The 71,809-nt window shown below is 48.1% G+C and overlaps 1 protein-coding gene across 1 annotated transcript; it reads right to left on the bottom strand.

The window, feature by feature from the left end:
• Positions 1 to 35,074: 35,074 nt before the first annotated feature.
• On the bottom strand, positions 35,075 to 59,244 carry EDN3 (endothelin 3). Its single transcript, XM_055434007.2, has 4 exons — positions 58,831 to 59,244; positions 57,954 to 58,242; positions 39,487 to 39,663; positions 35,075 to 38,418 (listed from the first exon to the last, which is right to left on the bottom strand). The coding sequence occupies exons 1-4, from the start codon at positions 58,880 to 58,882 to the stop codon at positions 38,334 to 38,336; spliced, it is 603 nt and encodes a 200-aa protein (XP_055289982.1). The 5' UTR covers positions 58,883 to 59,244; the 3' UTR covers positions 35,075 to 38,333.
• Positions 59,245 to 71,809: the final 12,565 nt, after the last annotated feature.

Genomic DNA, 71,809 nt, shown 5'->3' with positions numbered 1-71,809 from the left:
GTCAACTCGTCGCATGAGGTGGCCAAAGTATTACAGTTTCAGTTTTACAGTTCTCAAAACACTAGTGGCCTGGCCCAGAGTGGTACTCAGTGTTACTATTAGTGAAAAGTAAAAGTGAAAGTCACTCAGTCATGTCCAACTTTTTGCGACCCCATGGACTATAGTCTGTGGAATTCTCCAGGCCAGCATACTGGAGTGGGTAGCCTTTCTCTTCTCCAGGGGATCTTCCCAACCCAGGGATTGAACCCAGGTCTCCTAAATTTCAGGCAGATTCTTTTAACAGTTGAGTCACAAGGGAAGCCCAAGAATACTGGAGTGGGTAGCCTATCCCTTCTCCAGAGGATTTTCCCAACCCAGGAATCAAACCGGGGTCTCCTGCATTGCAGGCAGATTCTTTACCAACTAAGTAATTAAGGTCAATAATGATCATTAATAACAATAGAGCAACAACAGTAATACTTGGCACTACATTATCAGCATGTAGCTGTTATTATCATCATCGAATACTGTCATCCATTACAGGGTGCTTTTCTGTATCATTTTGTAGGAGGAACTTCCTAGGGAGTCCAGAGGGGCCCATGGCCTCATCTCTTCTCTCACCCTCCCGAGCCCTGAGTGAGAGCAGGAGCTCTCAGTAGAGGAGCCCCCCTCAGGCTCGGGGGACTCAGGTTTTCAGGAGGTCCTGACATGAGCCCAACCTCGGGCCACGGCAAGGGCTGCAGAAACGTGTAGTTGGGCTGGTCCCCACCTGACTGGAGCCAGGCCTCGCCCATGGCTCCATCAGTGGTGCATCCTACTCTCTAAATAATGCCATTATGGCTGTCACCCATGAATTTCACTAAAACCTTTTGGAAATTGTTTAAATTTGCAGCTGATTGACCTCTTGGGGTAATGAGTTTCCATAATGACTAATGGGTGGCCCACATGCTTCCGCCAGGCAGGGTAGTACCTGCTCGGCAAGTACTGATGGCACTTTCTGTTCATGTCCTTCTGCAGGTGAGGGTGCAGCGTGGGAAGGGCCTGGCTCTCTGGCTTTGCCCCCGACCACCCTGTGTGATGTGAACCTGTTCCCACTTGGGGCTGAGAGGACAGCCGTGTCTGGCTAGAAGCTTGCAGAAAGCACTCCTGGATCTGTACTGGAGGGTGCCAGGGCTCCAGGGCCATCTCTGCAACTAAGCAAGGGGGCAAGCTTGCAACGAAAGAAATCGAGGGTATAAATCAAAGTGTCAGCATCCGTGCCTGGGCTTCTTTCTCTGTCTGCTGTTCCTGGCGGTGGGGGAAGAAAAGAAAGAGGAAATTTACAGAGACCCTGACAGACCACCTCCAGTGGAAGTGGGTTTTAAAATAGAATGAGTCACCTCCGACTTGCAGTAAACATGTTGCCAGACAGCATACCCCAACCCCAAACCAGGAAGTTCCAGTCAGGCCCCCTCCCAGCCTGAAACTGGGAAGACTGGGCTCAGTTTCCAGCCTCGAACACTCCCAAGCACAGCGCCCACCAGAGGGCCAGAGGGATGTGCTGTGCTGCACTCAGGCGCTCAGTCACGTCCAGCTCTTTGTCACCCCATGGGCTGCAGCTCACCAGGCTCCTCTGTCCATGGGATTCTCCAGGCAAGAATATTGGAGTGGGTTTCCATGCCCTGCTACAGGGAGTCTTCCCAACCCAGGAATCGAACCCAGGTCTCTCCCATTGCAGGCGGATTCTTTACCAACTGAGCCACCAAGGAAGCCCAGAGGGGATAGGTGATCCTAAATTATTTTCCGCGGGCAGAGGTGAACTGATGGGCAGCTCTTCATGAAGGATTAAGAGCCCAGGAAGCACCCAGCAGATGCCCATGGCCTCAGAAAAACCATCTCTTTCTGTCTTGGGAGCCACATGCCTCTCACCAGAACTGAACTCCTAGCGCCAGTTTCAACTCCTCACTCTCAGGGGCCTTGCTCACCGACAAGGTGAGGTGGCCCCATCAAACCTGAAGTCCTTTCTACCAGAACCAGAGACCATCGGATACCTGCTACCTCCTTTACAAATCCAGAGTTGCCTGGAGAGTGCCCCCAGGGTGGAGACCCCACTAATAGCTGCCAGGAGAACCCTCCCAGGGCTATCAAAACCACTGGGACCTCTGTTCCTTCCCTCAGCTGCAAAACAAGAAGCTCTAGAGAGATGAGCCCAGACTCATAAAATGTCATGGCTAAAAAAGGCCCATAATGATAACTGGGCTCTGCCCCAGGGCCTCTGAAAACCGTGTTCATTCATTCACTCCACTGACGTTTTTTAACACCTTCTTTGTGCCAGACAAGGGGCCAGGTATGCCAATCCAAGGATGAAAGGGCATGTTCTAGTAGGGCAGGAGGAACATAAGCAGGTAAACAAATGGAATAAAATTCCAGGCCATGATAAGGCACGATGCTGTATGAAGGGAGACAATATAACCTGGAGAAGTGACCACTGAGTTGAGGATTAAAGAATACGACAGATTGGCCATGGGCAGATCAGAGTGTTCCAGTCAGAGGAATCAGCATGTGCAAAGGGCCTGGGGTGGGAACCTACTCAGAGAGTACCACCAGCTGAACAAAGCCCGGAGTGGCTTAGGAGAGTGAAGGGGGAAGGGGAGGCATGGGTGCAGGCAGAGAGGACAGGGGAGGACCTGGGCCACTGTCCCACCCCTGGCTTCACTCCCAGTGAGTTGGGCGCTGCTGGTGAGTTCTGAGCCAGGGTTTATAGTTTCAGGTTCATTTCAGTAAAAAGCGTGGATGTAGGAGCCAGAGAGGAACTGACCCCTGGAGATCCTAAATCATGGCTCCCGGACAGAGCCAGGCTGTCAATATTTCTGTAGAGTTAAGTGCTCGGGCAGAGGTGGACCACTCTGCAGGCTCTGGTCCCTCGGCGGTGGACACTGGAGAACTGAGACCCTGGGTCAGCGACACTCTGAAGACAGGCCCAGGGCTGCTGGCTTCTCTGCCTTCCCTAGGCACAGAAGTGAAGCTGTGCCAACAGAGGCGAAAACTCAGAAGCAAGAAACTTTCTGACTCTGTTAGTCGTGCCTCAAGCAGAAAGGAAGAAAAGAGCTCAGAAATGAGGGAGGGGGGTCGACAAGCCACAGAAAATTGGGCTTATGAAAGAAAAATCAATTTGTGCCCCTTTGCAGGAAGAGGGCTGCATGTGGCCCGAATTACTCCTCCGGGTTATTCAGTTTTGCCTTCAAATTAGAAAATTGTAGTTATTACAGCCCCAGGATTGACTGGCACGGAGACAGCTTCAGGTCAGCACCTCTGGCTTTGTCTCTCTAGGTGCAGCTGGGAAGTGGGTCTCATTTCCTCCCTGGTAGGGTCCTCTCCAGGGTGGTGAGGAGGGAGGGCAAAGGCTGGGCATCTCCAAGCAGCTGATGAAGCAGCAACAGTTCCCAGTATGCACTGAAGCCCTGGTTCCTTGGATCTGGCACATGCCAACACACCGCATGTCTCTGATAGTCAAAGGGGTGCAGTCACAGCAGCCCCCCCTGAAGCCCCTGCCCACAAGGCTGCAGTGTGCTGTCCCCCACTCCAGCATGGCAGCAATTGCCCATTGATCATCCACAGGCTTTAACCTTAATTCCCTTAAGCCTCAGTAAATAGCCCTTAATTCACAATCACCTGAAATGCTATTGATTTTTTTTAAAAAATTTAACCTGTAGTAAGTCTCCAGCCCACTGCCTCCCAGAAGGAAGTAGATGATTTCAAACCTCCTCCCCAGAGCTATTAAAACACCTCCAGCCCCCCCACCCCCAAATAAAATCCCATCTCTCAAGCACAAAATAGATGGTGGTTGTTTTTTGGTCTTTTATTTTTTTCCAGAAACAAACTCATTTAAGATTTCTTTAAAGTCTTGTGACTTTACCAACAAATGTTATATTATTGCAAGATTGTAATTCAATTTTCTCTTCGTTAAAACTGATCTTAGAATATTCAGTCTTTTCCCTAAAATGTGGATGAAATCTTTGTTTACATTGTGGGTTGTCTGCCCAAATAGCAGAGGTCTCAAATTTCCTCCAAATAACTCGTGCTTTGTGCTAACGTTGGCGTGTTTTGGTCATTATTTATTGTAGCTCAATGACCTTTTAAATTCCTAACAGCTCCAAGAACAAAGACAAGGGGCTAGGGTGTGTTAGTTTTGCAATTTGTTATTAATTTGCAGTCCTTGGATGTGAGCAGCTACCTTCCCTCTGGTGTGTGTGGGGGCCTCATTTTTGTTCAGTTGCTAAGTCATGTCCGACTCTTTGTGACCCACTGTGGACTGCAGCACGCCAGGTTTCTCTGTCCTCCACTATCTCCCGGAGTTTGCTCAAAATCATGTCCACTGAGTCAATGAGGCCATCTAATCATCTCATTCTCTGCCGCCTCTGATTCTTTGCCGTCAATATTTCCCAGCGTCAGAGTCTTTTCCAATGAGTCGGCTCTTCGCATCAGGTGGCCAAAGTATTGGAGCGTCAGCTTCAGCATCAGTTCTTCCAATGAATACTCAGGGTTGATTTCCTTATTTGATCTCCTTGCAGTCCAACCCCCATCCTGTGTGAGGTGGGTTTCCATTTGCCAGCGGTTCTCCCCCAACCCTGACTGTCCCTGGTCACTTTTGCCCACCCTATTAGACTAGAGACATGTGTCAAAGAGCCCCTTCTCCATGACACTCCACCTGTTCAGGTACATTAAGACCATGCCCAGACAGGAAGACACTTGCGCCACATTGCTTTTCCCCTAAAGCTCTGTTCTTTGCATATCATCTTTAGAGGAGAGAAATTGGTAAAAAGACTTTTTTTTTTTTAACCACAAACTGTGTTTGTTGTTCAAGCACTTAATTCATCCACTAGTCAAGTTCCCACATATTAATCATGTTCCCAGCTGGGAGGGGGCTGTGTATTGGAAAGCCTAGAGGGGCAGGTGGAGTGTGCAGGCATCTGAACTTGATATTGCTTGGCTTGGCCACTTACTAGTTCTGTCATCTTGAACAAGTCCCTTCAGCCTCTCTATAGTGTGGTTTCCTCATCTATGAAAAGGATATCAAACTGAATAGAACCACACACACATATGCATACACACACACACACACACACATACACACACATAAATGGTGCATGTGAAACCAGTGATCTCTCAATAAGGGTTGCAGATTCAACCAGTGTCAAGATTCCTGCTTTCGATACCAAACTGTGGTCACATAAGATACCACCCTTTGGGGAAAGCTGGGTGAAGGGTACATGAGAACCCTCTGTTCTTTGTTTGCAGTTTCCTGTCTATTTCAAAATTTAAAAGTTGCTTTTCATAAGCAACAAGGTCCTGTTGCTTAGTGCATGGAGCTATACTCAATATCCTGTAATAAACCATAACAGAAAAGAATATGAAAAAGAATATATATTTGTATAACTGAATCACTTTGCTGTAAGCAGAAATTAACACAACATCGGAAATCAACTATACTCAATAAAATAAATTTTTTTTAAAAAGATTATTTTCCTAAGGACATAACAGCATCGATTTCACCAGGGTTGGATGGGATTCAGAGAGCTAAGTCCTTGCAGAGTGCTGAGTGCCAAGCCTGGCATTAGTATGTGTTTAATAAATGGGATTTATTTTCGACCTACCAGTCTATGCATTTAAACCACTGGCGGCTCCTTTTCCCATTAGGAGTGCCCAGAAAATCAGAACAGATTGTTGAAAGGGTGTCTGCCCTGCTTGGCAAAAGTGAAACTATTCCTTTTGTGGATTCGTTTTTTGTCAAGGTTAATTGTTGCTAATTGGCCATCAGGTGTCAAAACACCAGCTCAGTTAGGTGTGCTCCTTGTTCGTGGGCTCCTACAAAGTGAGCAGGGAGCAAGCAGAGCCTTGGGGAGAGTTTGGGGTCAGCAAATCAAGACAAATAAAGTATGAATAAGGTACGGAGGAGCTTGGCTGCTGGCTGTGTGGTACTTGTTGTCCCTCCTAACCTGTAGGAATTCAGGTCTCCTCCAGCCCTTTGCAAAGCAAAGTCCATCTCAGATAGAAATAAGGCTCAGCCCTCATTTCCACTCCTAAGTACTAGACATCACCTTCTGCAGACACTGACAGCTCAGCTCCTTACCTCTGGTAAAGACAAGCCCCTGCTGCTCCTTTGTAAGCCCTTTGGTGGTTCACACTGACAGGCAGCTGAAGTGCCACAGGCAAAGCTGTACCCAGATTCACACTCACATCCCATCATTGCTATATTAAGTGCAGCTTCCTTAATCTCTCTGGGCTTAAACTTTCTCTTAGCGATTGTCCATTAAAAACACTTTGATGTTAACACAAGGGAAAACTGGCTCAGGGGGCCTATAGGAATACTGATTTGCCACGCTTTTCTAAGTCTCAACTGTTCTAAAAATGAAAAGTAAAAAAAAAAATTAACCTGAGTACTAACTTCCTAGGTCGTCTGAGGACTGAACACGACAAATGTGAAGTTGCTTGGCACGTACTCAGCAATTGCCAGCTTTTATGCAAGAAACAAACAGCCCAAACATCACTTCATCTTATTCTTTTCCCTCTACCCCCTGCTGTACTCTGTTTCAGATTAGGAAAACAGATTGATCCAGCTCTAAAGGGGTGACGTAAATTAAAGAAGCTTATGGTGTACGAAAGCACAGTGGTGATTCCCTGAAGGGAGGTATGTTTCTTTCCCTTGGCGTTACAATCACAACCTTCAAAACAAATTCCTGGGGCCACCAGCTGAACGCACTGCCGCTTCTCCCAAATGAGGGATTCGGGGCCACCTTCTCCCCAGGGCCATGCCAGGCAGGAGATGGGGGACCTGGCCTTAGACCCACTTGGTGAGATTAGGAGGAGGCTAAGCATCTTCCCGTGGCTAATCTCCTAGGTGCTCCCAGCAAGTTTAACACTTTGTGTCCTTCTGGATCCTGGGGACAGGTGAAAAATGCCCTGTATCATTTCCGCTATTAAAGCAGGAGGGGTCCCTGATTATACTTTCAGGGAGAGTTGGCAGGGGGAAGGCAATTCAATTAAACCAAAGGCAGGACGCAGGGGAAGTTTGGAAGGAGGGTTGATGGCTGAAATGCTTCATCCACACACAATTCCGTCCCCACCTGGAGGCCGCAGAGAAGCCACGTCCTGCCCAAGATTTACAGCCTGGAGTGTCGCCTCCACAGGGTAATAAACTGTGTCTTCTAATCGATGCTGGCACTGGCTGCTGTCTGCAGCCTGGCCGCCCATTTAGCAAAATCACTGAGTAATGGAAAACGCAATCAAGTTGCATAATGAGTCTGGGTAATTAGATGGACCGGGCCGAATGGCCCAGCTAAATATATTCAGGCCAGCGTATTAATTAAAAGGTTGACACTACAAGCGCCGCCCGAAGTGCCCCATTAATTATTCTTTGAATCCAAAGGTCAGATGTAGTAGGAGAGTTACAGGACGTCGATCACATTGCTCAACGCTGGGCCTTTGTGATGAGCATCCACCATCCACTGTGGCGTGGCCTGGATTGACCTGTGGCTCCCGAGGAGGTGGACTGCCAGCTCATCTCTGTCACCTGGGCACCCTCACTGCCAGATCCAGGGGGGAGTGGGGTGAAGGGCCAGCAGCTGCCGGAAGCACTGACGCGGTTCAGCCCCCACGCGGACCCGGGGTCACAGTCACCCAGCAGCCGAATCTCCCCTGCATGGGAGATTCCCTCCCCAAGGAGGGGCTCACCCCATTAGGCCCCTCATCTGTGAGCTCCACAGGCACACACAGGTGAAGGGACTTGCTCAGAGTCAGCAGGTGAGGATTCAAACACAGGCTGGCTGTCTCCACAGCCATGCACTGGCGCCAAGTCTCTTCAGTTCTGTCTGACTTACTGCAACCCCATGGACTGTAGCCCACCAGCCTCCTCTATCCATGAGACTCTTCAGGCGAGAATATTGGAGTGGGTTGCCATTCCCTCCTCCAGAGGATCTTCCCAACTCAGGGACTGAAACTGCGTTTCCTGTGTCTCCTGTATTGCAGGCAGATTCTTTACCGCTGAGCCACTGGGGAAGCCCCCACAGACATAACATGGTTCTTCTTTCATATAAGAAAAAAACAGGAATTTTGTGCTCAAAGCAAAAAACAGAGCTCCCCCTGGGAACCTGACAAGCTGGGTGACCTTGGGCAAGTCACTTTGCCTCGCTAGGCCCCTGTTTGCCTGAAAATGAACAGACCACCTCATCTCCGGGACTTGAAACCACTTCACAGAGGAGTGGACCATCAGGAGGGGTGGCCCCACTTAGTGGCTCCCCATGGGGCTTCAAAACACTCCTTAAATTAAGCACAAGGGCTCAGTCCATGTCAGCTGGAAAGCAGCAGGCTCTAGAGTCTTTCATCTCTAAAGTGCTATGTCTCCCAAGCCCGGAGGGTCAGGTAGAAGGACTGTCTGTTTAAGACTCCGGGGAAAACCAAAACCTGTGCCAAGAGTCAAGGATGAGCTATCTCTTCAGATGGGTCAGCAATATGGCAATATCCATCAGAATTAATGACTTAGCCTGTCTGACTTGGGGACTCCGCCTCCAGGAATCCACCCTTCCGATTCACCGGTTTATGCATCTAAGAAGCAAGGGGCTGCCAAAGCAGAATTTCTCACAACCCCCACTGCCAGCTCTGTAGGGCCCTGAGAACAAGGGGGTGTCACCTCATGAGAACCACACAGCCAGAAAACAAGGAGGCTTATCTGTATTCCTTCACTCTTCCCAAGTATTTCCTGGGGGCTACTTGGAGCCAGGTGCTGCAAGGTAGGGCCTCCCCACCTCTGGGCTAATATGGGAACAAGTCCCAGTAGATTCAGAGGAGAAAAAACTAGTTGGAACCAGCACACAAGCAGTTCCACTATAGTTGTTAAAATATAAGATACCCACACACACAGGTCAGTAGATTCGGAAGACTTTCAGAAAATGTAATGTCAGGGTGAAGAAAGCAGGAACATTTTTTCTTTTTATCGTATTTCCTCCCGTCATGATTAATTTGTTTTTGTACTGTCACGAACATGAATTTTACAATCCTTTGAAAAACTGTTTGAATTTTAAAACTTCCATGACCAGCTCAGAAGTCTGTGGATGAGACAGAATTCCTCCTCCCTCCAGGAATGCGCCCCCACCCCTCCCCCTGGGCTCTGAGTGAACCGCACACACATCAGAGTTCAGAAGCCATCAACCCCCAGGAGGGGGCAGCCAGGCGGTGTTCTGAGCCCGGCTGGCCCTTGAAACCACCTGACTATTTAACTGATGGCGGCTGTCTTCATTCAAATGATGTCCTCCCCATAAGCAATGAACGCCCCGAATCTGTCGCCGTGACAAAGTGCACCTGTGTGTATCCTTCTGCCACCGAGCTGAGAGTTTAAGATGCTGTACATTAATTTTTAACACCTTTTTTAAAATGTATCTTCAGCGAGGGAATCCAGTGGACATCACATAGGGTCTCCTCACTTCTTCCCTCTCCCGAGATTCAGCTGGAGGCAGTGGAGACACACTGAGGGGCCCTGCTCTTGGAACAAAGGTCAGGAGTTTGCTCAGACTCATGTCCATTGAGTCGGTGATGCCATCCAACCCTCTCATCTATAGCGAAGGACAGAGTGATCCTGCTGTGTCAGCTCACTCATTCATTCTCGGCCTGTTTGAAGCTCCTGCTGAGGGCCAAGTACCACGTTGGGTCTGGGGACCTGGCGATGAACCATCACACGGGAAAGCCCGTCCACAGGAAAGAGGCAGTCTACCCAGGTCTGGTGGGTGCTCAGGAATGGACACCCCCTCCACTACTGCCCCCATGGTGCTGGAAACCAAACGGTGCTCAGGACGTGTGAACAGGTAGGATTTGAAGGCGAGGGGAGACAACCAAGGTGCCCACGGAGTTTTTTCGGTTTCTGGGGGCTGGAGCTGCACCGACATCAGTGGTGTGTTTCTGTCACTGTGTTCCGTGCACCTTGGCTCACACTGACTGGAGCTCAGCCTTAGACCCTTTCCCACCCACTTCCTGCACAGGCTGCCTTCAGCCCTTGAACTCCCTGCTGCCTTGTTACCTGATTCCCCCAGCGGGGACGGGACAGCTCCTGCATTCGAGCATGGCCGGCTGCCCCCTGAGCCCTGTTTGTGCTGTGTCCCCGCTGGTCAGCCCAGCAACTGACGCAGCCAGCTCCAGCTCTGCCTCCGCGACCCTGAGGAGGAAACTAAGACTCGAAGAGGCCGAGGAACAGCCAAGGCCACGGGGCCACTGAGACGCACAGCTGGGATTTAAACAGTCACGTCCGACCTGAGCGCTGATGGCCTTGACCACCCTGCTTCCCCCGTGGATGGGGGTGGGGATATGCTGGGCTGCTGCGTTTGGAGGCCAGGGCTTCATACAACCAGGCTCCCTTTCAGCTTCCTTCCTGCTGTCTGAGGTCCAGCCCACATCCGGTCAGCATGAAATACACCACAGATGGCCTCGTCCCTGTATCCGGCCAGGATGTGGCCTTGGGGCAGTGCCCAGAGGGGGTCCAAGGCTAGGCCACAGTGAAACCCCCGACAGCACGTTTCCCGGGTTTTCCCAGAGCTGCAGCTCAAGCCCATGTGTGAGCCCACCAGGTGGAAGCAGGGGCCCCCTCCATGTCTGGAGAGAACTCCTGGGGTTTCATCTCAGTCTTTTGTTTCTCAGAGCAGGTGGGGACAGGGAGACAGACGTGGAGACAGAGGAGGTAGCTGTCCTGGGGACAATGGTGAGCACAGCAGAGAAGCCTGGCCCTGATTTCCACGGAGCTGAGTGGGGCGGTGGAGATGCGCAGAGGTTAGGAAGGCCAGGCAGCGCTTCCCTTCTGCTGTCCTGGACTCCAGGAGCCCCTTGGCACACGTCCCTGTGGCTCCCTTGGGGCCGTGCCCGAGGCCCTGCATCCCAGTGATAAATCCATGGTAATGGGGGCTCCCCTGAGGCCCAGTTTCTCCTTCCCCATGTGCAGTGTTAATAACACTGAGGATATTCAAAACAGCCACTTCCTGAGCCCTGGCCGTGATTCCACCAGACACTCTGAGAGAGGCGCTGTAGTCACACCCATTTTTCAGGTGCATAAACTGAGGCTCCAGGAGTCCAGCAGCCCGCTGTCCAAGGTCATCCAGCTGGGGCAGCAAGACTGAGTCTGTGACCCTGCCTATTGTTTGCTTCACCGATCAACTCAGTGATTGGACCCGCTGTGGACGAGTCTATCCACTTAGAAAGGATCCCCAGATAGGCCTGCCTCCCCAGTGAGAGCAGACTCACCCGAAACAAAGACCCCAGGCCCGTGATGCTGGGCAGTTTATTGTTGTTCAGTAACCCAGTCGTGTCTGACTCTTTGCGGCCCCATGGACTGCAGCATGCCAGACTTCCCTGTCCTTCACTGTCTCCTGGAGTTTGCTCAAACCCATGTCCATTGAGTCGGTGATGCCATCCAACCATCTCATCCTCTGTCATCCCCTCCTCCTCCTGCCCTCAATCTTTCCCAGCATCAGGGTCTTTTACAATGAGTTGGCTGTTCACATCAGGTACCAAAGTACTGGAGCTTCAGCTTGGCAGTTACAGAAGCCCAAACTCAAACTGTTTATATCCAATCGCAGCTTATTAGGTAATACCATACATTTGTATAACTATACTTCATTGAAGGGGATAACAATAATCTGTGGAAAATTCTGAAAGAGATGGGAATACCAGACCACCTGACCTGCCTCCTGAGAAATCTGTATGCAGGTCAAGAAGCAACAGTTAGAACTGGACATAGAACAGACTGGTTCCAAATTGGGAAAGGAGTACGTCAAGGCTGTATATTGCCACCCTGCTTATTTAACTTACATGCAGAGTACATCATGAGAAATGCTGGACTTGCTGAAGCACAAGCTAGAATCAAGATTGCCGGGAGAAATATCAATAACCTCAGATATGCAGATGACACCATCCTTATGGCAGAAAGTGAAGAAGAACTAAAGAGCCTCTTGGTAAAAGTAAAAGAGGAGAGTGAAAAAGTTGGCTTAAAACTAAACACTCAGAAAACTAAGATCATGGCATCTGGTCCCATTGCTTCATGGCAAATAGATGGGGAAACAATGGAAACAGTGACAGACTTTATTTTTGGAGGCTCCAAAATCACTGCAGATGGTGACTGCAGCCATGAAATTAAAAGATGCTTGCTCCTTGGGAGAAGACTTATGACCAACCTAGACAGCATGGACAGGGAGGCCTGGCGTGCTGTGATTCACGGGGTCACGGAGAGTCGGACACAACTGAGCGATTGAACTGAACTGAGACAGCATATTAAAAAGCAGAGACATTACTTTGCTGACAAAGGTCTGTCTAGTCAAAGCTTTGATTTTTCCAGTAGTCATGTATGGATGTGACAGTTGGACTGTAAAGAAAGCTGAGTGCTGAAGAATTGATGCTTTTGAACGGTGGTGTTGGAGAAGACTCTTGAGAGTCCCTTGGACAGCAAGGAGATCCAACCAGTCCATCCTAAAGGAAATCAGTCCTGAGTATTCATTGGAAGGACTGATGTTGAAGCTGAAACTCCAATACTTTGGCCACCTGATGTGAAGAACTGACTCATTTGAAAGGACCCTGATTCTAGGAATGACTGAAGGCTGGAGAAGGGGACAACAGAGGATGAGATGGTTGGATGGCACCATCGACTCAATGGACATCAGTTTGAGTAAGCTCAGGGAGTTGGTGATGGACAGGGAAGCCTGGCGTGCTGCAGTCCATGGGGTCACAAAGAGTCAGACACGACTGAACTGAACTGAACTGAAGGGGAAGTGGCTTTTATCACAAAAGGCATACTTCTGATTTTACTTTTTCATTTAAAAAATTCCATTCATTGAAAAAGCAAAATTAAAGGCCTAAGGGGACAGCGAAAGGGGTACTTTGGCTGAGGCAGGAAGAACCAGCCAGGTGAGTGTGTTGGGGAGGGCACGTCAGGCAGAGGGCACAGAAGTGACTCTCATGTGGGCCAGCAGGGCTCTAGCTAAGGACACAGGGACCACCAGTCTCTGCTCTGTGCAGACAGAATGAAACAAATGGTCGTAGCAGTGGCCAACTGGGGGTCAGCGAAATCTATTGTGGATGACTATTTTAAGAAATGACCGACTAACACTATCTGGGGAGGCCAAACTCCGTGAAAAGCAGAGAACAGGGTTACCCAAGGAGACCCCCAGAACCATCACTGAAAAAATAGAACCAGCCAGAATCCAGCGGGCCAGAGTGAAGGGCAGAGGGCAGCGTGCTCCACAAGAAGGGAAGGAGCCCCGCCATCTCCTGGGAACAAATTACTAATGACCCAGATCATTCCAGTGGCACCAGTCCTGGATCCTTAAACAATTCAGTGCTGAGTCGGGTTGAGGCTCAGGTGGATGAACACCGCCCGCCCACCCGCCCACCCGGGGAGGAGGTGCACAGCATCCACCCATCCTCAGGTGAAGGGTTCCAAGACAAGAGTGGCACAATTGCTGCCATGCTCCACCAGGGAAAGCAAGTTTCAACCACTCCAAGCCCTCCAAGGGATTATGAAATGCCACCATGGTTCCAGAGGGAGAGAAAGCCATTTTTCTATTTGTTTCTTTTTCGCTCTTCAAAGTTCGCTTCACTTGCTAAGGCTTGCACAACAGTTTCCTCCTGGCAGGCGGGGTACCAACTCAGCAAGCTGGCACACATGCCTCACCAACCCCAACATGCTTCTCCCACCTGCCACGCTCTGCCCCTGCACTACCCTGCCCGCAGGAGAATGGGACCTCCCTCTCCTGGGTCCCCACGACCTGTTACCACCCTTCATATGACTGAGCTGAAAAACAGGTATTGATTTGATTGTCCTTTCACACCATGAATAGTGACGGACCTCTCGAAGGGTCACCACTGTATTCCTAAGGGCTTCGTGAGAAGATCACATGATGGAGGTACTTGGTGGTACTGGATGAGTAGATCAAAGGAAGGAAGCAAGGAAGACTTGCTGATAATTAAAGCAGCGTCATCAAATTTTAGTGTACAGATGTCTCATCTCCAACATGGAAATAGTGGGATGTCCCTGGTGGTCCAGTGGCTACGACTCCACTCTTCCAATGCAGCGGGTGCAGGTTCAATCCCTGGTCAGGGAACTAAGATCCCACATGCTGTAGGGCAAGGCCAATAAATAAATAAAATGAAAATAGTAATCCTACCTCTGAGTCAGGGGTGTTGTTGCCTCCAGTTTACAGATGAGAATGCTGAGGCTTCAAGAACTCAGGATCTATCGGGTGAGAGCACACATCCCCAGCTGACCTGGTGATGAGACATGCTCAGTTCCTGTGCCCTGACACTCAGTCTAGGTGGGGAGGGAGGTGGGCTCCTGGCGAATTTGTTCTCTGGCTGCCACTGGGTAAGGATGTTGGAGAAGCAGAGCAGAAGGCAAGGAAAGGGTAAAGAAGGCACTAGTAATTGGCAAAGTAAACAACCCACCTGCCAATGCAGGAGACATAACAGACTCGGGTTGGATCCCTGGGTCAGAAAGATCCCCTGAAGAAGGGAATGGCGACCACACCAGTATTCTTACCTGGAGAATCCCATAGACAGAGGAGACTGGTGGGCTACAGTCCTTGGGGTTGCAAGAGTCAAACATGACTGAAGTGACTTAGTATGCATGCACAGGTTACTCAGCAGTAGAATGGTGACCTGGCCCAGTCAATCTGTCAACACCATCACGCCTTGGAAGGGCAGGTGGTGGTGAGGAATTCCTATAAAAGAGCTGAGGGCTATTCTAAACTTTCCCCAGGTCTTCTAGTCTTAGCTGACATCTTTAAGAGCCAGTTTGTCTTCTGGGTGGCCTGCTGAAGCACAGATCCGTAGCTTTCCTGATACATTAAATGGTTCCCCCATTAAAGAGGTCTGTTTGGCTGTAGATCTTCAGGGGAGAAAAGGAGAGGTGCATGATGCCGTCTATACAGAGAGTGACAAACAGCCCAGCGCCTTGGGCAGGACACGTTAAATGCTCATGTCATCATGCCTACTTTTTGTTCCTTACATATTTGTTTAGATTACAACATAATCCCTGGAAAAGGTCAAAGGCCGTTACAGAATACATGTTTAAGATCCATTAGGAAAACACTGCTGTATTCAAATGGAAAAATAGAATCTCAGTGAGTGACTTGCTTACCTGTGTTTATTTTATCTTGGTGTCCTAGGGTGCCAGTGTTGGTAGCAGCCTGGATGGCCCTTTCCCTGTGTTTCACAGAGGAGGAAGCTGATGCTTTCTGTACAGTAGATTTGTCACTGTTAGGTGGCATAAGCAAAGAGGGGAGGTGAAAGTTATCCGTGAAGTAGTGGCTTATACTTGGAGATACATTAGGAAATTTCAGGAAACAGCTACCCTAGTTTTTCTAGCAGCTCAGCCACTGTCCATCAAGAGCCTGACACATAACAGGTATGTGCTAGGTGCTGGGAGGAGGGAGGTTTGGTGTTTGAAAGGCCTAATGTAACCTCTGTCCATAATCTGTCCTTTGGTTTTCAAGGTCAAGTGTTACTATCTTCCTTTTACCACAAGGAAAATAAGGCTCTGAAAACTTAAGTGACAACTACCAAGAGGCAGGAGAAAACCTGAAGTCCATGCTCGTGACCTTGATGCCACACTTTTGTACAGGCCCGTCCATCTTTCTGGACACCATTCTCTTGCTTCTCTGCCTTGCAGATAAGCAGAGTTATTCTCCCACATCACAATGGAAAACGCAGGACTCATAGAAGTCCTGAGGGTGGCAGTGGGTCCAGGCCAGGATTCGGGACTCCCCTTTGCTTGGCAGAGCCTTGATTTCCAGGGGCCACGTGGACACAGAAGAGCATTCACACCCATGGCCCCCAGTCGCACCTTCTGGAACTGTGAGCTCCTCCCAGCCGCGTGCTTCACCAAATGAGTCTTGCTGTTACTCCAATTAGTGCTGCTTTTGGAATCATCGTCTGTGTTGTGTTTCTCTCGCCTCAGTGCAGCCCAATATGTTCATTTCTATGAGCCAGAAGCCCCCACGTGGTGCTAAGAAACAGAGTCTGAGCTACAAACACGCCAATGTTCTCTCACTGCTCAGCCTGGGAGACAAGGGCCACTGCAGAGACTCCGGGCCACGAGCAGTCAAGACATGATGCTGCTTCTTTCTAAGGTGAGTGTTTTTTTAGGTTACTGAAACAAACCTCCTATTGACTCTGGTTCTGTTATTACAGGGACTGGCACTGGAGCTGGAGTCTGCTCTCTGGACCCAGCACCCACCAGTTGTGTGATTATGGGTTGTCTCGCAGTGACAGTTGTCGCCTCTGTTTCCTGTGTATCAGATAGCATTTGCTGCATAACAAACAAGCCCCAGATTTGTTCCCTCTGTGGCTACTTCCTCTCTTCGTCTTCCAGGAACCCTGTGTCCCTAAACATGAATATGCATCTGGGCCTAAAGGTGGCCAGTGCCAGGAGGTCCTGGGATTTGCCTTTACCTGATTGGTGGGCTACCAGTGGGCACTGGATTACTCTCAACTTTCCATTATTCACTAGGCCTGGGCTGGACAACCTTGGGCATATATGCCTGCACTTCTGAGGGGTTTCTTCCTGGAGGTGAACCACCAGATCCAAGAAAACACCAACTCCACGTCTTGGCCCCAGCCATTGATGACCCTCCAGAAAGGAGGCCATCACTCTGGCTCCTCCCAGCTGTGTATCAAGGTGTCTACCTCCTCACACTCTTTCCTACAGCATGCAGGCAACTTTCAAGACCCCTGGGATTTCACCCCATGCCTGACCTTTTGAACAGCCTAACCTGAATGCAAACAGTGCCTTGATAATGTGGAACAGGAAGGGGCTGAAGGTGTGTGGAAATCCCCCAAGACTAACTCGGGCTCTGAGGCAGTGCCAGTGAAACAAAATATGAATCAGAAAGGCATGCAAGTCTCAACCCTTGGGAGACCTTTGCCCACAGCCTGACCAAGGCATGTCACAGCCCAGCAGGTCAGACCCACAGGGAGGGTGGGTGCTGGGGATGGGTCGGAGGAAAGTGGGCAGTGGGGGGGCACTCTGAGTCACCTTAGCCTCCCTAAGGCATGAGTTCTCAGCCAGGACTGATTTTGCCCCCAGGGCACATCTGGCCGATCTGCAGACATTCTGGTTGTCACAAGTGTTGGGGGGTGCTACTGGCACCTCATGGGTAGAGGCCAGGGATGCTGCTAAAGACCCTGCATACACAGACAGCCCCACGACAGGGAAGGACCCAAAACAAAACATCAGCAGCAGCAGGGCTGAGAAACCCTGGTCTACAGAAGCAGTTCAAGGTCCACAGTTCAATATCAGCCCCTACCCGTTTTCCTGAATCCCTCCCCTTTCCTGTTTCCTTGCCTATGAGACATAGATGGGCTTCCCAGGTGGCGCTAGTGGTAAATAATCCGTCTACCAATGCTGGAGACACAAGAGACGCGAGTTTGATCCCTGGGTCATGAAGATCCCCTGGAGAAAGGCATGATAACCCACTCCAGTATTCTTGCCTGGAGAATCCCATGGACAGAGGAGCCTGGGGGTCTACAGTCCAGGAGGCTGCAAAAGAGTCGGACATGACTAACTGAGACACACACACGAGACACACACACACGAGACACATATAAAGATGGTCCTTACTGAGTGTTGGGAGAATCTGAGGCGACAGGCAGCTGGGACCTTAGCCCAGAACAAATGATGAGGACCCCCATCACCAAGACTCGTGTCTCTGAGCAGATGCCCAAGTGGCTGTTCCTGGACAAATGTGCAGCTCACGTGGCAAAGTGAGAACAAGGCAGACTCAAAGCAGATGCCACTGCCCTGTGACCTCCCCAGAACACCTTGTCCCCATCTCTGGGGACAAGCATCTTGAGGCCGCACTAAAGGCTGCCTTCTCTGGGAAGCTCTCTGGATGCCTTCCCACAATGCCAGGGCAGAACAATCACAGGGAGCTTGTGCCAGTTTTCCAAACACTTAGATGTAGTACCTCATTTAACACTCACAAAAACCGCAGCACAGAGAGGCTAAGTAACTTGCCCTAAGTCACAGAGCCAGTAAGCGGGGAGCCCAGCTGCCCATCAGATGGCCGTCACCACGCTGCCAGGAGGCACTTTCTTTGACAAAGGAACTCAGGGCTCTGGAGTTTTCTGAGGAAGAATCTGTATTCCATGTGCACCTGAGTTCAGCAGTAGCCAAGCTCCCTCCACGAGGGACAGCCCAGGACAGAGACATCACACTGTGACCCATGGACCTCTCTTGAGCAGACTTGCGAGCATGCCAGCACCCCCAGCCTTTGTCACCTCGTACCCAGCTGGGCTGTTATTGCAGTGCCCTAGGGTCTCTGGGGCTCTAACCCCACCACCATTGCTGAGGAATCCCAAAAGCGCCCCTTCTAGAGTGAACCTAACTTCTCTCCTCCTCCCCGACTTTATGGTTGCCCAAGGAGGCTCATCCTTTGAGGCCTCACTACAGGCTGCCTTCCCACAATCCCAGGGAAGAACAATCACAGGGAGCTTGTGCCAGTTTTCCAAACACTTAGATGTAGTACCTCATTTAACGCTCACAAAAACCACAGCACAGAGAGGCTGAGTAACTTGCCCTAAGTCACAGAGCCAGTAAGTGGGGAACCCAGATTTACACCCTGGCCATTAGGCTTTGGGCTTAGAGGCTTAATGACTGCCCTATACTGTGGTCTCCAAGACCATCCCCATGGAAAAGAAATGCAGAAGAGCGAAATGGCTGTCTGAGGAGGCCTTACAAATAGCTGTGAAAAGAAGAGAGGCGAAAAGCAAAGGAGAAAAGGAAAGATATAAGCATCTGAATGCAGAGTTCCAAAGAATAGCAAGGAGAGATAAGAAAGTCTTCCTTAGTGATCAATGCAAAGAAATAGAGGAAAACAACAGAATAGGAAAAACAAGAGACCTCTTCAAGAAAATTAGAGATTCCAAGGGAACATTTCATGCAAAGATGGGCTCGATAAAGGACAGAAATGGTATGGACCTAACAGAAGCAGAAGATATTAAGAAGAGGTGGCAGGAATACACAGAAGAACTGTACAAAAAAGATCTTCACGACCAAGATAGTCACGATAACATGATCACTGACCTAGAGCCAGACGTCTTGGAATGTGAAGTCAAGTGGGCCTTAGAAAGCATCACTACTAGCAAAGCTAGTGGAGGTGATGGAATTCCAGTTGAGCTATTTCAAGTCTTGAAAGATGATGCTGTGAAAGTGCTGCACTCAATATGCCAGCATATTTGGAAAACTCAGCGCTGGCCACAGGACTGGAAGAGGTCAGTCTTCATTCCAATCCCAAAGAAAGGCAATGCCAAAGAATGCTCAAACTACCGCACAATTGCACTCATCTCACACGCTAGTAAAGTCATGCTCAAAATTCTCCAAGCTAGGCTTCAGCAATATGTAAATCGTGAACTTCCAGATGTTCAAGCAGGTTTTAGAAAAGGCAGAGGCACCAGAGATCAAATTGCCAACATCCGCTGGATCATGGAGAAAGCAAGAGAGTTCCAGAAAAACATCTATTTCTGCTTCATTGACTATGCCAAAGCCTTTGACTGTGTGGATCACAATAAACTGTGGAACATTCTGAAAGAGATGGGAATCCCAGACCACCTGACCTGCCTCTTGAGAAACCTGTATGCAGGTCAGGAAGCAACTGTTAGAACTGGACATGGAACAACAGACTGGTTCCAAGTAGGAAAAGGTGTACGTCAAGGTTGTATATTGTCACCTTGCTTATTTAACTTATATGCAGAGTACATCATGAGGAACGCTGGGCTGGAAGAAGCACAAGCTGGAATCAAGATTGCTGGGAGAAATATCAATAACCTCAGATATGCAGATGACACTACCCTTATGGCAGAAAGTGAAGAGGAACTCAAAAGCCTCTTGATGAAAGTGAAAGAGGAGAGTGAAAAGGTTGGCTTGAAGCTCAACATTCAGAAAACAAAGATCATGGCATCTGGTCCCATCACTTCATGGGAAATAGATGGAAAAACAGTGGAAACAGTGTCAGACTTTATTTTTTTGGGCTCCAAAATCACTGCAGATGCTGATTGCAGCCATGAAATTAAAAGACGCTTGCTCCTTGGAAGGAAAGTTATGACCAACCTTGATAGTATATTAAAAAGCAGAGACATTACTTTGCCAACCAAGGTCCGTCTAGTCAAGGCAATGGTTTTTCCCGTGGTCATGTATGGATGTGAGAGTTGGACTGTGAAGAAAGCTGATCGCCGAAGGATCGATGCTTTTGAACTGTGGTGTTGGAGAAGACTCTTGAGAGTCCCTTATACTGCAAGGAGATCCAACCAGTCCATTCTAAAGGAGATCAATCCTGGGTGTTCATTGGAGGGACTGATGCTAAAGCTGAAACTGCAATACTTTGGCCACCTCATGTGACGAGTTGACTCACTGGAAAAGACTCTGATGCTGGGAAAGGTTGGGGGCGGGAGGAGAAGGGGACGACAGAGAATGAGATGGCTGGATGCCATCACCGACTCTGTGGACATGAGTTTGAGTGTACTCCGGGAGTTGGTGATGGACAGGGAGGCCTGGCGTGCTGTGATTCATGGGGTCGCGGAGAGTCGGACACAACTGAGCGACTGATACTGTGGTCTCCAGAATGCTTATTACCCTGCACCCAAGTCCGTTGCTGTCTCTTAAACTTTGATCATGCTCCCAATGGCTCCTGGATACCTCTATGGGATTCTAGTAGGCAAGGCCCAGCCCCAGAGCCCCAGGGCCAAGCCCAGAGCCTGGTGCCCAGTCAATTCAGAACTGTTTCCACCAGGCCCTTTGGTTTGTGTGTGATTCTGAGTTGTTTGAAGGACGAGCTGGAAGACTCCCCTTTCATCAGCATCCATCTCCCCAGCTGCTCCCAGGCAGGCACCCCCAGCCTCACCATGAGGCTGAAGCAGCACACTGCCCCTTATGAGCAAACCTCACACCCCTCAAGTGAGCACCCTGCCTCCTGCTGGTCTTTCAACACATGACTCTTTGCAGAGATGACCAGTCGGGACTCCTGGTCTGCCACGGTGCACATTGTTCCCATAATCCAGATCAGGCTGGGGCTTACTGCAGCCAGAGGGGACTTCTCATGCCACACAAGGTGGGCCACCGGATGATGAAGGGCTGCATGGCAGACACACAAAAGTGCTACAGACACAGACCCCGGCACAGACCCTATTAAGCACTTACAAGCACCAGCTCCTGTAGCCCTCATAACCATCCTACAGGGAAGTGTCCTTACTGTCTCCACTTTACAGATGGGGAAACTAAAGCAGAGAGAGGTCGAGGAGCTTGCTGTGGGCACCCAGAGATATGATGAGACCAGGTTTCCGGTTCCAAGCCCTTGGACCTCCCGGGGTGCTGCTGATTAAGGTGATGCTGCACCCCAGCCCAGCCTTTGACTTCAGGGCATCAATGCTGCCTCCCAGCTTCTGCCCCACCTACACAGGTAGGATTTCTTGGAGCCCCCACGGTCCTCTCGAGTTCTACAGACACAAGGCCATGCACAGCCTCTAGCAGGACACCAGCCCTGCTTCCATTCCCTGAACTTCCAGGAGAAAACCCATCCTCAGAGAAAGACCTTGCTGGGCAGATGTTGAAGGTGCCCAGAACCACGTGGTGGTTTTAGTGAGTCCCGGGCACTTTCTCCTTACTGGTCCCCTTCTTCTGTAAAAAAGTATTAAATAACGTATTTTACAACTGCGTCGGTATAAAGATGAATGTAATCCAGGTGGAATATGTTATTAGATACTTATTTTCCTAATGTTCATTTTTCTTCTGACTTGAAATGTCAGCATTGTCAAAGGGACCTGGAAGCCTTACATGCCCCTGCGCTCTGCTCACTGTGTCTAGTGGGGGTGCTGGCCCTGAACTCCGGGCTTGCAGCACAAATGGGGTAGAAGCCCTATCCTGAACCCTGGCCCCCGGGGCTGACTCCACAGTCTTGTGAAACTGCAGTTCAAGTCCACAGGGCAACAGGAGGAGAGATCAGGGAGACCCCACGGAACCCTCCTGCCTTGTCTCTGCTCTACAGGAAAGCCTCTTGTTGCCCCAAACTCTTTCATGCACATCAACGTTATAGGGAACCCACAGTCCATCAACTCCCCAATGTGAGGCAATGCTGTAGATTCCAGCCTCAGCTTGGCCAGGCCACCGTTTACCCCCCACCCTTCCCCCATCCCCCAGCATTCCAGGATCTGGCAAGCCTGTGACTGCCTTGGCAACAGGGAGCCTCACCCCATGCTGGAATTGAAACCACAAGAGCACCCTCCCAGTGCACTGCTGCCAGCCTGACCTGAGCCTGTCTGGAGCCCTTACACCACCTCAGACATTGTCATTAGGCAAATCTGGTGTTCCTGATGGGTTATTAGTGAAAGGAAGTTTCAATGCATTTTATATGTTTCCTAAGACACGAATCCAATACTCTGATTTCATTTCTCTAAGCATAAGGCGCCGGGTCAAGGAATCAGAGCTGATGGTCTGTGAGTGAACTCTGAATGGTAAAGGGGCCAGTGCATCTGCAGGAGGAGCCCCTCTGAACATGGACAGTCACCTCCAAATGTCCATCCCCAGGATGGTAACAGCCCAACCAGAAGACTACATGCTTGTTTATTTCTTCTAACCCCACCGAAACCTTTGATAGCCATCATCAGATTTCTTGCTTCTTGCTAGAAAATTTTGGGCAATATTTCAAATTATGCAACAGGCTTTTTTCCCCCAGGTTTTTTGCTATTTTGAGTAACATGGTGATGAATACCTTTGTGATCAAAGTTCAGGGTATGAACATTTGCAAGTTCTCCTATCATTTCAACAGACTGTTTACAGATGGATCATTCCAGTTTGCACTTCTGCCAGGATGCGATGCAAATGGTAATTCCTCTGTATTCCTGTCAGGTTTGGTAATTGCCAAAGTCAGTTCTATACTCAGAAAACTGCTGTTTCGTTTTGTTTTCCAATTAGGGAGTAAAGGGGCTGAACCACACCAGAGACAGACATCTGTTGGAAAGTGCAGAAAGAAATCCCCTCGATCTTGGGTTACCAGAAGAAATACAGGACACACAGTTCAGTTTGAATTTCAGATAAACAACCAGTAATTTTTCAACATAGTATGGCCCAACGATTGTATGGAATAGACTTCTACTAAAAATGTATTGTTTATCTGAAATTCAAATTGCACTGGGTTTCCCACACTTTAGTTTGCTAAATCTAGCAACTCAATCCCCCATTTTATCTGCTGTTTTCCTTCGCACGTCAGGGCGAAGCTCACTACCTCTACCATTTACACGCTCTTACACTATGCTAAGACCATCCTAAGCACTTCTCCAACATTGACTCATTTCATCCTCAGACTAACCCTATTGGTCAGTATTACTATTAGCAGTATATTTTGGCTTACAGTAATTAAGCAATTTATTATCTTAAAAGTATCTGGCTAAGAATCCACATCCTAATGCAGGAAACACAGGTTCCATCCCTGGTCAGGGAACTAAGATCCCACGTGGCTTGGAGCAACTAAGCCTTAGAAACGCAACTAAGGCCCAACGCAGTCAAATAAATAAAAACTTTTTAGAAAAGCTTCTGGGAGTCAGGAATGTAGGAGGGCTTAGTTGAGTGGTTTCTGCTTCGGGGTCTTTCCTGGGACTGCTGTCAAGATTGGCCCTGGGCTGCAGGCTTCTGACTCAAGGCTGGAGGAACCACCCCCAAAGTGGTCCTTCTGGCCAACCCGGCACATTGCTTATGACTGTTGGCAGGAGGCCTTATTATCCCCCATTTTACAGGTGGAAAAATTGAGGCTCAGAGAAGGTAAGGAATCAACCAGGGCAGCAGGCAGCAGAACTGGGGCTGGAACCCAGGCCACCTGACTCGGGACACGAGCCCTGAATTCCTTCACAGCTTCACTGTGGATTTGCCAGTCCCAGTGCATTGGGAAGGAAACAGTCATAAGGAGCGACATCGAGAGCTTCCGTGTGTGACTCAAGGCACAGCCAAAACCAAGAACCTGTAGCTAAGAGTCCTGATCAACTTGGAAAGGACTCATCGGTAATTACCCTACTAACTTACGCCACAGTCACAGATGTGCAGAAGGGCACGGACTGTTTCTATAGGCATGTCCCATGCCATCAGGATTATGCTCTTCATTTGCTTTTTCATAGATAATTGGAAAATCCAATCTGTTCCGTTAGGACAATTATAAACTCGAAATGTATGGAGCCCACATTACCCAGTGCGGGCCACACAACTCTGCAGGTGCAGAAAACCTGACGTCAGAGGATGATTTAATTCAAACCTGAGTGCAAAATAGTGCAAATTCTCCTGTTCCAGACCTTATTGCTAATCAACCCGGAGGCTCTGGGAGGCTTGCAGGCTGAACCCCCATCTCCCTAATCCTTTCAACATACAGTTGCTTTCCAGCTTCCTCTGTATTCCCCTACAACTCCCCAGTGGGAGATGGCGGGCCACTCCTCCCCAATGAGGTCGGGGTAAATGTGAGAACCAGAGCAGGTGGGCACCACGTGTGGTTGGCTCCAATTCCAGGGCCACAGCTGCTGCCCAGCTGCAGGGAGCCAAGTCCCAAAGTTTTCTGAGGATTTTCCCAGCATCTGGGTTCAGGAACTCCCAGGCCCAGAAGCTTTCTTGTGAGCCAAAAGGGTCCGAGTGTCCCATTTCGGATGTAACCAGTGCCGTTCCCAGCCCATTCCTGACCCCAAGAACATTTTAATCCTCTCCCACCAAACCCCCCCACCCCCGCCCACCTCCTGTAGCAATGAGGCCCCATCTGTCTTTCAGTAAGGACTGTCCATCAGAAGACAGGCTTCTGCCCAGACCTTCATCCATGCCTGGTTCAGAAAGAGCTTGGAACCTCTCCAGCGGTATTAGGTTACCCTTTGCTGTCACCTTGGTTTTACGTTCTATAAGAGAAAAGAAGAGCTGACTCATTGGAAAAGACCCTGTTGCTTGAAAAGATTGAGGGCAGGAGGAGAAGGGGGTGACAAAGGTTGGATGGCATCATTGATTCAATGGATGTGAATTTAAACAAACTCCAGGAGATGGTGAAGGACAGGGAAGCATGGTGTGCTGAAGTCCGTGGGGTCATAAAGAGTCAGCCATGACTGAGCCACTGAACAATAACAAGAGAAAAGCATCATCTCAGATTTCTGAGAAAAAATCCTTTTCCCATCCTTCAGAAGCCTCAGGTTATTCACCCATTAGCTTTGTAGCAGCCCAGACATTCAACACACAACAGGGTACCAGGGTTCTGCGTCATTTCTCAAGAGACCCCCGGAGCCTGGCCAACCGTCCTTGCCTTCTTTTCCTGGCCTGCTCTGCTCTTGAGGAGCAGGTCTCAAATCATTCGCTCATTCATTCAACAGACCTCCCCAGGCACAGACATGGTGCTGGGCTCCAGAGGGGGCCAGCAAAACAGCAAGAACAGTTATATTTATTGAAGACGTTAATGAGCACGTCAAGCCCTCAGCATATATCACCCAAGTCCACATGGCAGCCCTATGAGGGAGACAACACTGCCACTCCATCTTGAAAACAACCGGAATTCAGAAGATCGATTCATTGGCTCAAAGGCAGACGGCTAGTGAACAGAAGAGGTACAAACCCCAGAGCCCAAGCCCTCTGCTAAGACTTCAGAATCAACATGAATGCTTGACCACCTCACCACTCGATGCTGGCGAATGCACATTTTGCATCTTTGCCACTTGATATAAGGTCCAGGCAACATAAATTGCATCATACGGGACAGACAGAATTGGGGTATAGTGAAGTTCTACTTCTTGCCAGGGCTAAAGGTTTTGTTGAAATATGAAACATGAATGAGGGATTTGCTGTCCATCTCTGATAAATACACAACTGTGACTCCAATTTTCCACCTCTCTCCATATTTACACCCTTTGCAATAGGATTTTAGGGCCCCTAATATCCAGAAAGAGAGGTTGTTTCTGGACTCCTCAAATCCAAGCCACCTTGTGCTTTGCTTTCAGGAGCTGAGGTGCCCCCAGACACCCTGCATCACCCCTCTCACACTCCTGCCTCCAGCGGGAGGCCAGCCTGTGGAAAGACAAGTGACCACATGGAGAGGAGCCAGGTCAGCTCAGCCAAGGCCATGCTGGCTCAGCCAGCCCTGAGCCAGGCCACCAGCTGATGGCACATTATAAGCCAACCTGTGGACAGCAGCCAAGACTGGTCAATAGAACCACACAGATGGTTCACAGACTCATGGGGAAAATAACAAATGACTATTTTTTTAATCCACTAAATTTTAGGATGATCTCTTACAAAGTAGGCTTTCCTGGTGGCTCAGACAGTAAAGAATATGTCTGCAATGTGGAAGACCCAGGTTTGATCCCTGGGTTGGGGAGATCTCCTGGAAAAGGGAATGGCAACCCATTCCAGTATTCTTGTCTGGAAAATTTCATTGACAGAGAAGCCTGGTGGGCTACAGTCCATGGGGGTTGCAAAGCAATGGCTAACTGAACTGTTCACAGAAACTAACCCAACTTGAAGCATGTTGCTTTATTTCCCAAGACTGATCATTTGAATGTAGGCAGTTCTTGGAGCTATAATAATTAAGAACCCTAGTAGCAAAAAGAAAAAGAAAAAAAGAACCCAAATGGCAATCTGGAGCCATTTTACCCTGAAGCACTTCCTTATAGGAACAAGGCTTTGGGTGAGAAAACTTCCAAGGGACCGCATTTCAGGGATGGAAAAAAAAAAATGAAATCTTACTGGCTCAAAAATACAAACAAACCTTGCAAAACAGAATTGATAAATGCTTCATTACATGCCTTCAAAACATAGCATTGCGTCAACTAGTGACTGCAACTCTACCATATCCGCATGTAACTGTGTGAATTAATTCAAATTCAACACGCCCAAGCCAAATGAATAATTGCTTAATAAAATCCAGAATGTTGAAAATCATGAGAGTTTACATTGTGATCTTTTCCACCTTCACTGAGCCTAGTTCCGGATACCTGTCCAAAGAAAAGCAAAGCTTTTAGGGAGTTTTACAGCCCCTGTGAAGTCATCTTGTGTGGCTGCAGGCGCCCTTTCGTGTAGTCGGCACATAGTAACGTGAAACATAGACAATGACGGTGACCGAGGCCTGTGGAAGTCTGTGAACAGCTCTGGGAAAGCATCCTCATTTTTCAGATGAAAAAAGTGAGAGCTTGAGAGGCTAATTGTTCCTAAGGGGGCATTAGCACTGATCTGCACCAATGAACACGCCAGAACGTGGGGATTCTTGGTGAAAGAGTGGAAGAGCCCCGCGGCTGGCAGGTACCTGTTAGGTGCCCCGGAGAAGAGGTCTGCTTGGCCCTTGCTCCTGTACCATCCTACAGGTCACCGAGCTCCCAGGCTGATCATACTCTGTCGGCTTGCTTTCTGCTGGATGGTGCACCCTCCAGGCAGGGACCAGGCAGCGCTTCCTGTGAGGGCTAAGTGGAGGTCTGAGTGCTGTGGTCATGCCGTGAACATGGCAGACTTCAACTCTACCTGATGAAGGCGACAATAAGCAAGATGACAAAGGAAGTGTGTGCAGGGCAAAGTCCTCATGAATGAACAAGGAGGCCTGCAACCTCAACTTTACCTCTCCCTCTGGCTCCTTAACCGACCCGCCCCGAAGGGTCACAGGCCAGCTCTCTGGGCCCTCTGGAGGATGGCCCTGGGGAGAGGCTCTCAGTGCATGGGAGATGTGGAGAAGGTGAGAGCAGGTTCAGGTGCACAGGGAGATGCTGACAGGTGTCGATCTGCTCAGTCTCCCTTCCCTACATCTGGGAGATTCAAGCAAAGGACTCAAGTCTTTCTGGTTACTGAGTTGTGCCTTTCTGTGGCTGCCTCCTAAGACAGGACCATGTGGATGGGGACTTGGTGTGCATAGTGAAGGTCACTAGGAGGAGAGGAATTCAGGAAGCTGCAAGGAGTCTTGTGTGGCTGGAGCAGCAGGAGTAACTGGGCAAGATGAGGTTGTTATGTTAATAGATAAACACCAGGCATTTGCTCTAAAGCACAGGGACCTGCAGTCAATATCTTGTAATAATCTATAATGGAAAACGATCTGAAATTGTATACCTGAAACTAAGACCATGTATGTTGTCCATCAACGATAGTTAAATTTTAAAAATAATTAAAAAGACGAGACTGTGGATGAGAAAGGACCAGATCAAATATGGGCTCACAGCCACATGAAGGATCTGCACTCACTTTACCTTAAGAGTATCTGGTAAATAGTGCATTCTTAGGAACTGACTTTTTTCCCCCCAAATACTGACTTAATGTTTATAGAAACTAAGTTAAAAGTCAAACCGTTAGCTGCTCAGTTGTGTCCGACTCTTTGCAGCTTTATGAATTGTAGCCTGCCAGGCTCCTCTAGTCCATAGAATTCTCCAGGCAAGGATACTAGAGTGGATTGCCATTCCCTTCTCCAGGGAATCTTCCCGACCCTGGGATTGAACCCAGGTCTCCTCCATTGCAGGCAGATTCTTTACCATCTGAGCCACCAGGGAAGACCAAGAGAAAAGGTAAAAACATTTAGAACTCATCCTATCCCAGTTCTAAGCTGAGCTCACAATTAAATTTCCTGAGCCAGTTGGAAGTCCCTCTGTTACCAAATAACTCTGAAGAAGATTCAAGAATAATTCTGATTCATATTGTTGCTTTCTTATCTCTAACCTCTACCTGCATTTAGGACTCCTTGATCCCAAGTAAATCTATCAGTTACTAGGAAAATGTTTCCCCCGATTTTTGATTCAAGCAACTGAGTGTACAAGTACTTAAAATATGAAAGGTTTGACTTTTGAAACTTGACACTCTGACCCTGGGTATGACTTGGGTATGGTTGTAGGTGATAGTTATTTGGGCGACGCAGTAAAGTTTCACACACACACACACATACTCATTGATCTCATTGCTGCTTGACAGGCAGTCTCCTCTAATATACTTTTCTTAAAAAAAAGGCATATTTTCCCTTTGAGTTTTCTCTTTCCCCCAATTAAAGTCTAAGGCTCTTTCTTGGGTCACAGGGCATGGAGAGAAATAAAGATGGCACCAGGTCTTTTCTGATGAGAAATGCTAGAAGATGTGCCTGGAAAGAAGTCCCTGAATAGGATGTGGAACACATGTACACCCATGACTGATTCGTGTCAATGTATGGCAAAAACCACTACAGTATTGTATAGTAGTTAGCCTCCAATTAAAATAAATAAATTTTTAAAAGTAAAAAATAAAAGAAGTCCCTGAATATGCCTGTCAAGATGCATTTCACATGGGCAGGCTGGAAATTGATGAAAACCATAGTTTCTCTTGCAAGCACTTAGTTCCCTTAATTCAAGGCAGACATGATGTCTTAATCAACACCCTTGGGTTATAGCCCCCTGCAATAGAGCCCTATGCATTTAGCTGCCCATATCTCATTTCCCTCAACTTCTGAAAAGAGCATCTAAACTTCCTTTGGTCCACGAGCAGAGTGAGTATCAGAGCCCAGGCCGATTCTTATATTGTGTCCTCTTGACCCAGTAACTGGTTCAGCTATAGACCAATGACCCAATTTGGTCCAGTCCCAATGGATGCAAGACTTTATAGGAGCAATTGGCTCAAAGCTCTCTCTTTTCCCTTGGACTTGAAGCCATAAGAACTGGTAATTACTGGATCCTCTTTGGTAAGTTAGAGGAGGATGCCCACATTAGAACTTGTATCCCATTACATGAGCTTCAGGAACTGGAGGGATTTTTCTAAGAGAACAAGTGCAAAGTACAGCGAACACAGTGATCACAACAAGTAAAGCCAGAGACAAAGCATCACCAAGAACCAGGCTTCATGCTCTCATGTGCCCTGGTAAGGACTTCCTCTGAGGGAAAAAAGGGGAGTCCCTCCCAAGAATATCATAATTCAAGAAAATACATGCACCAAAGAACTGGTGCTTTTGAACTTTGGTGCTGGAAAAGACTCTTGAGAGTCCCTTGAACTGCAAGGAGATCAAACCAGTCAATCCTAAAGGAAATCAACCCTGAATATTCATTGGTAGGACTGGTGCTGAAGCTTCAATACTTTGACCACCTGATTTGAAGAGCTGACTCATTGGAAAAGGCCCTGATGCTGGGGAAGATTGATGGCAGGAGGAGAAGAGGGGCAAAGAGGATGAGATGGTTAGATAGCATCACAGACTCAGTGGACATGAGTTTGAGCAAACTCCAGAGACAGTGAAAGATAGGGAAGCTTGGCATGCTGCAGTCCGTGGGGTCACAAAGAATCAGATTCAACTTAGCAATTGAACAACAGCAACAACAATGGTCATAGCAGCACTATTTACAATAGCCAAGACTTGAAAGCAACCTAAATGTCCATCGACAGAGGAATGGATAAAGAAGATGTGGTACATATATACAATGGGATATTACTCAGCCATAAAAAAAGAATGACATAATGCCATTTGCAGCAACATGGATGGACCTGGAAATTATCACTCTAAGTTAAGTAAATCAGACAAAGACAAATATCTTATAGTATCATTTACATTTGGAATCTAAAAATCATGATACAAATGAACTAATATTCAAAACAGAAACAGACTCCCAGACTCTATGGAAAAAAAAAAAACTTGTGGTTACCAAAGGAGAAAGGGAGAGAAGGGATAAATTAGGAGTTCCAGATTAACATATATGTACTACTATATATAAAATAGATAGCCAACAAGGATCTACTGTATAGTACAAGGAACTATACTCAGTATTTTGTAATAACCTATAAGGGAAAGGAATCTGAAAAAGAATATATCTATATTCACACATAGATATGTATATATAATGGATGATTGAATCATTTTTCTATATACCTGAAACTATACAACATTGTAAATCAAACTATACAACATTGTAAATCAAACTATACTTCAATAAGAAATATAACTTTAAAATGAAATTCAATTAATAGGCACTTCTGAGAGACAGAATGGCAGAGCAGCAGTATTGGGGGCAGAACAAAAAGCCTTCCAGAAACTTTTAAAATAGGAGATGGGTGGGAGAGATCCTCAGATTGAAAATAGATACCAAGTACTAATTGGTACAAACTGAAGGGAAAAAAAAATCCCCAGCTAGACCCTTGCTACTGAAACTGCAAACCATCAAGGATAAGGAGAAATTCAACAGAGAGGAGACAAATTACATACACAAGAAAGGCACTCTTAGAAATTTTCCACCATGAATAACAGACAACAGGAGAGAATGAAATAACATCTTCAAGCAACTGAGGGAATACAGCTGTCAACCTAAAATTCTATCCCCAGCCAAACTATAATCTATAAATTCCAAAATAAAGACATTTCAGATGGACAAGAACACAGAAAATTCACGCCTCATGGAGTAACTCCAGTGCAAGGCTTGGCAAACTGCAGCTCACTGACTGTTTTGGCAAATGAAGCTTTACTGGAACACAGCCAAACCGTCTCATCATACGTATTATCGAGGGTTGTTTTCTAGTTAAAATAGCAGAGTAGCTGCAACACACCCTATATAGCCCAGATGGCCAAAGGTATTTACTATCTGGTCCTTTTCCATAAAGTTTTGCTGATCCCTGCTCTGTAAGACTCAATATTTACATGTGTATTTATTCATCCAACACATGTTTGATAAGCACCCACCCTGTGTGCCAGACCCAAACACAGTGAGATGAAGGATGGCAGGTTCGTGGTCCAGGCAGACAGAAGCTTAGCAAGGGCTGTTCTGAACAGCCACCCCTCTTTTCTGGGAGATGGCGCCAGGGAGCACTTTGGGAGGTGGAGCCCACAGACATGTCTGAAAACAGCAAAATAGAAACCTGTCTTGACCTAGACAACTCAGTCCCCTTTGAAGCTCATGTTTCAGACAGGGAGCTGGCACCCTGAGATGGCTCAAGGGTCATGGAGTTGGCTTTGCTACCTTGTGTCATGGACGTGGTCATGAATTCCGCATCTCTCTCTCTTCCCAGCAACATCTGCTCTCTCGCAGCTCGCCCCAGGGGCACAGCTAATGCTAGAACAGCCCAAGCTTCCTGGCCTTTCCCCAGCACAGTGCCCCACATGGACCTTCCCCAAACCTCTGCTGAGGCTCTAACCATCACTTGGGGTGCCCGTACTCCATTGCCTGGCTTGGCTTACTCTTACTTATCTCCTCCCCAAGGAAGTTTTTCTCACCTGCAGACTGAGTCAATTCCCATTTCTTCGTACCATTATATATTACATTATAAGCATCTCTGGATTGCCTCTATTGCTTATCTCTGTGTCCAGGTGGGCTTTCTCTCCACCCACTTTCTGAGACTGATACACATCTAACACCATGAAAAAAGAATGACATGTCCCAAAGGGGACATTCACACTATGCAATCTACCATGGAAGAAGACACGGAAAGCCTTTGCTGTGAATACCTTACATGAGATGAACAGAACTGTGCTAGGGAAAGTTCTAATGCTTCTGCAGATGGTACAAAATACCCCCCACCACCTGCCAGCTCCCCCAGGTGGTGTCGGAGGGGAGCTGATACTGGGCACGAGACTTGACCCTGGTGGTTCTTGCCAATTGTACAGATGTATAGGAATTGACATACTCCACAATGGAGGTCTGTTCAAACAAAGATGAGAGAGGAGAAGGGAGGAAGGAAGAGAGGGGAGGTGATGAGCTCGTGTTCGATACATGACCTCCCCGGTCTCATGGGGCTCTGTCCCCTGTCACGAATTCTTGATTCCTCTGCCTCTTCCGTTCCTCGCCCACCTCTTGTCACTTAGAGCATCATTCTGGAATGCTGCAAGGATTAATGACACACGCCTGGCAGAAAGTTGCTTGCATTCATTCATTCCGGCCCCCCGCAGTTATTAATTCTTACAATTTCCCCGCACTCAACACCACTCAGATCTCAACAATTCTGAGCATTCCTGCCAGTGAAGAGAAAAGAAATCACATCTTCAGTGACAGAAGGACCCAAGTGGATTCATAATGGTGTGAATAACAGGTAACTTGATTTGCTTCAGCTTTGAGATACTTAAGAATTCATATAAAAGGATTTGGGGCTTTAGAGAATACATGTCTTCCGGGGGTGGGGTGGAATGATTGACTCTCCTGACAATTTCTATAAGTCAAATTCCATTACTTTGAAGAACATTCAAAGATATACTTCCGTAAGAAACTTTTAAGTAAAAATAGGAGTGACTAAAGTTCAGGGCAAACTTTGAAGACTGTATCTTTTCCTTGTGTGAGATTAGGATTAAAAAAAAAATTGTCTATGTATATCATTTCTTTCCATTCAGCCTCCTAATAAGGCTGATAGATAAGCAGTGGCCAGTAATCACATCCATTTATAAATGAGGAAACTGAGGCTCAGTTTAAAGTTTGTTCCCCGTGGGGATTTGGCAGGCAGCAAAGGCAGGTCTCCAGCTTGAAAAGCCCCTCCTGCTGGACTTCCCAGGCCTGTAACCTGGCCAGGTGATGGACCCCATGCTCAGAAGGGCTCCTAGCTTGGTTCCACCATCGCCATCTTGAAATTCTCAGTAATTTTGAACTGTGTTTGTTCAGTGTTGCTGAGCCAGTGTCCGACCCACAAGCCAAAACACTAAGATGCAAAGATGTGCAGCAAAGAAAGGGTTTCACTCAGATGGCAGCCAGGTGAGGATATGAGAGACTGACTCCCAGGCAACCCTTCCTGGAGGCAAGGGGTTTGGGGTTTTCATGGGATAAAAAAACAGCAGTCTTAGGCGAGGGCAGCATGGCGAAAGCTAGTTGGAAAAAGGTGCAGTAACTGTCACCTGCACAGTGTAACCAAGCTCCTAGGCCTCTGCATGTTAACAAGTGGAGGTGGGCTTTTCAGCTTCCTGACATCACAAGGTCACTGGGCAGACACTCACACATGCCCAGTTGGAGGGGTGGTGGTCCCATCTGGTCTTAACCGACTTAGCTTGAACTAGACACAGCTGACTCCAAGTTCTTGGAACATAGGCAAATATCTTATTGTTTAGGCTCTGTGCCCCTTGGAGGACTGCAATGATTTAAATGACCTTGATGTGTGAAGGCAGGTTACAGGTGTAATGGATTTAACTAATGAGTACCCATGGTTTCGCAAGGAGTCCTGCATGGGTGTTCTGCACTGGATCCTGCAAGCCCTGTAGCCCACCACACACAACTCCAGGGACTCTCCTTCTAGACCTCCACTCAGATCCCAGGAGCACTGCGACTCTCTCTCCCAGCTCCCGGCACTCCTCGACCCTGCTCCTCCTCTCTCGGTGTGCAGCAGCTATGAGGGCCCAGAGCCCAGGAGGAGTGCATCCCATGAACACTGGCAGTTCTTCCCGTGCTGCCGAACAGCCTGAAGAATAAATCAGTACCCAATTCTATCAGTTCATCAAAGCTGAAACTCTCTAAAGTTTGTTTAATTAAAACAAGAGGCTCTGGGGCTTTCTCAGGGTTCAGTTCAGTTGCTCAGTCGTGTCCGATATGCTCAAACCCCAGAATACTAGATTTCTCCTGGCTCTCTGATGAGTTGCTTTGTCCCATTCCCTGATGGTCTCCAATGCTTGACTCGAAAGAAGGAGTGGAGGAGAGAAGAGCCTGGCACTCCCACCCCCTAGATGTCTTGTAAGTCTTGGAGGTTTAAAAACATTGTAATTGATAGAGAAGATCAAGCGAACATGGTCACTTCTGGCTTTTCATTCTCAAGAATCGTGGGTAGCAGGGCAAAATACAATGCAAAGGTCCACTGTTGGGTTACTGACTGTTCTCTCCCTGGGATCCTACTCAATACCTCCATGCCTATGGGGCCAGAAGACAAAGGTGTGCATCGCTACGAAGCTGACAAGGGTGGCACCAGGGGAAGGAGCCATCGCTCCCCCAAATATGTCTCTTCCCAAACACCTTGAATGTTTTATCTTTCTCAGACAGTCCCCCAGATCCGCTCCTTCCTTACAATTTAAGCAGCCCCCTTGCTCATCTTGGTCACCTTGCTCCTTAATCGACTTTAGATGAATCTACTTCTGGAACTGGAACTGTTTTCTGTCCTCTCCCAGGGCCCACAGAAAGTTGATGTGTCACAATGTATATCACACCAGCCAGAAAAACCCACAAATCAGAGCAAACTTTCAGATTTTTTTATTTTGCATTTGACAGTATTTTCTGAGTGTTAGCACAGTGAATGCGTTTCCGAAATACCATCCTGCCACAGAGCCAAACAGTGCTTAGGCGTTTAAAAAAAAAAAAATGTAATTCAAGCCCTAAGGAACATGAGCTGGGATTCAGAACAGAATTTAACATGTCTATGTACAGAGATTCTGCTGCGAACACATCCACTGAAAGGAGTTGATGTAGAGACCAGTTTCACAATAAATAATCGCTTCTCTAAACTGTATACCATCTCGCTGGCACATCAGTCCTTTCCATTTCCTTATGATGGATATTCACATTCGTACCTTATAATACTCATTTAGAATTTAGCATTTGGTCAAGGCTAACACCCCAGCATCCACCATTGATTGCATTTGCACCTCGGTAGGGGAAGGGGGAGGGGATGGGCGGCCTCTCCCCATCCCCACGGTTGGAAAACACCGTCTACTTCAGCTGCTCTGTAATCTCAGCATAGCCACTAGAGCGCAGCTGAAAGAGATTGCGAACTGTCAGGCGTTACAATTCCCAGTTGTTGCCAATTATATAGATAAATAGAAATTTGCATAATTTACAAAGCGCTTGTGTCTGCGGCTTATTTTGAAGCCATTCCCCAAAGATCCACATTTCTTCCTGAAAACACACATCACCCTAATAGCCTTGCGCTGGGGCTGCCTTCACAGCGGCTTGGAGGGAACGAGGTCTATTGTTCATCACTGTGCCTGTTGGCAAAGGGCGTGGAAGTCCCTCTGCTGCAGGGCCTGGGGTTCAACACCTGCAGGTGTTCATTTCCTCCTTTTCTTATCTTATCACAAACATCAAGAATCCTTTCTTTCTTCCTTTCCTTTTCTTTTTTAGATGTATTCTTTTAGTGGATACCAAGCACAGCTGAAAATCTGTCTAAATCCCATAAGCTTCAAACTCATCAACTCCTGTAGAGCTGTGATCTGCTAGCTCACCCCTGGTGCCTGCCCCCTGTGATGGGTTGGACGTCGACATGCTCTGACGGGGCCTGCATCTGTTCCCAGATGGACATGGGTTTACATTTGCAAAGAGTTAGCTTGGGGTCCACTCACTCCCAGAGAGAAGTGGCTTTGCGACGTGCCATACCTCTCCAAAAACAATTTCCTGAGTGAAACCGGAGCCTTGGGCTGCGGGCCCTGAGGCACAGCTGGGATCATTTTACCCATTAGGGAAGCTGGGGTCTTTGGATGGAGCATTCTTGGGAAAGGGCTGTATTGTTAAGTGAGGACCTTTTGAGTGGGTTTTCTCCCCCAGGCAAAACTCGTTTCTTGTCCTCAAAGAGTTGGAAATGTGAACCAAGGAGGAGCCATAACTGAGGCCTTCCTGCTGCAGGCCCTCTCCCCAGGGAGCTCCCGAAAGGGCCAGCAAGGGGCAGGCAGACCGCAGGGCCGGGACATCCACTTTGATGGAGGTCTAAAGCCTACTTGCTTTGTCTGGCCTTGACTTCAGCCTACCTCAGAAAAGGCGGGAGGATATGCAAAAGAGAAGAAAGAAGCTTATAACAAAAGCCAAGCTCTCCACTTCCTGAAAGGGAGCCAGCCCATCCCTCTTCAGCCCATTCCTTGTTTTGAACAGAGCCTCCTTGACAGAGCTTCTTGGCAACTTCAGAGCCTGCCATCCACGTGAAGGGGTACACACAGTCATCACTGCCAACAGAGCCTTGGGAGCTCTCTCTTGCAGCCTGGGTCCCATCTTTGAGGATCACAAGCTCAGGACGGTAGCAAGTTCCACTCTGAAAATGTCAATCTAGGGATGACTAACTCCAGTCTTGCAAGAAAGTCGGGACCGTGCTTATAAAGAAAGACTTTTTCTTTCCAAGTAAAGCTTCTTACAGGACCTTGACAAGCAACGCTGTAAAGCCTAGAAGCAGCTGCTTTCCAGGCCCGGGTGGGACATCTGTGCCAATGTCCTCACCTCCTAAACATCAAGAGAGGACAACGACAAAAACACTGGCCTCCCGTGCCTTCCCAGAACACGCCCAGCACAACACGCTCCTACTGCAGGGCCTGTGCACGTCCCCTTCCCCTGTCTGACACCCTCTTCCCCTCCTCATCACTCTTGCTCACCCCATCCCACTTCTAGGTCTTTATGCCACTGTCACCTGGCCAGTGAGACCACCCAACCTGCAACCACCCCCAATACTTCCTACCCCCAGCCTGCTTCCTGCTCCCCTTCACACGTTCTGCTCTATGTTTTATGTACTGGTTTGCTATCTGCTCCTCCCATTATTTAAGTGCCAGGAAGGCTGAACTTTTGCCGTATTCTCGGTGGTATCCCCAGCATTTAGGATGGTGCCCTGTATATCACAGGTGCTCAATGAATCCTTGCTGAATTGAGTAAATGACATAATAGGTGGATGCTTTAATCACACTACTCCCTCACTGAGAGTGGTTTGGATTTGGGGTGAGGAAGAGGAAGAAGAGGCAAAGTGGGGACTGGTGGGGGCCTAACTCATCCTCTCCAGGATCTACCTCTGCCACTCCTCTGCATTTTTATTGTGGATGCTGTCAGAGTCCTCTCCAGATGACTCGAAGCGATCTGCCACCAATTTAGAATGCCTTGTATATATCCAGAAGGGTTTAACCCTCCCTTGATCAGACCATGTAGGAACCCAAACCCCCTCCAGGCCACTTTGAACATAAATTACCATCCCATTGCAGATGTGTAGACAACTCATTAATAACAATTTCTGATTGATAGAATGACAAATAAACCTAGTTGGGCTGCTGGAAACCCTTGGGATCATACAAAAACCACAAACGGGTTAAAAAAAAATTTATAAAATGAACTGGAGGATTTGGAGGGCCTGGCACCCAGCTGCTGTAATTCATCTCTGTCCAGAATCAGCTGCTGAAAAGAAGAAATGATTCTTTTTCTAAAGACCACATTTTGTTATGGAAGCAGAGGCACAATGTGGGCCCCAGCAGATGAGCCTGCAGGGGCTCCAAGAAGCAGTGGTTGGTGAGTTTTATCCAGACCTGGTGAAATCCAGGGCTGGACATCACTGCTCAAAAGCTACAGGGAATGCAGGGGTCAGCTCCTAAGACAGAGGGCAGGCTGTCCACAGCTTTTGGCTGCTCTGACCCCAGGGGACAAAGCAACACCCTGACATGCAGTGAGGTTCCCGCGAGCCACCTGCACAGACCAAATGTGCCCCACATGTCCTCCGTGCCACCCAAGGGGCAGCAACTCAGAAAGCAACTTCACCTCCTTGGACACACGCCCCCCAGGGCACCACCAGTCTGCTTTCCTACTTCTTTGTCAGGTGTCTGTGCCGACCTTGAATTCCTGTGGGGAGAGAGCCAGTTCAAATGAATCAACCTACATTTCCATGTGGCTGGTTTTTCAGCATCCAGTAAGGCTTGTCTTTCCACCAGTATAAGCATGGTCCCTCAGGACTGCCTCTCGGGTACAGTTTCCAAAGCCTGAGCACACGGGGGTGGAGTCCCACTAAAGACCAGCCTACACCCACACTCCTCAGTTATCCACTGGGCATTAGGGAGCCAAGAAGAAAAATGTGGTTCTGCTGCGGGTTCCAGACAGCGGGCCCTGGGGCCCTGGTTGGGATGGCACCTGCTGCATAGAGAGCCCTCCTGCTGGTTCTTACTTGCCCAGGAAGCACCCGGAGGTGCCATCCCAGCAGTGACGGCTCTCAGAAGAGGCTCGGCAGGGTAGCTCTGCCTGGCGGGGTCTTGGCCCAAATTAATGAAAAACAGGAGCGAGGAGCATTAATAGGAATGGCTATTAGGTAAAACCCAACTTAAATGGCCACAATAGGGCAGACCTAGGGCCTGCTGATTCATCTCAGTCCACACTGACTCACAAGCTTCTTCAGACACTTGTAGGAACGTACAGGGTCTCCAACTCAGGGACCGAGGAGGGAGTCACAGAGTAAGATAATGAGTAACACAGGTGAATGGATGTTGCACATCGCACCCGCAGCCTTCATTCGGTACCAGCCTATCTGGCCACGAGGGCGTGTGGGCTGGTGAGACCAGATGCTCCCATGGTTACTTTTGAAGAAGCTAAAAATGTGCGTTGTGGTGGTATTCTTCAATTTTTAAGAGTTAGCAACTTATTCAGATTTTGGCAAATTGCTATGCAATCCAGAAGAAATACCTCTGGAGACCAGATTAGGCCGCGGCCATGTAATGGCCTCTGCTCTGAAAGGCAGCGAGGGGATGGGATACCATGCCCACGGCCCTCCAGGAGCCGAGGCTCCTCATCCCCTCTGCGCAGTCCCCACCCTCACTGCGCGACGGATGGGATCCCCCAGGACAAGCTGAGCCTTCCTGTACCCACACTGCCTAGGGCAAGGATCTCTGAAAGTGTGGAAAGCCAGGCAGGGGGTCATACCCGCGGGCAGCCAGGGACCAGGTACAGAACTGCAAGCAGGCGTCGTCATCACTGTCCGCGCAGGCGCAGCGCAGCGTCCCCTTCACCGGCTGTGGGCTCTGTAGCAACTGGCCAGCCGACCTCCTGCCCCTGCTTCCGCTGCCTCTGTAGCTGGACAGTCCATAGGGCACGGTCCGTCTGCAAAGGAAAGAGCAACGTCAGGGCCATGTCTGGGTGAGCCGCCTGGGCTTCCCTGCTAGTGGACACCGGCAGGTGTGGAGTTGGCGAAGGGATGGGAGATGATGGACACAGGATGGGTGAGGCAGGCTGTGCAGCCACGTCCCAGGATCTGGTGTCCACACCCTCCCCACGCTTTGAGCCTTGGAAAGCTTCAGGAGTGAACCCTTCACTCCTACCACCCCCACTCCCTGGCCCCTGCTCTCCCCTAAGCCCCAGGCAGTGCGCTGGAGCCTCAGGGTTGGAAAGATGGGAAGGCCCCAGTGGAGGATGGAGGATGGCCTGTCTGCACCTCTCTGGGCAGGAGCCAGCAATGCCAGGTGTGTGCGTGTGTGCCCTTTCAGTCTTTTCAAGACCTAACCTCAGCAAGCACGCCTCCCATCCCGGATCCTTGCAGGGCAGTTCTGGTTTCCCCTTCCTGCATCCAAACCCCTGACACGGACATTCCCGCTGGCCCAAATGCTGATCCCAGTCTTCACCCTTCAGCCAGCAGCACCTGAGCCTGGTCATCCATACCAGTAAGATGACTTCCTACCCCGCAGCCCAAGGCCTGGTTTAGTTCCTGCCCATCAAGTACCAAATTCCTTCTGTGCACACATCAAATTTGTAGTCTGTGCTAACTGGAGTACAAATCCAATTATGGCCATTGAAACACACTGTGGCCTTGGAACAAGGCTTCCTTAAAGACACAGACATGGAAGCCTCTGAAGACAGAAGTGACCTTGAGAAAAGTCTTCTAATGAAGAAAAAAAAAGCCTGAAACTATTTACCCATTTCATTTATGGTTGGAGCTGGCACGAGGGTGGTGGTGTCATTTGAAACAATAAATGTTTAATATGTTTCTTATGCTCCTGTCCATCCAAACCAGTGCTCTCCAGGGATGGGAGGACACTGTCATTGCAATTCAGTGGGAAAAAGTTAAAAGTGGCTGCTTAATTCATTAGCACACATGGAACAGGATTTGGGGGCAGATTAATAGTAGCTAGAGGAAACACACGTGGCCAAAAGTTACTTTTCCAATAAATTCTGGCTTTCCTTCCAGTCCCCGAGATTAATCACCTTGGTTTCTGTGAGCCCCATGAAGTATCACCAATCAGCCACCTCAAAGGGGGTTCTGACATCCTCTGTGCTTTCAAAATAACATCAAATTGAATTTCCTTTAATTTAAAACACATGCCATGGTTGGTGCCTTTTGGGGGTGGTAAGGACAAAGTGGGGGTTGCTTCATCCTGACCTGATGCTTGGGAGAAACCTGCTCCCTGCTGGACTGGAGACTGGAGCTGAGAACATAACCACCCCCACCCTCTTTCTCTTCCCCTCTCCCCACTCACTGCTACCCAAGTTAGTTATGAAATGGTTCCTGGATCCAGGCAGGCCCAGTATGGAGCAGTCTGAGCTCACAGAATGGAGAAAGCAAGCAGGGGCCCTTCCCGTTCTGAGCTGTGCATGTGGTTTCAGTCACTCAGTCGTGTCTGACTCTTTGCGACCCCAGGGGCTGTAGCCCACCAGGCTCCTCTGTCCATGGGATTTTCCAGGCAAGAATACTGGAGTGGGTTGCCATTTCCTTCTCCAGAGGATCTTCCCAACCCAGGAATTAAATCCAGTCTCCTGTGTCTCCTGCATTGGCAGGCAGATTCTTTACCACTGAGTTGCCTGGGAAGCCCCTGTTCTGAGCAGAACCTTTGCTAAAACCTCATCTTTTCTCAAGAATGAGAAATGGTGGGGGTGGGGTAGCAAGACAATACTGACATTGTGGGGAGGCAGGATTTGGCTAAAGGTATAGAGTTCCAGTAATAGGGCCACATTAAGTCTCTAGGTGTTGACATTAAACCCAGGCCCCCATTTCTTGGTGAAAATTACACACAAGGATTAACAACCACGGATCCCATTTTTCCATCAAGAGCAAGACCTGCAATTCTGAAGCTGCTGTCAGCTGATTAGGCATTTATGTACTCAGAACCACTCAACTTCACAAACAAAGTGTTTTAAGTGAGGAAACAGGGCAACCTGGTATTCATTAACAGAACTGCTAAGCACTTTCCCAGCAGCCTAGTGGGAGGAGCTAGTATGCAAATGAGCCCTTGAAACTTTCCAGGAATGTTCATGGAGGGAGAAAACCCTGCTCCAAGCCTGAGTGTTCTAGGCGTGCACTCTGCTGGCTGACCTGGGAGCCAGTAGCAGGTGATGCAAGCTGAGAACCATAGGACTTAGGAGATGGTCCTGCCCACGGAAGGCCCACCCTCTGCTCCCCCGCCCCTCAATAACAATTCCAGCTCCAACAAAGGCCCACTTCCAATAGGTTGAAAATTTAAAGGTTTTTAAAATCTGATAAGCACTTAAATAAGAGTTTGGCTTCAGGATACCTTGGAAATTAGAACTTGATTTTAGGATTCTGAGGCTCCTTGGAGTTCTGTGCAGCAACATGGCAGCACTGGGAGATTCAGCACTTTAGCTTCCCATCCTGCTCTATCCCAAGTGCACCCAAGCTCCACCCACCCCCACCCCACCCCATCCCCCCATCCTGCAAGCAGCTGCACCTTGGCTGTCCAGTAGGCCTTGGGAGATGTGCCCTAAGCCCTGTTCTGTCCATGGATGTCAGACCCTGAAGTGGGCTCAGAGACACCTGAGGATGGGGGGATTCCAGGATCATAAATACTCAGTACATGGTCTAGAAGAAGGGGCATATGGCTTTCGGTCCCATAGACTCCTTGCAGTGGGTAGGAGATAGGGCCAGAGGAGAGTCAGTGACGCCCTCTACCCCACAGAACCAGGGCAGGGGTCTTTCTTGTCCAGCTCTTACAGTGGACACAGGGCTCCTTCTTTTGCACCTGCTGTGGACCCAGCACAAGGCTGAGAAAATGAAGACTATTAATTAAGTAACTGGTTGTTGAGCGTGAGATAAACTAGACCAGTAAGACTGGATACTCTCCAACCTACAATGTTCAACAACCATAAAATTCCTTACAAGGAATTTCTAACATTTGCCAAGCATCCACTATATCTGAGAATACCTTATTTTACTGCACTTCACAGATAATATGAATTTTACAAATTGAAGTTTTGTGGCCACATGCCTTAGATGATGATTGGAATTTTTAGCAATAAAGGAGTTTTAAGGGATGTACATTTTTTGGATATGCTATTGCATACCTAATAGACGGCAGTATAATATAAACAAAAGTTTCATAAGTGTTAAGAAACCAAAAAATTTGTGTGACTTGCTTTTTCACTTTGTTGTGGTGTTGGAGAAGACTCTTGAGAGTCCCTTGGACTGCAGGGAGATCCAACCGGTCCATTCTAAAGGAGATCAGTCCCGGGTGTTCATTGGAAGGACTGATGCTAAAGCTGAAATTCCAATACTTTGGCCACCTCATGCGACAAGTTGACTCACTGGAAAAGACTCTAATGCTGGGAGGGATTGGAGGCAGGAGGAGAAGGGGACGACAGAGAATGAGATGGCTGGACAGCATCACCGACTCGATGGACATGAGTTTGAATGAACTCCGGGAGTTGGTGATGGACAGGGAGGCCTGGCGTGCTGTGATTCATGGGGTCGCAAAGAGTTGGACATGACTGAGCGACTGAACTGAACTGAGGTAGCCTGGAACCACATGTGCGGTATATCCAAGGTCTACCTGTATCTCCTTGGTATTATGCCAGTGTGATGAGGATGCAGAAAGGCCTTAGGGCATTCACACACTCCTGGTGTATGAAAACAGTACAGGATAAAGAAAGCTCACAGGCCAATACGCACAGGTGTGAACAAGGCACACAGAGCACAGAGAAAGGTTACCTGGTGATCCCATTATTATGCTGTATAGCACTTATATGATGACCACTCCACCCGCTCCAGTTTCCTGATTTACAAAAGTTGTTGGACTGAATGAATACACTGCACTGCATGAAAAGTACTTAGCAAAGAGCTCCTAGCAGTGAAGGAATGTGGCTACTGCTGTTGCTTTTTTGGTCTGGGAATTCAAGTGAGTTGTACCAGGCATTAAAAAAAAACCCATCTACCAGCCCTGCATTGAAGATGTGCGACTAAGTAAGAAAGACAAGCAAGAAGGAACCAGAATGCCACCTGGCACAGCAGTGCCATTCTTTGTCATGCCTCCTTTGGCTGGCTCATCTTTATACACTCTCTGCCCAAAAAGCACTCATGTTTTAGTTGCTGTCTTGGTACCTTTGTGGTTTCTTGAATGATAAAGAAACGAATGTCTCTTGAACGGTGAATTGGAAGGAACTAATGAAGGAACCCTGAAAATGAAGTTAAACTGGCTGAGAACTTTGACCAGCACACTGTCTTGACCTGTGGTTTAGCCTGCTGTTCTACAGTGAGGCTTAAAGAACACAGTTCTTTATGTAGGCAGCATTTCAACCTGCTACTGTTCCAGTTATAACACAGAGCTGCAAACAAAAGAGAAGCAGGTAAGATCAACCCAAATGCTCTTAGACAAAACAATCACATTGGCAATGTCTAGTGTTGTGTGTCTTTGTATATTAAATTGTCCTCAGCATATGCTCAGAGCATTCATTATTTGATCAGTGATGGTGACGCCAAGATCATACTTAGCACACTGTTCCTTATTTCCCATTTTCTCCCAGCTGTCATATATAAATGTTAGTAAATACTAAACTTCCAAATCTCCTGAATTCATTCTCCATCTGCATCATCACCCAGCCGGACTCTAAATTCTCAGCAAAGTTGATTGAATGGTCCTAGAAAGCCCAGTTTTCATAACCCCACCTACCCACCCCGAACTGAATAGCACTCAACAAATATTTGCAGAGTGGTTTTCAATGTACGGGCCTGGACTAGATTTCTGATGATTCACAACAGGCCCATGGCCCTGTGCACACACAGTTTAATCTAGTACAGAGGTTAGAAAATTGGCATTTCTGTAGGCTTCATCCAATCACAAGAGGGTGATGTTTTTGTTTTTTTTAGCCTGAAAATTTCACACATATATCCCAATTTCCATCTTCTCTCAGTTATATTCTCTCCAGTCCCATACTCCAACATAGCAGCAGCTGTCTGAAGCTGAGTGATGCCATCAGAACCTGGCTCAAACACTCTTGTTTGCCCCCAGTCCCTACTCCTGTCCTTCTCTGCTTGCTTTTCTTACCTGTCTGGCCTTCATGGGCATCTCAGGGTACAACCCCTGCTCTAGTGGCTTGTTCCATAAAGCAAAGCCAGACAGATCACATGACATGGTGACAAAATTAGCACCAGCTACTATTTTTACAAACTGTTGTCATTTTCAATTTTAAAAAGCCCAGGTTCTGCTGAGTGTCTCCCCAACAAACAGAACATTTTCACTTCACACTCAGACGTCAAGATGATGCTGTCTCCCCTGCTTCACATTTTCCTTCTGAAATGGAAGAGCAAGTTCAGGACCGTCTTTGGGACACGTCGTACAGGAGGCACGACGCTGCTGACCGGTCTTGCAGCCAAAAGGAAGAAGAACAACTGTTTGCCAGTGGCAGGCAGATGGCGGGGGGCCCCCCAGCTGCCAGGCACCAGCGGTCATTAGATACTGCCCCTCACAACTCCCCGGAGAATCAACTTCTAGACTCCAACAGGCTTTCTAACTAGGCTCAATTTCAGATTTTATTAAATTTCTTCCTTAGAAGGTACCACTCAGTTGCTCTCTCATACTTTGAAATACCTTCTTGGGCAGGTAAGAAAATGTGGATCAACTTCATTGACTGTCTTTGTAAAACTTAATCAGAAAAAAGTATGAACTAAGAACTCTGTTAGAAGAATAAGACAGAATGAAGTAACTACAGAAAGTGACTGAATATTCAAAGGTCTGTAAAAGCATCCATTCACTTCAAGAAACATCTAATGGACTGCCCCCTCCCCACCTCCACTTTGCACAAAGACACAGAGACAAGGAGCAAACAAAAGCTCAGACAGAAATACCCTCCTTGAAAAACTTAAAAGCCCAGGATTCTCTAGAGCCTGAGTTCAGTGCTGACTGTTTTCGTCTCCTGGAATCCAATCTGTTGTCTTTCCCCTGGGGAATGGTCCCTCTTTCCCTGTGTGAGGTCTTGATGAGACTGTCAATCACTGTATCTTGCCTTCCCACACCTCAAGACTCATCAGGTGACCCTAGCTGGCTCATGGCACCCTCTCCTTCTCAAGACACCTGAGCAAACCAATTCGAGGTCAGAAAATAATTTGGATAGGAATTCCCTGGTAGTCCATCAGTTGGGACTCTGAGCTTCCCCTGTAGGGGACACAGGTTCGATCCCGGGTCAGGGAACTAAGATCCCTCATGCCACATAGTGCAACCAAAAATTTTAAAAAAAGAAAATAGTCTGGAGCCGCCACTAACTATCCTGCCTTGTCTGTTTGTGCCCTGGGACCCCCAGTCCTGTCCTGGTTTCTCTCTAAGCCTGGTCCTGCTTCTCCCTCCCTTCCAGTTTGTGGATCACACCATGTCCTTCCAATAAACTCCTATGCTGTGTGAGCTACATTTAAGTTTCTGTTGCTTGCAACCAGTTACCTCAAGCTGACCCTGGAACTCACTCTCTCAAGATGGATGCAACCATGATCTCTTGGGTTTCATAGAAAGAACAGGAGTCTCTGCAGCTGACAAGGAAAAGTAGAGATTTTCTTCACTGCAACAAAATACAAAAGAATGTGTTCCAAATCAGGACAAAACACAGCCAACAAAGCTGGCTGGAGTCCTTCTTCCCAGGTGTGCCCACTGTGAAATGTTTGGTTTGGATCACACTGTACTTTGGGCAGGTGGTAGCAAGCATACGACCTCATGATGCTCAGAGATACTTGGCTAACCACCTCAGGAGCCTTATCCTACAGTGAATTTACTCCTTGTCCACTCATCAAATGCCTGTGAGAGTTGATTTGGGACAGGCCTCATGCCAGACAACCAGTGGGTGCCCTTCCAACCTCTAGGAAAGAAAATAACCAGGAAATACATCTCCTCAGTGACCTCATTGTACAAGCAGAAACACATGCTTTCTGGTTCTAAAGAACACGACACGAACTTCCTGCCCACAAACAACATAAAGGGAACTGGCAATCTGCAGCTTTGCTTCTGCAGAAAATCGCCGCATCTCTAAGCAGGAGGCCCCCAAGGCAGACTGTTCCTCCACCAGCCACCAAAGGAGGAAGTCCACCTGCAGCCTCAGAAATAGCCAATGACCAGAATATTTAGAAATATCAAAAGAGTGAGCAACGTGCGTGGGTTGGTAGTTAACTTTTTTTAAAAGACATTCCCCCCCATCCCCCCACTCAAAGAAAGCAACCCACAACTTATGAGTTTATCCAGGACTTGGTTGTTGGGGAATTTTACCAAAACTATATGTATTTTCAAAGAGAATATTGACTCCCATCAGTCGGACCCAAGAACAAGGGGTGTTTCCTCACCTGGGCTGCAGGTGTGACTTCCTTCCTGTTCCCTGGGGTAGGTAACAGCTGACCTCTGCCTGTCCACCTCAGCATCCAGGGCAGCCCAGGCAGTGCCTGGCTCAGAGCAGGTGTATAATAATACTACAGCATCTCAATAACAAGGGTCTGCTATGTGAAGAAAGGAGGGAGGGAAAGTGAAGTGAAAATTGCTCAGTCGTGTCCAACTCTTTGCGACTCCACAGACTAAACAGTCCATGGAATTCCCCAGGCCAGAATACTGGAGGGGTAGCCTTTCCCTTCTCTAAGGGATCTTCCCAACACCAGGGACTGAACCCAGGTCTCCCGCATTGCAGACAGATTGTTTACCAGCTGAGCCACAAGGGAAGCCCAAGAATACTGGAGCAGATAGCCTATCCCTTCTCCAGGGGGTCTTCCTGACCCAGGAATTGAACAGGGCTCTCCTGCATTGCAGGTGGATTCTTTACCAACTAAGGTATCAGGGAAGCTATCAGGGAAGGAGAGAGGGAAAGAGGTCTTAATTGGCCATTACTTCCCATCCAAACCCAATCTCCCAAATGTTGAGAATTCTTAGCTGATGTATTGGATTTCTACTATCATTGTCCTAGAGGGAATATGGTCTCTAGATCACTTAAAATGGAAAAACCACATCTTGATAGTAACTTCTGCAGACACATGAGGAAGAAACCAGGCTGCCTGGATGGATGAAGTCTCAGAGACAAAACCAGAGGCCTCCCTAGGCTGACAGACCTAGGATATTGGTCCAAATTGAAGACTAGCTCCCGGAGAGGTCCTGGCTGAGTGATTTCTTTCTGGGGCTCAGAAATGAAAGGGCTGGATCTCTGGAGGCTTCATCCAGCTCCAAATTCCATGGAGAGATTCCCAAATGCCCTCACTGTTACACCTGAGTATCTCCGAATAGCACATATGCTAGAGTAGGACTTCTCTCCAGCAATGAAACCACAATGAAATGTGGGGTCTCTACCCACCCCTAAGTGGAGAGAGTCCCAGGATCTTGCCAACTGTTCTCAGAAAGCTTCATCCAAAGAGTAGGACTCTTCCACATCCTACCACCATATAACTGAGCTTAGAAAAAATCCCAAAGCAAAAGACTATATCGTGCCATTAGGTCCCTGAACACAGCAGCCTCCTCCCCTCACACAGGCACATGGGCTCTGAATGAAGCCTATTTAGAGGAAGCACAAGTGGTCAGAGCAACAGAGCGTAACATAAACATCCTTCTGTGTATGTTGTGTGTGGGGTGGGATTTCCAAGAGTGTCAGCTCAAAAAATAACCAAGAAATTAGGGCAACAAACGCCTGCAATATTTGCAACTGAAGCCATTTAGGGAATCTGACAAGTTAGCTGGTTTCCCCCCTGTCAACTACAACCCAAATTTGTCCATGTGAGTTAGGTTAGAGTTTCTCTCCCCAACCCCCAGTGACCCTAACACATTCCAGGTCAAATGTAGGCATGAGCAATCCACGTCTGTCTGGCACAGGCTCATTATAACTTTATGCAAAGCTGCAGACAGATGTGGCTCAAAATAGTTACCAGCAGTGGAAACAGAAGGAGTAAAATAAGGAGCAGGTATTTTTTTAAAGATGGGGGTATGTGTAGGGGGATTAAAAAAAAAGTCCAGACTCCATCACACATCCCTTTAAACAACCCTCAGAAAGAAGAGAAGACACCCTCGCTAACTTTCAGAAGATTTCACCTTTAGGATGGAAAAACCTTACTGAATGAAGACATACTTGCCATGGCAACAAAAATAAAGACACCCATTTTCTTCCTAATCTAATTTTTTTGCATCGTTGTGGTCACTCTGACCACTTGATTGCTTACCTTGAACTAAGAAAACTTAAGTCCCTCTAGAGACACAGGCTCTATCCCCAAACAAGAACTAAGCAGAGTCAGATCCTGTCTGTATTAGAAATGTTGGTATTTGGTTGATTATGATACTTCTGCACTGATTTTCATTTCTAAAAAACATCGCATTCCCTTTTATTTAACTTTATGGCATCCCCTTCAAGTTTGCACCTGAAAGAGTATGTCATGAGCCTCATCCTACCTTGCCACCCTACAAGAAATCTATGGAAATCAGATGTAGAAAAACCCAGAAAAGCTACAGACCTCTGCTCTCTCACCGACTTGCTTCTGGCTTTTGGCAAAGCTGTTCACTGCTCCCCAAGTTGTGGGCCCTTCGTGCCATCACCAAGCAACACAGGACCGCAACACCTCGGCCACATCTGAGAGCCTCTGAGCCTTTCTCATGGGTGCATGAATCTGTTTCTGTTTTTTAAATTACTGGGCCAGGTACAGGGTTCACTGGCTGCCACGTTCTAGAGTTACTGTTTATTAAGGCCTCCTGCTAAGTTGGCCCTGAGAGGTCATAAAATAAGGGAAGACCTGTGCCTCCAGGGCTCTGAACATCGCTAAGTTCTCCAAATGCTCTTGGCTCTCCCGAGACGCCGAACTGGGACAGACGAGAAAGGCTGGGGAGGCCCTGTTCTGCTGTCCATTCCTGGGGGCTTGGTGGGGCAGCAGGACTCTAGAAGCCCCTGGAACCTTGTCTGGACCAGCAGCTCATCTACATTGTGGCCGTTGCATGGATTTATTTTCCTTCAAAATAAAATTGGTTCCTGTCCCAAACAGAGGGAAATTATGTGCGCGCGTGTGTGCATGTGTGTGTCCCATTTCAAGGAATTCTGTTTCCACCGAAACATGGCTTAGACTGAGAGGGTTATTTCCTTCTGTTAAACAGTAAATCTATTTCTAATGTACTCCAAAGCTGAGCAATGGTTACAGAGGACTACCTGTAAGGAAGTGGAGCACAGGCAGCCCCCATCAAACTTGCTGAGATGCTGTGGATCCAGGACGGGATTGCGATCTGGCGCTACAAAGCCTGTGAGTTCCAACCGGCTGTGGGGCCCCCCTAAGGAAAGCACTGTTTGCTTCCCAGCTTTCTTTGTTTTAAATTCTTGCAAGAACAAACCATACCAGAGATGTCACAGCCTTTCATCTGCCTTCAGATTTAAGGCCAAGTTCCTAGTTGCAACGTTCTCTTCGTCGAGCAAAAATCTAAGTTCTCCCTTCTGGGTCACACAGGGTCATGACCTTCTCAATGCAAATCAACCTGCTTTCCAGCCTCAAGTCTCTTTCTTATCCAGTCGGGATCAGCTGCATTTCAACGAACCCATCTTTGCCCCCAGACATCTCCCCTTCTCACATCCATTCTGGGGTAGAAAAGGAGACTCTAGGTCCAACTGAACCCAATCAGGAGGTCACTCTGATTGTGTGAGCTGACCTTGTCAGTAAACTCTGAAATTTAGCCCCAGGGCTATCAAACTTTAAAAATGCATCTTGCCTTAAAATGTTCTGAGCTACTGCAGCTGCTGCTGCTGCTGCTGCTGCTGCTAAGTCACTTCAGTCGTGTCCGACTCTGTGTGACCCCATAGATGGAAGCCCACCAGGCTCCCCCGTCCCTGGGATTCTCCAGGCAAGAACACTGGAGTGGGTTGCCATTTCCTTCTCCAATGTGTGAAAGTGAAAAGTGAAAGTAAAGTCGCTCAGTCGTGTCTGACCCTTAGCGACCCCACGGACTGCAGCCTACCAGGCTCCTCCATCCATGGGATTTTCTAGGCAAGAGTACTGGAGTGGCTTGCCATTACCCAAACTCAAAACCGGAATGGAAACATGTACAGATTTCTAAGCGGGAGAGGGTTACGTGGGAGGGAAATGACTCAGAGAAGTAAAAACATGATCAGACAGAAACCTGAGTTCAAGATCACTTTTAGTCTGGCTGATACTGTCTTCTCTCTTTATTATTATTATTTTGGCTGCACCCCACGATGTGTAGGATCTTAGTTCCCTGACCAGGGATCAAACCTGCAACCCCTGAATTGAAAGCAGGAGTCTTAACCACTGGACCACCAGAGAAGTCCCAATACCATCTTTTTTTATGTGTCCTTATTTATTTACCATTTTTGGGAAACAGATTCTGTAGTTACTTCCTGGGATCCCTTCCTGGTGGCCCACACTCAGATCTTGGGTACAGAGACCCAGGTGCCGTGTACAATGAGAAATGACTACAAGGCATTGTGTTTACTCTGTGGGGACTCAGCCTTACTAAGACCTCATCATTTAACAAAGGGGTTCCCAACAGATCATTCAAATTATTCTGACATACCCGGTGGCTCAGATGGTAAAGAATTCGCCTGCAATGCAGGAGACCTGGGTTCAATCCCTGGGTTGGGAAGATCCCCTGAAGGAGGGCATGGCAACCTATTCGAACATTCTGGCCTGGAGAAAAGGAGAAAAGGAAGAGGAACCAGCGATCAAATTGCCAACATCTGCTGGATTATCGAAAAAGCAAGAGCATTCCAGAAAAACATTTATTTCTGTTTTATTGACTATGCCAAGCCTTTGACTGTGTGGATCACAATAAACTGTGGAAAATTCTGAAAGAGATGGGAATACCAGACCACCTGACCTGCCTCTTGAGAAACCTGTATGCAGGTCAGCAAGCAACAGTTAGAACTGGACATGGAACAACAGACTGGTTCCAAATTGGAAAAGGAGTACGTCAAGGCTGTATATTGTTACCCTGCTGATTCAACTTATATGCAGGATCATGAGAAACTGGGCTGGAAGAAGCACAAGCTGGAATCAAGATTGCCAGGAGAAATATCAATAACCTCAGATATGCAGGTGACACCACCCTTATGGCAGAAAGTGAAGAAGAACTAAAGAGCCTCTTGATGAAAGTGAAAGAGGAGAATGAAAAAGTCGGCTTAAAGCTCAGCATTCAGAAAACTAAGATCATGGCATCCAGTCCCATGGCAAATAGATGGGGAAACAGTGGCTGACTTTATTTTTGGGGCTCCAAAATCACTGCAGATGGTGATTATAGCCATGAAATTAAAAGATGCTTGTTCCTTGGAAGGAAAGTTATGACCAACCTAGATAGCTTATTAAAAAGCAGAGACATTACTTTGTCAACAAAGGTCCATCTAGTCAAGGCTATGGTTTTTCCAATGTTCATGTATGGATGTGAGAGTTGCACTATAAAGAAAGCAGAGCGCTGAAGAACTGATGCTTTTGAACTGTGGTGCTGGAGAAGACTCTTGAGAGTCCCTTGGACTGCAAGGAGATCCAGTCCATCCTAAAGGAGATCAGTCCTGGGTGTTCCTTGGAAGGACTGATGTTGAAGCTGAAACTCCAATACTGTGGCCACCTTATGCAAAGAGCTGACTCATTTGAAAAGACCCTGTTGCTGGGAAAGATTGAAGGCAGGAGGAGCAGGGGACAACAGAGGATGAGATGGTTGGATGGCATCATTGACTCAATGGACATGAGTTTGTGTAAACTCCAGGAGTTGGTGATGGACAGGGAGGCCTGGCGTGCTGCAGTTCATGGGGTAGCATAGAGTCAACATGACTGAGAGACTGAACTGAACTGAACTAGAGAATCCCCATGGCAGAGGAGCCTAAAAGGCTACAACGTCAGACCCGACTGAGCGACTAAGCACAGCACAGCCAGACCCGCTACCATGCCTCCACATCACCCCAGCCCTCCCCCCCACACCCACACCCCCATTGTCACTGTATCCACCTGCTTATTTAGCACAGGGAGCCCCAGAGCAATGTGCCTTCAGAGAACACCATGCCCCTTTCCCCAAACATTCCAATTATTCACCAGGGAAGCAAACAACAAAGGAGGGGCAGAAAGGGGCAGGAGCAAATCTCATTAAGCCTGAACAACCTTTGGCCACCAGGGTGCTTATCAAGCCACTTATCAGCAGTGCAGTCAGCCAGACACACCTTTTCCCAGGGTCTGTAAACCTGATGCAGAACAAATGCTAAGAGATCTCCCACCAAGAGGCATGGCATAGGGAAAAACTAAGGTACCCAGGTGCAAGCTCCTCAGTGTTACTGCAGGAAGTTGGCTAAGAGCATGGTTTAAGGGTCCAAGGAAGCCGACCTCAGCAGGACTGGAGCTTCTTCATCCCAGGCTCCTCCAATCACAGACTATGTGGAGCGACAGGGAAGGTTATGCAGCCCCCAGGGTTGTACACTTATCCACATGGTCCTGTGGTCCTGAGGTACTGAGCCCACTAGAGTTCAGACAATGTGCTGAGAACACTCCACACACTCTCTCATGTCATCCTCACATGTCTTTACTCACAGGAGTCATGGTCAACATCAGTGTGGACTGCAAGATCATGATCATGCTCAAAAGACTACCCCTCTGCCTCAAAAGCTGTATCTCCAGCAACAGTACTCCCAGTCCTGACTTGCGGGTCACATGATTGTTATTGGGATCCCTGTGATCACACAGTGGGTAGACAGCCAGTCCCATATCAGCGGGAGGCTGGAGAACCAGATCCATCCATTCCACTGGGATATTCTCAAACTTACAATGTCCCCTCCCTAGAAACATGTGGCATACCTCTCTTGAACAACAGGAGGGGCAAAGATGACTCTGTTGAATTGTTGCCTTTTTGTGGTAGAATATATTGAATAATTATGATTATTTTAAACCTTTTCTTTGGGGAAAAATATCGTTCCTGCTGGCTGAGTCAGTGTGGCCAGGCTGGTCACCTTGTTAGGTCACCATCCTAGAGTCACACTGATGTCTGCACCTTACCTGGGGGCACGGGGAGAGGGTGATACCATCCCCAGGCCACACAGTGGATCACAAACAGGACAGCAGGCAGAGCTCCTGGGGTTAGAGTCTTCTCAGGAGTCTACAGAGTCCTGATTTTCCACCACAGCCGTGATTCCAAACATCCTGCACTGCTCTTTCCAGAAATACATTTCTGCTTGTCAGACCATGTGGCTCAGATTTTTGTTTGGAAACACTGCCATTGTCATAGCATCGCCTCTGTCATTACATCCTTGGAGGGATTAACAGATGGCAGGTCCACTCAGTTCTCAGGAATGAAGTGGCTGAGACTGAGCGGGGCTCCTTGCTGGGGGCCCTGCAGCTTTATCAGCTGTCAGAGCTAGTGGTTTCACTCTGCAGCGGGGTGGATGGGTGGCAGTAGGTGCAAAGGGGCTGCCCTGCTGTGGGGTATGGTTAGCACTGAGAACTCTGGGATGGTTAATTGTATGTGTCAACTTGACTGGGCCACAGTACCCAGATCTGTGACCAAACACTAGTCTAGATGGTGCCAGGAAGGTATATTTTAGATGCAATTAACATTTAAATCAGTAGATGTTGAGTAAAGCAGATTACTCTTCATAATGTGGGTGGGCTTCATCTAATCAGGTGAAGGCTCTGACAGAGCGAAGTGAGATGCCCTGAGTAGGAAGGGAATTCAGCCTTCAGGGTGCCTCAGACTGCAGACTGCAACACCAGTTCCTCTGTGTGTGTGTGCGTAGTGTGTTTATATACACATAGAGATCTATATATACACATCCTATTAGTTCCGTCTTTCTGGAGACCCCAACAGAGACAATCCCTCACCATGTCACAGGACACTCCTGCTTTTGAAGTATTCTTGAGGAAACAGCCCCGAGTGATAGGGATGTAATCATGTGGGCTACTTGTCCCTACTTCTCTCCTTATTATCTTATTCTTGGCATATTTTCCATGACCATGAGATGAGATGAGAAGAGTATTTCCTTTGAGATGGGGTTTTGCTTTTGTTGGCAATGGTGGGGTTGCTGGGGGTAGGGGGAGGCATGGTGGCTTCCTAACAGGGCCAAGGAGAGCCATGAACATTCCCCGCCTCATGGGCAAGCAGCCGTCTCTGCCACCTCCCCAGGTCTAAGAAGGCAGCTACCTGGGATGCAGTTGGCTCATTCCTCTTTGGGGCCTGAGATCTTCTGGAGGAAACAATGGAAGTTATGAGCAACAGCCCCAGAAAAATCCACATTCCTGCACATGTCTCTAGGGATGTGAGACCTCTGGGATGGGACACCTCATTTGTGGGAGAAAGTCCTGCAGATAGAACCTCAGTGACAGCAAAGACCAGCATTACGGAACATCTACTATGTGCTGGGTGCAGATCAAACTCAGATCTGGAAGAGCTAAGTGCTTAGAAGGATGTGGGGAAACCAGAGAACTTGGATCTCATGCCTGGAAAACACCTCTGGGAGCAACTGCTCTCTAGAGCCTTAACTTTCCACATGAGATGCAAGAACAACATCCCCCCCTTAAGCAGCTTGCAGGTCCTTAAACACAGCTGAAACAACCTTTTCCAAGAAGGCCTTGCAACTTCCCAAGCATCATTCTGAGATAAAGTGGGATTGTTGCCTCAACCTCCATGCAACTGGAAGGCAGTAGAAGGAAAGACACCAGAATCTGAAAATCACCCAAAGTTCCAGACTCTCAATTTAGGCATGAAGACCCAGATTCCTGTGGTCTCCCAGCACAGCCAGTGGTGGGGACAGGATACAAATCACACCTGGAGAAGTCTCAGGAGATGAGGAAGGTCTGCTGAAGAAGAAGGGTGACAGCTAAGAGAGAGGAGCCCTCGATGTAGGGCTCTGAGGGTTGGTTGGGGAGGGACTGGGAAACAGAACCTTCCAGTGTGCATCACCCTGCCCTTTAGTTCAATCCAGTCATTTTCATATGCTTCCATTTCTCCAAAGGCCCAAGTTCCCTAAAGCCCACTCCCTCACTTTGCAATCTTGTCCAAGATGTTTTAAAGTTTGCCAGTGAAGTTGCCCACACAGCAACAGACAATTTTCAGAAGGAAGGAAAGAAAGAGCGAAGGAGGGAGGAAGGGAGAGAAAGGAAGGCAGAGAAAGACCATCTGGGAACATCCTCCGTATAAAGGTTATGTTGCTTGTCTGACTTTAAAATGCTCAAGTCTGGCTATTGTCATTTTTTGTTTCCCAGGGTAGCTCATGAAACTCTCAAACACCATATTTAATCCTTCCCTCTAGTGTTTAAAATGAATCAGGGTCTGGGAAGAAGGGAAGAGGTAAATCAAGTTGTGAGGGGAACATTAGCAAGTTGGATATCCTGGGAAAAGCCAAAGACCTATGGCTTCATCTCAGGTCATACATGACAGCTCAGAATGGAGAGACAGGATTCCCACCAGGTCATGGGGATGGAGCGAGTGCTTCCATGCAGCGAGTGCTCAGAGCTTGGCAACAGGCAGAAAACTAAGGTGGTCTCCCAATATCCTCTTCTTTCTCCCCTCCTATCCTCTGCAAAGTCCCCTTCCCCTAACTGGCTTTGCTTTCTTCTTTCTCCTTCTAGAACCACCGCCTGGGATTCCTGCCAAGGTTGCCCTGGGTTCTGTGAAACTAAGTTAGTCAGAGGACGATGCCAGGAGGATAAGAATCAGAGAGGACAAATGTCAGGGTGATGGAGACTTCAGGGGAAGGTGATCCTGACTGCTGTCTGGGAATAGAAGGCTGTCAGTGGCAGCCCGCCCAGGAGTCCCTCCCCAGCACACCTCTCTTTTTAAGATCTGGCCTGATCATCCCTCTGTATGCTGACCAGACATAACCCAGCAAGCAAATTCTGGCATCAGGGTCAGCTCTCTATTGGATGGCCTGGGATAAAATGCAAATGTAGAGCCCTTGCTTCAAAAAAATATTAAGCATTTCATTGTGTTGTATACCTGAAACTAACACAATACTGTACATCAACTATACTTGAATTTAGAAAGTATTAAGCATTTCAAGACATCAACAATACACTTTAGATTGTGAGGGTCCTTCTGAGCCAGGACCTTGTACACATATCCAGGCTCCTGCAGTCCTGCCTGCCATGCAGGACAGCAGGGTGACTTTCCAGACCAGATGTACTCAAAGGACTCATGGCCTGGTTTTGAAAGAAATTCAACCCCCTAGGTCCAGTCTCCTTTGCACTTCATCCTCGGGGTATCGGTAAAACAAGGTAGGTATGTGCGGCCCATCAAGTTGTCACCCAGGGTGCTCAGAGGTCACAATGCTTGGGGACAAAGGAACCCCTGGATCAAGGGGACCCAAACACTGCATCAAAGTTGCCTGTCCAGGCCCAGGGCTCTGGAAAGGCTAAGCAGGATGCCCAAGGTATCCTAAGAATACCCAGAGACACGTAGAGATGTCTGGTCCAAGTCCTGGATTTTAGAGACCAGGAAAGCAAATTCCAAAGGCTGGTGACCAGATTGAGGTCAAGCCCTCTTCACAGTTTGCAGGAGGATGTTTCTTTAGAAGGGGGTCCTGAGTTGAGTCAGTACCCATGGCCTCGGGAGAGGGGGGACTTTACATTAAGGAGACTCCAGGAGGGACTCAGACGGCACTGTCTGTTTTGGTGTAAGAAAGTTCTTACGGACTGGAAGAGAGAAGGGGAGCTGTCGGGTGCAGGGGTGACATGGGAACGAGGAGGAACTGTGGGCTCACCACCCAGGAGCTAAGGAGCCTGAATTCCATGGAATGTCACCCCGTGGGGGAGGTTTCACTAGGCCCTGCCTAGCCCACCCCTGCACTCCCTAGAGAACAGGCTGCTTTCAAGGAATTTGAAACTCCTCGGAGCCTGGCAGGGTCAGCAGAGGGGCAAGACCCACATGGCCCGGGGGCAGGAGTAACTTTCGGGGCTTCCTCCCCCCAGAGGGACTTCTCAGGTGTCTAATCCCTCTGGCTGGCTCATTTCATTCGCCCCTCCACCGTATCAGACACTCTGGGTTTGGGTTTCTCCCAGGCCAGGCCCTCAGAGGAGATGAGAGTCACACCCTTGACCTGCAGAGCCGACCTGGGTTGGCAGGAGGGCTGAAGGCTGTGCCAAGTGGGTTCTGGGCTGACTGGGCTCAGAAAGAACCATGTCCTCCTTCAGTGTGAAGAGAGGGGCCTAGCCAGGAGTCCCCCTCCCCTCTCCCCGGGCCAACTCTGCCACCCCAGGGCTGACTCACTCAGGAGTGTTGATCCAGATGATGTCCAGGTGGCAGTAGTAGACGCACTCTTTGTCCTTGTAGGTAAAACACGTGCAGCGCCGGGCTCGGTGGTGCACAGGGACCCCCTCGGCCCCCTGCTTCCCAAACTGACTTGGTCCCTGCTCCTGCCAAGGGTTTCTGGGCCTTGGACCGCGGGATGCCATGGTGGCCACAGTCTCCTTGGTGATCCCCTCCGATCTGGCTCCAGAGGGGGCCCAGGGCATGCTGCTCCTGCCAGCATCCCCATACTGGGGGTGAGGCACCCATCCTGCAGGAGGCAGATGAAGGGGCTCCTGAGTTACTAGGAATGCAGACCCTTACACCCACCATCCCGTAGAATCTGGGGAAGGGGACAACCAAACTTTCTGCCAAGTTTTCAAGCTGAGGGCACTTTTTGTTAAGTCTCCAAGCTACTCCCAATGTTCGGGAAACTTTGCAAAACTATGTGCAGCAATTTCTGAAAAGTTTGCAAGTTGTGTGCACACTTCGTGAAAATCTTGGGAGTTCTCACTTACTGCACAGCATGCAAGTAATCCGCACCCACTGAAAATGTGCAAGCATTGTGCAGGTTTTCTGAACACTTTGCAATCATTTTGCAGTTTCTGAATCGTTTGCAAACTTTTGGAAAAGTTCCGGACTTCATGAAAAATTGACCAAGTCGGCCCGGGGCCCCAAGTCTCCTGCCTGCGTGTGGGCTGCAACCTCCCGGGCCCGCGGGGTGGTCCATGCCCTCAGCTTCTGCCCTCTAGCCTGCCCCCAGGCCGCTCCCCCAGCGAGGCACCCTCCCCGCGCCCGCGATCCGGGGTCCTTTTGTGTGCGCTCGCGCCAGGAGACGCGCGCCGCCCGGCCCGCTTACCTGCGGCGGAGGTCACAGCGAGCCCGAAAAGGAAGCACAGCCCCAGCTCCATGAACCCTGATCGGGCGCGGGGGCACCGCGCCGGAGGACGGGCGCCTGTGGCCGCCAAAGGGCGCTCGGGCCGGGCACAGCGGGCCTCACCCTCCAACTGAAAATGCTTCGAGGCCGGCCGCTGGCTCGCCGCGTCCCGGGCTGCGGCCAGGAGTCGGCTGCGACCGTCACAAACTTCAGAGCGCGCTGCCCATCCCGGCTTAGGGCTGCCGGCTGTGGGTTAGGGCTTTTCTGGCTCCCGCACCACCCCTTTCGCCTCCCCGCCCCCCGGAGGGGCTGGAGTTGCAGCGCGGGGGCCTTTGAACCCGGGGCGCACGGGGGTCGCCTCCCAGGCGCTGGGGAACCGGCTAGGCGCGCAGCGGCCCGCGGCGCACCCAGCACGGCCAGGGGTGGGGGCGGCGCGCAGGGCCGAGTGCGATGGGTGGGGTGGGGTGGGGGCCGGGACAGCTGCCGGAAGGCCACGCGCGCGCACACACGCACATGCACACACGCACATGCACACACGCACAAGCGCGCACTCCCGCTCGCACCCCCACCCCGCTGTCCCGCTGTACCGCTGCCCGGCTGCCCGGGGACCTGCAGCTCCCACCCCAGGACAGTGGGAGAGATAAAAGACTGCGCGGGAAGTCTATCTTTTATCTCCAGGGTTCGAGAAAGCAGCATTTGTCAGCGTTCACCTAATGACACCTTACCCTTGCACAGACCTGCCTGCCAAGGCCCTGGGCGTACTTTACACTCGTGACTCACGGGCACCGGCAGCGTCTCCGAGCCTCTCCCAGGAGCTCAGAGCCGGTGGGTGTGGGCAGCAATCAAGAGCAAAGTCAACCGAGAAGTAGGGTTAGCGGTCCTGGGGTGTCCCAGCTCGCTCACAGCCCCTTGTGCAGGGGAGGTGGCTCCAGTGAGAGGCAGGTTCCTCTCCTCATCGCCAAGGTGGTCTTCTGAGCCTCACGTGGAGGGGATTCTCCCAGCTCCCCTGAGACTGGTCCCCTGGGCTGAGCAGCACAGGCTAGAGGGTCAGTTAATCTCGCTGTTCAACACCCTCTGTTCTGAGAACTGTGCTTGGAAACTGTGCTCAAGAAAGATTTGTGGATAAATGAATGAATGAACCAATGAATGCGTCCTGTGGACTCCGCCCTGGACTCCTGACCTCTGAGCACATCAGGAAGCCCTCAGAGCCCCTCCCTGGCCAGAGTTCCCCCAGCAGAGGGAAGAGAGGCAGCACTCCAGGTGGCATCAGGCACTTCCCTTTTGGTTGCTGGCTGTTCCATCTGCTTGACTGATTTGGAGTTTGCTTTTCCTGGGAACCTGGGGCAGGGCAGGGAGTCGCAGACCACAAAGGGGAAGAAAAACAGGTCTGAAGTCATGAGATCACTTCTCATATCTCAGGACATTGTGGTGACTTGACAATGTCCACCAATCCTTTAACACTCCTCCCCCAGAAGACACAGCTAAATACCACCCCACTCCCCTTTAGCCTGAACAACCCACTTGGGAAAAAGTAGAAAGTAGCAGAAGTGACTTGAGTGCCTTTGGAAGCTGCTGCTAAGTCAATTCAGTTGTGTCCGACTCTGTGCGACCCCACAGATGGCAGCCCACCAGGCTCCGCCATCCCTGGGATTCTCCAGGCAAGAACACTGGAGTGGGTTGCCATTTCCTTCTCCAGCCTTTGGAAGCAGAGTTGAGCAAGTTGATACAGCGTCCACGTGCTCTCTCTCTCATGATCCCCGTCCTCTGATACAGCCTCCATGTTGGGAAGATGTTGGGAAGAAGCCCATGCAAGCCTACGGAAAGAGAGCCTATGAGAGCAACTGAGGCCTTGCAGCCAACAGCCAATACCAACCGCTATGTAAGTGAATGAGCCTTGAGGTGACTGGCGCCTCCAGCCTTGAAGCTGTCCAACTGGAGACTAGCTGTCCTCCCCCCCATGCCCTGTCTGAATTCTGACCCACAGAACCCATGGGCATAGTGCATGGTTATTCTACACCACTCTTCAGTTCAGTTCAGTCGTTCAGCTGTGTCCAACTCTTTGTGACACCATGGACTGCAGCACGCCAGGCTTCCCTGTCTATTACCACCCCGCCTACACCACTATGTTTGGGGTAATTTGTTATAGAAATGCAGTAACTAGAAAAGTACCCAACCACCCAGAACTGAGCTGATGCTTAAATTTCTTCATCACCCTATCTTCCTTTCATTCTACCCAGTCCCTGAGTTCAAGTCAGGATGTGGAGAGGGAAAGACACCATCATTTAGGGTCGTGCGTGCGTGCTAACTCACTTTAGTAATATCCAACTCTTTGCGACCCTATGGACTGTAGCTCACCAGGCTCCTCTGTCCATGGGATTCTCCAGGCAAGAATACTGGTGTGGGTTGCCATGCCCTCCTCCAGGGGATCTTCCCGACCTAGGGACTGAACCCATGTCTCTTACGTTTCCTGTACTGGCACGAGGGTTCTTTACAACTAGCACCCACCTGGAAAGCCCCTCTTTTAGGGTCATTTGTCACCAAACAGGGCAAATACTCTGTAGGGGCCTCTACTTCATTTTCTGTGTTCCACGCTTTGAAAATTAGAAAAGCCCAAGACCAGGATTTTCTTCTGCTCCTGCCAGGAGCACCTGGATCCCCTCATTATATCTCTCTCTCCTTGGACTTGGAATATCCATCGCCTACAAAATAAAAAAAATCTTGGAATGTAGGATGGCTGGAGAAATAGAAAATATATTAATCAGCCAAAAAAGAGACAAGTGGTAGAAGGTGGTTTCCTGGTATGTTCAGACACAGGAGCTCTTGGACCACTCCACTGAGTCTGCTGCCTTCCACAACTTGGACTAAAACCAACACACGCTGGGTGCCTGCCAGGTATGTGCAGCTACAGGATACTAGCATGGTGCTGGCCTTGCCCTCAGAGTCCTGCAATCTAGTTGAGAGAGGGAAGTCCAGGGACAAGAGGGCCAAGGACACAGGGCTAAGACTAGGAGTCATCACACAAAGTTGAGAGAAGTATGATGAGATGGAGGGTCAGAAGAGGCAGGTCCTTCAGCAGCTGAGGACCGTGATGCAGTGTACCCACCATGACGCTGCACAGCATCCCCTCCAGGTGAGGAAGGTCTTCCTCCCTCTACTCCTTCAGTCCTTCTGACTGTGCCGAGGACACTCCATAGTTGGGTGTGTCTTTAACATTCTATCTCTCATTTTCATGCTTAGAGTCTTGGGCAGGCCACAGAATCTAGATAGGAATTTTTCTCCAGATTTTTTTTAATTGGGGCAAAATATGCATAACATAAAATCTACCATCTTACCCACTTTTCAGTATACAGTTTAGTGGCATGAAATATATTCACAAGTTTGGGTAACCATCACTAGCACCCATGTCCATAACTCTTTTCATCTTAGACTAAAACTTGATCCCCAGTAGAAATTAATTCCTCATCCTCCCCTCCCCAAGCCCCTGGAAACCATCATTCTCTAATGAAGCTGTCTGTATGATTTTGACTACTCTAAGTTCCTCATATGAGTGGAATCATACAATGTTGGTCCTTTTGTGATTAGCTTATTGCACATAGCATAATGTCTTCAAGTTTCAGCCATGTTGTAGCAGGTGTCAGAATTTCCTTCCCTATTAAGGCTGCATAATATTCCATTATATGGATAGACTGCTTATCCATTCATCCTTTAGTAGACACTTGGATTCCATGTTTCAGGCAATGTGAATACAGCTGCTATGAACACGGTGTACAGACGTCTCTCTGAGACCCAGCTTTCACTTCTTTTGGGTGCATACACAGAAATAGAACTGCTGGATTATTATGTAATTCCATTTTAAATCTTTTGGTGGTGGTGGTGATGGTTTAGTTGCTAAATCGCGTCCAACTCCTGCAACCCCATGGACTTTAGCCCATCAGGCTCCTCTGACCATGGGATTTCCCAGGCAAGAATATTAGAGTGGGTTGCCATTTCCTTCTCAGGGGGCTCTTCCTGACCCAGGGATCAAACTCACGTTTCCTTCATTGTAGGCAGTCTCCTGCATTGCAGGCAGATTCTTTACTGCTGAGCCACTGAGTAGCTACCATATCATTTTCCACAATGGCTATGCCATCTTAGACTCCCACTAACAGTGCGCAAGAGTTCCAATTCCTTCATATTCTCCCCAAAATTTGCTAGGTTTTGTTTGTGTTTTTAAACACTAGCCGTCTGAATGGTTATGAAGTGATCACATAAGATAATATGGAAAAACCCAAAACAATTTTTGGCCAGCCCAAGAGTTTTGATTTGCATTTCTTTAATGATTATTAATGTTCAGCATCTTTTCATGTGCTTATTGCTTGTAAGTATATGTATTCTTTGGAGAAATGTCTGTTCAAGTCCTATGCCCATTTTTTAATTGGGTTGTTTGAGGTTTTTTTGCTGTTGTTGTACTTAGGACTCTGTGACATTGCTTTCATTGCACTTAATTTAATATTTATCTTTTGTTTATGGCACATGTGGTAACAATATAAATTTCTGAATTATTTTAAATTAAAAAATGGAATCAAGAGCTGGAGAAGCTGGGTGGTGACCTGATTTGAGCCCCTGGATCCAACTGGGCCTAAAGTCCACACCATCCCTGTACTTTCCATTCGTAAATAGCTCACAGTTTCTTGTTTTTTAAAGTTTATTTGGGATTCTGTTGCTTTCAACTAAAAAAAATCCTGGCTGGACACCACCAGTCTTCCTGGGCTCCAAGCTACACTGTGTGCAAACATATAATTCACAAACTGGTGGTGAGGGCTTTAATTATTGTTTTGCCTAATGCTAACTTGGTTCCAAATAGGAAAAGGTGTACGTCAAGGTTGTATATTGTCACCTTGCTTATTTAACTTATATGCAGAGCACATCATGAGGAACGCTGGGCTGGAAGAAGCACAAGCTGGAATCAAGATTGCTGGGAGAAATATCAATAACCTCAGATATGCAGATGACACTACCCTTATGGCAGAAAGTGAAGAGGAACTCAAAAGCCTCTTGATGAAAGTGAAAGAGGAGAGTGAAAAGGTTGGCTTGAAGCTCAACATTCAGAAAACAAAGATCATGGCATCTGGTCCCATCACTTCATGGGAAATAGATGGAAAAACAGTGGAAACAGTGTCAGACTTTGTCTTCTTGGGCTCCAAAATCACTGCAGATGCTGATTGCAGCCATGAAATTAAAAGACGCTTGCTCCTTGGAAGGAAAGTTATGACCAACCTTGATAGTATATTAAAAAGCAGAGACATTACTTTGCCGACCAAGGTCCGTCTAGTCAAGGCAATGGTTTTTCCCGTGGTCATGTATGGATGTGAGAGTTGGACTGTGAAGAAAGCTGATCGCCGAAGAATCGATGCTTTTGAACTGTGGTGTTGGAGAAGACTCTTGAGAGTCCCTTATACTGCAAGGAGATCCAACCAGTCCATTCTAAAGGAGATCAATCCTGGATGTTCATTGGAGGGACTGATGCTAAGGCTGAAACTCCAATACTTTGGCCACCTCATGAGACGAGTTGACTCACTGGAAAAGACTCTGATGCTGGGAAAGGTTGGGGGCGGGAGGAGAAGGGGACGACAGAGAATGAGATGGCTGGATGGCATCACCGACTCTGTGGACATGAGTTTGAGTGTACTCCGGGAGTTGGTGATGGACAGGGAGGCCTGGCGTGCTGTGATTCATGGGGTCGCGGAGAGTCGGACACGACTGAGCGACTGAACTGAACTGAACTGAACTGAACTTGTAAATTGCTAATGCTAATTTGTAGCATCATTAATCCTCCTTTTACAGATGAAAAATGAAGGCTCAGAAAGGTTAAAGTGAATGTTCCACAGTCACTCAGCTGTTAATTGAAAGAATCAGGATTCACATTCAGTTCCATCCAATTCTGGGGACAGAGTTCATAACCAGGCAGCACTGCCTCTAGAGCTCATAACATGCATGCATACCCTGGGCTTATAATCATACTCATTTCCTTCTGTGTGTCATCAGCAAGTCACTGCCTCTCCATTCAACTTGTTGCTTTAGTCCCATCATCTCTGATGAAAGGTCATAGAAGGAGTGGTGATCATGTGCTTTCCCTGCAGAGGACATTGAGGGAGGGTCCTTCTCCCTTTCTCCAGTCCCCAACCCTCCTTGGTCATCCTTTGCTGTCTCTGCCATCGGATGTGCAAAAGAAGTGATCTGTGCAGACACTTCTGAGCCATGGCCAACTGAATGGCTAAGGTCCTTTGGTTTCTTTTTCGGCTTTTTCCAAGCTGGTAGATGCGCAGCTAGATCTTTGAGACTGTTCCTCTCACTTAAATTTTGACTCAAAATCCAGCTGCAAAGAATATTGTGATTTATCTAGATAAGTTTCCCCTCAAGATGCCTCTTCATGTGCTTTATGACTCTTTTGAAGATTGTTTTCCCTTAAAATTAGGGGATTTAACTGAGAGTAACATAATACGTTATGTAGTTTTCCACTATCCTGAAGTTTCTTTCTTTCACCCGGCCTTACCAGTGTAAACCTTGAACTTGCCCAGAAGTCAGATAATTAAGTGCTTTTCCATGCTGTCCAAGTCTTAGCTGTGTACCGCCTCAGCTTCATGGGGTCACTGAGACCCACTGGTACCAAGCTCTAAATTTCTTGCTTTAAAAGTGACATAAAATTCTCAATGAAATAAATTGATCACAATGCAATCCAAACTTCAGCCCTGCCAATTCTATGGGCTAAAAGGAATCTGATGGCAAGTCTAACAAAAACTTGTTCAAAAGAGCACCAGAGTCTTTCCTTTGTTTCCTATTATGGACGCTTGCTGTTGCAGCCCCTTGGGCATCCTGTCCCTCAGCTCTGGTTCAGACTACATCTTCCCCTGGAAAACAGCCCCTCCAACACTATATGGTTTGGGTGGGGCTCCAAGGCCAGGCTTGTGTCTCGATTAACCAGTGAGGGCATCACATCATGTTTGAGATAGGCAGATCTCCAGAATTATAAGATAATAAACTTGCTTTTTTAAAAGCCACTCCATTTGAGGTAATTTGCTACAGCAGCAAGAGGAAATTAACTCTTAAAATACAAAGACTGGTTCAGATACAGGCCCGTGAGGTAAACCCAGTCCTATCAGAGTCAATGAGATTCAGTTCTGGGACTTTGAGTGGGAAACTCTTCTCTTTTTCCATGGACTTGCTTAAGAGCACCAGATGGAAGCTGGGAGGTGCTGGCAGCCATCTTGTCACCATGAGGGGGGAAAAAAATCTGTCCAAGAACAGAGCCAATACAAAGAGAGAAGAGGTACAAAGCAGAAGTAGGGAGATAAGACTAAGTCTTGAGCCCCTGGATCCAACATGACACCCTGGACTTTTCACCTATATCAGCCACTACATTCTCATCTTTTTAAAGCCAGTTCAAATTAGATTTCTGCCACTGGCAGTCATAAGCATCCTGTTTTGTCTCAAGTCATTGTGACATTGGAGTAAGTTGTCAAGACAACCGGTACAGGGGTGGGGGGTCAGGGAGTAGCAGCTGGTGATAGATATGGCTACTGGTGGTTGTCTCAAGAAAGAAGAGCATACATATATAATGAATAATCATCAAGGACCTACTGTATAGCACAGGAACTCTGCTCAGTGTCATGTGGCAGTCTGGATGAGAGGGGAGTTTAAGGGAGAATGAGTACATGTATATGTATGGCTGAGTCCCTTTGCTGTCCACCTGAAACTATCACAGCTTTGTTAATTGGCTATACCCCAATACAAAATACAAAAATTTTTTAAACTTAAAAAAAAGAACATAGAAGAACATCATGTTAGTTGGTTGGGGACAAGAAGAACTATCAAAATAAATATTTAAAGCTTTTCTAGAACTTCTGAGGTTCCATACTTCCCACAGGCAAAAGACATGAGTGCCTGCTCAAAATCTATTTCTTGTGGTAGCAGACACTACACAGGATAGGGCGGGGGAGCTATGTGAACCATGAAGCGGCATGATATATAACCGTAAAATGCAAAGCCAACCCAGAGCTTCATGGTTGCCTGGCACAAGCGTCAAGTTGTAGAGGGACTATTGCCTGATGGAAGTGCACAGAGACTCCACCTTCTCCAGCATCTTCTCGGCAGAAGCAGATTGAGTCTGGGAGTGTCTGCTCGACATTTCAGTTCCTATTTTCCTACAGCAATGCCCCCAACTCATGCCTTTCCCACCCTCTCCTAGGAGCCCCTACTCAGACCACTCACAGACACACCCACTCTCATCTTATCTCCCGTGCCTTACCTAAATGTGGGAATTTCAGGCATCCCAGCAGATTAATGCGAGAGAGACTTCTGAGCAAGTTAAGTCAACATGCCACAAACACACCTGCTCCTTTTACCTACCTTGAAGTAGCCTTGACTTTTATCAGAGGAATTTCTCACCAACTGTATCCTTCTAAAGCTCAGATAGGGGCAAGTTCCCGTGTCCAGCAAAGGCAACCAACCACTGCATTTGGGAAACTTGATTCCAGCAGCTGTCAGAATGGCTCAATCTGTTTGCAGAATAAAAATATTCACAAAACACTCACAAATCCTGCCCAAAGCCACTTCAAAGCCCAAATGTTGCCCCTTCTAGAAACTTCTGATTTGCTTGTTTAAAGGGAGTACCTTCCAACTTTTTTAGAGCTGCTGAAATACTTAGACTTGCAGTTAAGAAAAATCGCAGCACTGGGGGCATGGGGTTGAACAGAACTGAATTGAAATCCTGACTCCTCCTAACCTTGCCTAGCTGTGTGACCTCAGCCAGTTCACTCCATCTCTCTGAGTCTCAGGTTTCATATCTTTGAAATGGGAATAAGAGTAGTAGCTACTTAGTGGAGTCAGTGAGACTATAGGTGAAGTATTGAATAATGGGCTTGAGCAAAATTAATAAGCATTTAATACATGCTATCCAGCCATAGAGTAGTTATAATGGTTACAGTTGTGTGCAGAATTTTCTTTCCTGAGCCATTGGAAGTCCTTTGAGGGTGGTTTTTTCATTATCTAGTGATACAATATGCATAACAAACATCCCCCATACTGTAACACTCATTGGCCAAGCAGCTCTGCAATCTATTGGGCTCACTTATCTGTCTGGGGGTCATCTGATTGCTGGGGAGCCAACTTGACGTTGACTGAGACAACAAAAACGACTCAGCTCTGTTTCCATAGTCCTTAACGCCAGCAAACCAGCCTCAGCAGGTACTTCCCACAGCAGTAGACAGGATTCCAGAGAGAGAAAACCCAACACACTGAGCCTTCTCAAGCCTCTGTTGATGCCATGTCTGTGAGCATCTCATTGGCCAAAGCAACTTCCTTGGCCAAACTCCAGGAGTGGGGAGGAGGACACAGCAAGATCACAGGGTTCAGTTCAGTTCAGTTCAGTCGCTCAGTCGTGTCCGACTCTCCACGACCCCATGAATCACAGCACGCCAGGCCTCCCTGTCCATCACCAACTCCCGGAGTACACTCAAACTCATGTCCACAGAGTCGGTGATGCCATCCAGCCATCTCATTCTCCGTCGTCCCCTTCTCCTCCCGCCCCCAACCTTTCCCAGCATCAGAGTCTTTTCCAGTGAGTCAACTCGTCGCATGAGGTGGCCAAAGTATTGCAGTTTCAGCTTTAGCATCAGTCCCTCCAATGAACATCCAGGATTGATCTCCCTTAGAATGGACTGGTTGGATCTCCTTGCAGTATAAGGGACTCTCAAGAGTCTTCTCCAACACCACAGTTCAAAAGCATCGATTCTTCGGCGATCAGCCTTCTTCACAGTCCAACTCTCACATCCATACATGACCACGGGAAAAACCATTGCCTTGACTAGACGGACCTTTGTTGGCAAAGTAATGTCTCTGCTTTTTAATACACTATCAAGGTTGGTCATAACTTTCCTTCCAAGGAGCAAGCGTCTTTTAATTTCATGGCTGCAATCAGCATCTGCAGTGATTTTGGAGCCCCAAAAAATAAAGTCTGACACTGTTTCCACTGTTTTTCCATCTATTTCCCATGAAGTGATGGGACCAGATGCCATGATCTTTGTTTTCTGAATGTTTAAGGGTGTGAAATTGGGCCCATCTGCAACCAACAGCAGGCAGGAACTTAAACCCTCTAACATGCTTTAAATAGTAGGTAAAATTGACCCTGAGAAATCAGCAAATGTTGGCTGAGTTGATCACAAACTTGGGCTCCAAACCCAAGTAGCCAGTATTGTCAAGCATCAGAATCGGCAATTAAAAATACAAGAATTTATAGAGTACAGGCTTCCTGGTGGCTCAGAGGGTAAAGCATCTGCCTGCAGTGCAGGAGACCTGGGTTCGCTCCCTGGGTCGGGAAGATCTCCTGGAGAAGGAAATTGCAACCCACTCCAGTACTCTTGCCTGGAAAATCCCATGGACAGAGAAGCCTGGTAGGCTATAATCCATGGGGTCGCAGAGTCGGACACGACTGTGTGATTTCACTTTCTTTCTTTTCTTTATAGAGTACAGGTGACTCACTGTTATTGAGGTTTGGTTTTTTTTTCCTCCCACAAACAGCTGACTTTATTTCCTTCCATGGAAATCTTTAAACTTTTGTTCCCAGGGTCAGAGGGAAAAAATAATTCCCTGATTTGTCACACACTTTTCTTCACATCTAGGTCTCCTGCACACCTGGGGAATGGTCCAGACTCTCAAGAGAAATAAGGAGATCAAGGGTGAGAGGGATGTGAAAATAAATGGGGGAAAAAGAATTTTGGCCAGGGAGAGGGGGCAGGTCAGAATTCTAAAGGGGGTCGCCTGATTCTGGAACTTTCCAAAGTTAGAATAAAGAAGGGACTCTACAGAACCCCTAAGGTTATGGCATGGATGCATTTTCTTCTGAAAGACATTTCACAGTTATATTTTTAATAAGCTCCATACTTTCTCCTATAAAAATGATTTCCTTTTAAAAGACTAGAGAAAGCCGCCTCAGGACACCAGCTAAACAAACGAGTAATGAATTGAGTCTGGAAGTCATAAGTCAAGTTCAGAAATCCAGAGAGGCCAGCATTTGAGCTGATACTTTCTCAAAGCCAGGGAGCCCTGCGTGGCAGCAAACTCTCCCATAGGGAAGGGGTGATGGATTTGGAGAGGAAAAAGAAATAGTTTGCCTTTAAAAAAAAAAATAAAACCTTTAGGATTAAACTCTTAGTTTCCAGAGATGTCCACAGGCACTACAATGCAAATGCATTTAAAAGGGTCCTGAGTGTGTTTCTTTATTCATTCAACAACCATTCATGAAGAACCTGTCAGGAGCCAGACACTGTTCTGTTAGGTACTAATATTAGGACTTGGATGAGATGGATGCTTCCATGGTGCCTGCAGGCTATTGGTGAGAAAGACAAGAACCAAGAAACATAAGAGACAATTAATTCATATGATTTGAGGTTGGGATAAGTGCCATGAAGAAAAATGCATAGCCGAAGGGGTAGGAGTAACAAAGAGGGTAGGGAGTGGGGCCCTGATTCTTTTATTCTTTTTTATTAAAAAACATTTTTTTAAGTATAGCTGATTTACAATACTGTGTTAATTTCTGCTATACAGCAAAGTGACTCAGTGATACATACATATATTCTTTTCCATTATGGTTTATCAGAGGGCCCGTTTCGAGCAGAGTAGAAAGGGAGGTTGTTCTGAGGATGGGACTTTTGAGCGGAGACCCAGAGCTAAAGGAGAAAGCCAGGCCATGGAGAGACATGGGAGAACATTACAGACACATGGAAAGGCAGGGCAGGAATGAACTGGGCTCTTTCTGGGAAAAGCAGCAAGACCAGTCTGTTAGTTACTTCCCATAGCATCATCTGATCTACCTTCTGATCCCAGATTGAGGGTGGTCAACCTCCCTGCCTTCTCAGGCTGGGTGGGGGTCTCCCTTTCCTGATGCTCCTGAGGAGACTTCGGGTTTGTCCCTCTTAGTGTTTATCAGAGCTGTGACCACATGCCTGTTTCTGTGATGATCTGGTGAGTGTTTGTTGCCCCCGCAATCTTACTAGAAGACATGGACCCCATGTCCTTATTCGCTGCTGGGGCTTCAGTGCCTACTCCAGGGCCTCCTGACACTTAGTGGCATCTTCACAAATGCATTCAGCTCCTTCTGTGCATTCTCTCCTTTAATCCTAACAACAACCCTTCCAAGTGGATACTGCTGTTCCCCATTTCACAGATGAGGAAACTGAAGACAGAATGGGGACGTGACTTACCAAGGTTCTCTTGGTAGCAGGGGAGGGGGGCATCAGGATTTTAATCCAGGTCTGTTTACTTTAAAACCCAAACGTTCCACTCCCACCCTCTGGATGGGTGATAAGCTCAGGGATGGGCACGTGACCCCAGGCAGAGACAACCCCAAGCAGAGATAAGCTGGGCGACACTGCTGGGGCTTCCACTTCCATGGAAGACAGGATGGGGCCATGGAGAGAAGCAGATCGACGGTGACTTCTGCGGCCCTGGGTCAGCCTCACCTGAATCAGACCTGCACCTGGACGGCCAAGACTTCCTGTTCTGAGGCAGTGTGTCTGCATCTTCACTCGCAATACCAATGTTTACTAATTGGTGAAACACTGCAGCAACAGTCATCACCATCCCTACTGGAGTTATTATTCTATAGAAGAAATGAGATACAAATACATACTTATTTTACCAGAGCTGGTCACACATCAAGTTTTCTAGGAAGGCCGCTTCCCTCCCATGCAGTCTAACCTCACCAGCTCAGATTTCCCCATGGCAGACCAGCTGTCCCAACTCCCTGCTGTGGCCACCACAGACCTAGAAGGAATGAGATCCCTGGAGAGTCTGGTGGTAAGAAAATCCTGAGCCCTGTCTGCCTTTTCCTCGATACCATGAATAAATGATTAATTTATGTCAAACGCTGATGTCAGGTACAGTCATGTGATCGCCGTTAAGCCCACAAGAGATGAATCCATCAATC

This window comes from Moschus berezovskii, chromosome 15, assembly GCF_049115385.1.
Source record: "Moschus berezovskii isolate FMDL1 chromosome 15, NW_MosBer_1.0, whole genome shotgun sequence".
NCBI classification, from domain to species: domain Eukaryota; kingdom Metazoa; phylum Chordata; class Mammalia; order Artiodactyla; family Moschidae; genus Moschus; species Moschus berezovskii.
Note: the sequence above shows the minus strand (reverse complement) of the source record. Positions and strands in the feature narration are given on the sequence as shown.

Coding starts and splice junctions, on each gene's coding strand:
- EDN3 (XM_055434007.2), bottom strand. CDS start 58,882: ATGGAGCTGGGGCTGTGCTTCCTTTTCGGGCTCGCTGTGACCTCCGCC. Junction 58,243..58,830: donor CGCTGTGACCTCCGCCGCAG/GTAAGCGGGCCG, acceptor TGCCTCCTGCAG/GATGGGTGCCTCACCCCCAG. Junction 39,664..57,953: donor ATCTGGATCAACACTCCTGA/GTGAGTCAGCCC, acceptor TTTCCTTTGCAG/ACGGACCGTGCCCTATGGAC.